This window comes from Lutjanus erythropterus, chromosome 15, assembly GCF_056507025.1.
Source record: "Lutjanus erythropterus isolate fLutEry1 chromosome 15, fLutEry1.hap2, whole genome shotgun sequence".
Lineage (NCBI taxonomy): Eukaryota > Metazoa > Chordata > Actinopteri > Lutjaniformes > Lutjanidae > Lutjanus > Lutjanus erythropterus.
Genome location: NC_139331.1, coordinates 19025272 through 19097360, shown reverse-complemented (window position 1 = coordinate 19097360; position 72089 = coordinate 19025272). Strand labels below are relative to the sequence as shown.

General features: G+C 38.9%; 3 protein-coding genes across 7 annotated transcripts in view; 2 read left to right on the top strand and 1 right to left on the bottom strand.

Moving 5' to 3' along the window:
- The window catches only part of myb (MYB proto-oncogene, transcription factor), a 12151-nt gene extending 6170 nt beyond the window's left edge, over positions 1-5981 (bottom strand). For 3 of the 4 annotated variants that reach the window (XM_084737821.1, XM_084737816.1, XM_084737819.1), the window contains exons 1-5: positions 5847-5981; positions 3428-3545; positions 3125-3196; positions 2242-2334; positions 785-1005 (exon numbers count right to left, since the gene is read on the bottom strand). In XM_084737821.1, coding sequence (XP_084593947.1) covers positions 785-1005; positions 2242-2334; positions 3125-3196; positions 3428-3545; positions 5847-5875 — 533 coding nt within the window. In that variant the 5' untranslated portion in view covers positions 5876-5981. The remainder of the gene's footprint in view (positions 1-784; positions 1006-2241; positions 2335-3124; positions 3197-3427; positions 3546-5846) is intronic. The other variant, XM_084737820.1, reaches the window with a different exon arrangement.
- A 9392-nt stretch (positions 5982-15373) lies between these two features.
- hbs1l (HBS1-like translational GTPase) lies at positions 15374-45036 on the top strand. 2 transcript variants are annotated; one of them, XM_084736753.1, is made up of 18 exons: positions 15388-15546; positions 16173-16238; positions 17378-17509; positions 17715-17966; positions 30381-30489; positions 31001-31251; positions 32738-32903; positions 33641-33758; positions 35394-35540; positions 37431-37505; positions 37663-37780; positions 39719-39787; positions 39902-40006; positions 41191-41281; positions 41422-41530; positions 42352-42452; positions 42597-42741; positions 44127-45036. In XM_084736753.1, exons 1-18 carry the CDS (start codon positions 15504-15506, stop codon positions 44136-44138), a joined length of 2109 nt encoding a protein of 702 aa, XP_084592879.1. In that variant the 5' UTR covers positions 15388-15503; the 3' UTR covers positions 44139-45036. The 2 variants fall into 2 exon arrangements, with proteins under 2 accessions (XP_084592880.1, XP_084592879.1); XM_084736754.1 differs by lacking the exons at positions 30381-30489; positions 31001-31251; positions 32738-32903; ... (9 more) ...; positions 42597-42741; positions 44127-45036 and adding an exon at positions 19855-22454 and having other exon boundaries at positions 15374-15546.
- Positions 45037-49528: 4492 nt separating this feature from the next.
- On the top strand, positions 49529-55578 carry aldh8a1 (aldehyde dehydrogenase 8 family, member A1). The gene is made up of 7 exons (XM_084738090.1): positions 49529-49922; positions 51288-51435; positions 51680-51835; positions 51929-52078; positions 52339-52595; positions 54510-54671; positions 54778-55578. Exons 1-7 carry the CDS (start codon positions 49641-49643, stop codon positions 55228-55230), a joined length of 1608 nt encoding a protein of 535 aa, XP_084594216.1. The 5' UTR covers positions 49529-49640; the 3' UTR covers positions 55231-55578.
- The last annotated feature ends 16511 nt before the right edge of the window (positions 55579-72089 follow it).

The following is a 72089-nucleotide window of genomic DNA, read 5'->3' as shown; positions in this document are numbered from 1 at the left end:
TGTCAATAAAAAAACAGTGTTCATTATCTTTTAACCTTTTTCCTCCCAATCATTATGTATTCCTGCCTTTCAAATAGAGTTCCAAGGATTAGTTGATTAATCCATCGAAACTACAACTGCTCTGCACAAGAGTTTGAAAAACTTAGAATTTCAAGGCATCTGCCTTCATTAGATTTGTTGAGTTTTGAATCAAACTCAAACTCTTAAGCTTTTCAATAACCTACACAAGGTTTTGCCATTCTACTTTACTCTATCTTTTGTTGAGATCACTGACTTTTCTTCTTTGGATGAATTTGAATCTTTGAATTTTACAAACCCCAAAAATTGTATTTCAAAAACTGATCCTGTGCAAATGATTGGTCATTATGTGGGATATTTTGATAATTGACTAATCGTTTCAGTCATTTGCTGGTTCCAGCTTCTTAAATGTGAGGATTTGCTGCTTTTCTTTGCCATTTCATTCTGTTTTTGAATTTTATAAACTAAACAATTAGTCTTGAAAATATTTGGCAGATTAATCAACAGTGAAAATCATCATTGGTTGCAGCCCTACTTTCAAAACAATAAAAATACTTTTTGTTTTCACACCTCAATCTTCTTTCATGGCTGCTCACTTTTTCCTTTCTCTCATTTGTTTCTTGTCTTCTCATTTCTCCTTCAGCGTCCTCCCCTCCATTTCACCCTCTTAAACCGCAACATTGCACAGCAAGCCAACAAGGGTTCAGTGATTCATCTAGCTTCTCCATTTCCACCTTTCTCTCTTCTCCATTCTCCTTCTCCATACCTGCCAGGGAGCAGCTTAGCGATCTCAGCCCAGCGGTTGCCCAGCTTCTCGTGTGCCTGGTAGATGATCCGGTCCTCCTCCTCAGTCCAAGACGTCTTCTTCACCTCCGGGTTCAGGTGGTTGTGCCAGCGCTCACGGCACTGCTTACCGATACGGCCCTTCAGGTGCTTGGCGATCACTGACCAGCGCTTGGCTCCATACTTCTGGACCAGCTCGATCACCTGGGGGTGGGGGTGTTTTGTGGGGAGAGAGAAAGAGGAAAGACAAGAGGGGAGGAGGAAGAGCGTTGAAAAGGAAGAGAAGTAAATGGTAGTGGAGGGGCGTGAGGAAAGAGGAAGGAAGGAGCAATAACAGGGAGGAGAGGGAGAAGTAGAGGGGTACAGAGTGAGACAAACAACAAGGTAAAAAGATCACAGGTGTATGAGGGGTGGAAGAGGGAGAAAAAGACAAAAAAACATGTTAGTTATCCAGAAAAATCACAGAAATATCTACACTGCGTTACTGAATGCTTCTCTCCTCTCTCCTCCCCTCTTTCTTTATCTCTTGACTTGTAGAGGCGATTGAGAGCACCTGGTGGCGAGCAGTGAGGGAGTTTCCAGTGGAACGTTAGCCTCTCTGCTAATCATTACAGTGGCATCTGGGTGGAAATATAACTCCTTTGGACTGGTTCAATAAATACCTCACAGGTTTTTAAGCGACTAAACGTGTTACTTGAGTTGAGTAACGGGCAAATGTGCAACAGCAGCCGAGGAGTTGCCACAGAAGGTTGCTTTAATCATACAGGAACATCAAGTAATTGTTTGGGTTTTTTTAAACCCTGGATGACATTGATTGCCTGTTTCCTGTGAGTGATATCCAACTATGTACATAAGTCAACAAAATTACCAAACGCAACACAGTCCTAACAGTATTAGAGGTCATTACTAATGGCATCTTTATGTAGATAATATAAAGTTGTTATAATAGATCTTTTTCACAATGCAGGTGTTACCAATGATACTAATTATGGTCATGTTCCATTTAGTGTAGCAGAGCTGTTCCAGTGAGCCAACATGCACAATAGCAGCACCCTAACTCATTTGTGTTTCAAATTAACTTGTACAAATCATTCAAGGATAAAATATGATGCGTAATGAAGAATGCATTGCTCAACATTGTATAATGTAGGTAAAATAAGCTCTGCCTTGACCTGCTACAACATTAAAATTTCCCTACATGTTAATGCATCAGTGATAATTTCAATAGGCTACATTTTTCTGATTCTAAAAAAAACCAAAACATGCTAGATCTAAGTTTCTAGGCTGTGCTACACTAAAAGTGGATGTGTACTGTTATGTTTACTGCAATTAACAAATAAGGTTTCATCACTGATTTCCAGTGTTTGTGTGTGACCTGTTAAGCATTGTGTCCACTTTAAAGTTTTCATTAAGTTCTAAATTAAAAGGATGTTTTCTTACCCTCTGGTCCTCCTCTTTGGTCCATGGCCCTTTGATGAGTTCTGGGTTAAGAACCTTCTGCCACCTGTGCTGGCACTGCACATCTGTACGATTCTGGTAGGTCAGAGAGCAAGGGGATTAATAATAATTTTAGGGATAAAATGTAGGGATAAGATCAGTGCATGTATATGGTACTATATAATACATGTAGTGCTGTGCTCTATGATGTATGTAGACTGTATATACTATGGTACTTGTATATTTTTTCATTCTTATTCTTACTGTTGTAATCACATTGGAATTTTACTAATAACTTGATTTAATTGAATAAGAACTTTGTTACTTTTATACTGTATATTTCATTTAACATATATATATTTCATTAATTGTTTAATTTTATGAACTATTGCTATTTATATTGTTATGGTACAACACATGTCAAATGTCATGTCAATAGCTTACTGAAATTGAAACTGAATTGGTGCTCATGTTTACTTTTCCGTCTCTGTGTGCCTGTGTGCATGCATGTGTATAGGCTTTCAAAAGTATCAAAAGTATTTTTTTGATACCATGTGTTTGAAATGATAAAAATAACCGTTAATTATAGTATCGAAAGTACCATAGCTATAAAAAAAATGCTCCAAGTGCTCATTAAAGACCTCAGTTCAGTTCAGTCTTCATTGTCCTGCCTGAAATTTGTCTTGCAGCAGCAAAACCAGAAGTGTTCAGTGACTTTTTTGGTACCAGCACTGTGAAAAAAAAACTTTTTTTTTTGTCTAGGACTTTTTTCTTTTTGTTGTGGTATCAAAAAAGGTAAAAAGTGTTCCTTTTTAATACTAGCATTGTATCGAGGTTTAAAATTCTGGTATTGTGACAACATCTGATGTGCGGACCTACTACTTACAGTTAGTAGGTTTGCAATGAGTTTCCAGTCTTCTGATCCATGAATCTCAACAAGTTTCTTCAACTTCTCATCCTAAAAAAAAGAGTTTGTCAGACATACAATACAAGCCACAACAATAAACTTCACAACAAACAATTTAAAATGAACATAATAGTTAGTTAATGTGGTCAGATCAGACAATAACAAAAAGAAACTGGTTTCCAAGGTTTCTGAGAAGTGATCTCTCCTGAGGCCATTTCTGTTTAACATGTGGTTGAGTGTTAAATATCTTTTTATTGAAGAGCAGGTTTTCTGTGTGTGTACCTCTTCTCGTGTCCAGCGTGTTTTGCCAAGGTGGCGTTTCCCTGCCTTGGCCAGTGATCCATCATAATCATGTTCATACATCTCGGTCTCCTCCTCATCTTCCTCACTACTGTAAACACTGCAGACACACACACCAAACGAGAGGTTTATAAAACAAGTGGAGGCTGTGTGAAAAGGATAGAGCAGAATAATAGCAAGGTAAATAATAGCACAGTAAGCACCAGTCCATTTCAAAACTACTCCCTAATTGTTTCTTTACAGAGTGCATAAAGAACTCAGCCCACTCTTTAACTCATCAGGTGTCAACACAGACAGAACCAGTCATTCTTGAAGGTTTGGGTGCTGCAGGCTTTTAGCCAAGACACCCACAAGGGGAGAGAGAGAAAGAAAGCGAAGAACAGCGAGTGTGGGAGGGAGGGGGGATGGATGAACAGGTTCCAATGTTTTTGGTTTCCACAGATACTGGGATTGGCACATGCGATCATAATTTCGTGACCCTGGCGTGTTCAGACCTGCAGTGGCATTGTACAGCACAGCCATGCACACAGACACACACACACACACATGCACACACACTGACACCGAGTGGCTGGTTAGCCAATCAGAATGCGAAGAATGGACAACGTGGAAGCTAGGTAGGCTACAGATAGAGCAACAGGTGAACAGGAACCCCACTGAGAGGTGTGTGTGCTTATACAAGAGGATATTTACAGTGGATCATCTTCCTTATTTTTGTCCAAAATATTAACAGGACTGACCATACATAAAAAAATAAGGGAAAACAGATAGCACAGTGGTTTTCAAGAGGGGTCCTTGAGTGGCAAAATGTGGCATAGAAAATTTCAACTTTTATCACATTTTTTGAAAGTTGGAACAAGTGAAGAAATAGGGTTGCCCTTTCAACCCCATCAACAGTAATCCTAGTTTGACTATTGATTAACTAAGAAGACTTTATTATCTCCAAAGGTTGAAAAAATATTTAAAGGGGATTTTTAAGACAAAATCCTGTCAAACTGGAGGTCTGTGGTCTCATGTGCATCTACTGTGGGGGGTCCTTCACATAAAAATGTTGGGGAACCCCTGGCATAGCAGTGATTTTAAGTTTTAAGTAAATAAGCATAAAATGCTAATTTGTCAGTTGTTTGATTTTTTTTAACATTTTAACTATTAACCCATGCTCACATTCAAGAAAGGAATATGACTCCAAATAAGAAATAATAATTGCAGAACTTCTGCACAAACAAGCAAACAAAATATAACGAATACAGCACACTCTACTCATCTCGAGAATGATGAATCATACGAAAACTTCATGAAACATTAATCACAATAATTGCCCTTATCTCTAGTTTAGTGCGTGAACTCGCAACGCACTTTCTTCAGGTTATCTGTGTAAATCCGTGAGAATAAACCAACAACATGCACTAAAACTTGTCACGCAAGCTTAATGGAAGTAAACACGTCTTTCCAGGGCAATTTTTTTACGCTGATAAGAGTGTGTGAAGCTACAAATCGGAGGTTTGGAAACACACAAAAAAGCAGCCTCTTCTTTTTTTTTTTTTTTTTTTTTTACAAGGGCTCGTGGAAGACGCTGTGAAAGCGCAAGTTTCCAAAATAAGAGCACCTCTCGCTATCAGAGATGCTGCAGCAACACTCAGGGTGTATGCATGTGTCATCAAGGCGGGTTTTAAATCAACTTTATGTCAGATAAACTATTGTATACGATCCGATCTGCAAGTCTTAAAAAATAAAAAAAAATAAATAAAAAACAGTGTCTGTGTGGGAGAATAGAGCGATGATCACAGAAAAAGCGCAATAAATAAATAAATATTTTCAAAACCTGCATTAACTAAACTAAGACCATGAAATTGTTGCACTGCAGTCAAGTGCATGAGTGCGTTTACACAGAGATAGACAGACGCTATGCTGCATTGTGTTTGATTTTATACTGATTATAAGCTCCACACCAGTGTCCGTGCACCGTGTTGTGTACAGCGTGGCACGCTCCTGTCCACCCGCCTAATAATGCGTGTGTGTGTGTGTGTGTGTGCGTGCGTGTATGCGAGACCCCTTTCTCTCTCTCAGCACTGACAGCAGCGCGAGGAGCGCACATGCCAGATGATCACCACCTGTCATGAGCGCGCGAGCACAGAGACAACCACACCAACTACAGCTATACCAGCCAAAAAACACACAACGGTTTAAAAAAAAAAACCCACAAAAACATAAAGTTACTAACAAAAAAATCGCACACTCTGTCAATAAAGCACAGCCGTAAACCCACAAACTCACGCCGTAACGTTATCCAGCAGAAATGATGGCCAACATTAGACGAAAAACAGTAACTAAGAAGCATATACGGGAAAAATAAAGTGTAATAGAGTACAAATTAAAGAGTATTTAGTCCATTTAAACATACCTGTTTCTCGGCCGCCGAGTCATGTTCATATATGTGTATAGCGGCTCGCAAGTTGCCGTACTTTCGCTCTCTGCGCAAGGTTTGTTCTCCCGGCGAGCAGGCAGGTTGACATTAATTTAAACACAGGACTTCTGCTCCTCCCCTCTACGCTCCCCTCGCATCCCGGTAAATTTGGCGCTACTGAACGCGTGTTGCTGACTGCGCATGTCCAGTTCCAGTGTACTTCAAGTGCCGTCCGACTTTCTGCGTTATTGAATAATATCGGAGAAAGTGTAAAATTATGAGAAAACGTATTTACTTATGCATTCATTTGCTGGAAAAGACCTTGTATAATTTAAACCAAAACCAATGTACACTGCTCGGCAAGATCTACAGCACATAATTAAAAAAATATACAATTACCATGATACAAATGTTGGTTGATAATACTGTAAATAAAAAAGGGTAAATTTTATCCATTGGTGAGATAACCAATGTGCAGTTATAGGCGTAGATTCCCCTAATAAAGAACATGAAAGTAGCAGATGACTTTTATTTTGATGAGCCACTTGCTTAAAAGCCTTATTGGATTATATTTCTTGATATCTTGAATGATCACCTGTCACCTGAATTTTGTGGTTTCCAGATGAAAACATTTTTACTATAAACTGACGCCGAAAAGCACCGAATTAGTGCATAAAAGCCACCGTAATGGAGGAAATTAAGCTTCAACCAGTAGTGAAACGAAACCCACGCCCTTGTGTACAGTGTCCAAGTGGAAGTATACAAAATTTACGAGGCGTCCCTGAAGGCACCAGGTCATTACACATTGGACTGTCAAAGGCGCGTTTTGCCTTGCTGTCCGCGCTATACTTTTTTTTTGCTAACAATTTTTTTTGAGTTACTTCGCTTCTGGTGAAAGCAGAAGGAAACTAGTGAGTCTCTGGATGAAGATAACAATGGCGGAGTGGGTTTTTTGGCATGCTGGGAAAGTGAAATTGCCATGCTTTCTGTGCTCAGCCACCTGTTTAGGAGCCTACAAATACAGATGTTTCTCAGTGATAAAACATGCAAGACCTTTCTCTTATCGTCCGGCGATAAAATGAGCTTTTGTGCTCGCCTAGTCAAAGAAGGTTGGAAAAAATGCAGTGGCACTTCAACCTGCTTTGAAAACACACAGGGCTGCATAAGTTATGTTGAAGGAGTTAATCTTCAAGTTGTCTTTTGGGTTTCTTCAACCAGTGTTTTCAAACTGAGGTCTGGGGACCGAAAAGGATCCTTGAGTAGCTTGTAGGGGGTCAGAGCGAAAGGAGGAGTAGAATATTTTCAAGGGACTGTTCAACCCAAAATCAAAAATACATATTTTTTTTACTCTAGCCTGCAGTGCTATTCACTCTGATCTAAATTGTCTTTGTGTGAGTTGCTGAGTTTTGGAGATATCGACTGTTGACGCATCTGACTATAATGGAATATAATAGCACTAAATGGAGCTCAGCTTATGCTGCTCAAATTGCAAAAACATATCTAGTTGAATCTAGTGAAAGAAGGCAAACATCAGCCAATATCTACAAAACTCAGCAACTAAAACAATCCAGATGAATAAATACCCTTAAAGGCCAGAGGGAGCCCATGTAGTGTTTATTTTGAGTAGATCTGTCCCTTAATCTTTTGTCATATTTTCTGAAAGTTGGAACAACAAAGGAAGAAATAGGGTTGGGCATTTTAAATTGATTTTAATCTACAGTTTGAACAACCTTTCTTCAAAGCTAGATATATACTCAGAGAGGGTTCCTTAAGTCAAACTCCTGTCAAATTGGCAGTCTGTGGTCTAATGTGCATCTATCATTGGAGTCCTCGACATGAAAAAGTTTGGGAACTCCTGTCTTTAACATCAGCTTGCTGACGGCGTCTTTGCATCTATTCAAAATAATCCACATTTAAATTAAGAACAAGTTGATCCCGTTTTTCAGCTACCTTCTCCCAAAGATGAGTAATAAGAATTCTGCCTTCTCTGCTGTGTTGCATAACTTCTGCATTACAAGTCTGTATTAACCGCACCATGTATTATGATTATTTTGTTTTGGTTGAGTTCCCCTTCCTCCTTGCACCAGGACAGTCCTCGCTCAGCCATTCATAGCAGGGAGGAGGGGGAGTTAATGCTTTATTTGTATAAATGTGTCTTCTCATTGTATTAGTTCCTCCATACGCGACCGTATTGTCCTGGTCACTTGTAATTACCATCACTCCAGACCAGCCTATTGTCCCAGGGCAGTCATCATAATAGTGGCCTGATAAAGGGCTACACACACATACACACATCACCATGGACTGCAGATTTCACTATTTGAATCATCAGTGTGTGTGCTCAGTGAAGTGAAGCACTTAGAAATATCAAGATTTACAGGATCTAACGTGGGTTACACAAAATACAACACGAAAGAAAAATTATGTGTGCATTACTGTCAGGCATGTCAAAAATATACATGATCTTTATTCAAGTAGAAGTACAGATAATTGTGTAGACAAAAGACTGGTAAAAGTAGAAGTACTGATGCAACTTCTTTACTCAAGTAAAAGTGAAAACATACAGGCTTTCAAATGTACTCAAAGTATAAAAGTAAAAAGTCACCTTCTGAAGATCATTTCTGCCAGCTGTTTCTGTGCAAAGTTAACTGAACCTTCTCCATGCTTGAGTCTCTCTGTCTGTCTCTTTCTCTTTTTATGTAATTTACTTAATTTTTTTTTTGTCTTTTTCATCATGTTACAGCATTTATGGTCCCGTTGGTTGCCTTTTTTTGACTGGTTACATCTTTGATACCACTTTTCATTGTCATTTTTCATTTTATGTCTTTTTTGTCTTGTTACATCTTTTACGTCGTTAAATTAAATCGTGCTTCATTTGCAATACAAACAAGCACTTTAATGGAATGAAATTCAGTCTCCACTTTGATTTATGTGCAAAAAGTTTCACGTATCTGTAAGTATGTGTCTTTAGCTTTTTCTTCACATGCCCCAAATGTGTCTTTTCCCTAGAGGGTAATATTAAAAACAACATTTTGTTATCTGAAACCAAATTGAAGGAAGGCAGCCAGGGTATGCAAATCCCCCCATAGTACTTTGAGCAGGAAGCCTGAGTCCCATTGACTCCTAGCTAAGGACATTTGCATGGGCGCGATTGGACAGGTTAAGGGCAGGTATTGTGATGGCTGTCCCCTTTGCAAAGCATTGTGTGCACAGGTTGGCTCATTTGAATGATTTTTAATGACAGCCCCTGGGCTTGAGATATCATCCCACCAGGCTTTCAGACACAGCGCTGGGAAGGCCAAACATGTGTATTGTTAATTGTCTGTGCATGTATGTCTGAGAGCATGTGTGTTTGTGTGTGTGTGTCTACGTGTAAGTAAAGGCCTCCATTGGAAAGGGTTGATCCCAAGTCAAATAGGTAGCGAATGTAATCCTCCATAATGGCTATGTGGTTAAATAAACCCACATGTTGGCTTATTGCTAATGACTGGTGATAAATGTATATAAACATGCATGTGATTTCTACATTGTTCTTGTTCTGCAGTTCAATGAAAGCCAGCAATCACTCAGGAACAGTATTATTTTTTAAAGAATATTAACCACACATACTTGCTTAATGAGTACATGCTGTATGGAAACAGTCTAACAAATATTTTTGTGGTTCAAAGATAGTTGGAAAAAATGATAACACTAAGTGTGTGTGTGTGTGTTTGTGAGGTGCTGTGTGGGCTCAGGCGGGCTGGTTTCTAACCTTAGGGCATAACCTTTGAAAACTGGTTTATCATTCACACCCCAAGATCAAAGATGGGATTGAAAGTTGAATGTTTATTTTGTGCAGGCGATCGCATGGGAACAATTTTGTTTTGAGGAATATTTATCCAGGGTGGCTTTTAGGGGTTTAAGAACATATTGATAATTTTGAGCATTGTGATATTGTTTTTTTGTGATGCTATCGAGTCTCAAAAACGCTACTGTGATATTGCGATTCGTGCAAAAATTCGTGGCAGTGGTTTTGTGTGGAGTTTAAACCTCCAACCACTTGGTAGCAGTGTTGTGATCCATCTTCATTGTTCTGATTGCATACAAAAGTTAACATTTTCACTCAGAATTTATACATCTGGTGGTGTTTTCTTTATTTCTTTCTTTAATGCAGTTTTCCTAAAATTAGACTTAAAAAATATACCACCTTGCTCACTCTATTATGGTATATTGCAATACACTGTATCATAAACCTCTGTATCATGATGCCTATTGTGTCGCCAGATTCTTGCCAATACACAGCTGTAGTGACTATAGGTCCTTAAAAATTTGTGAAATGTCTTCAGTTCACATTTACTAATAAAATGCCTTAAAAAGCATTAAGTGTAAGAGTTGAATTTGAATGACTTTGAATGAGTATTTTAGTTTTTTGCTAACAAGTTTATTTGGAGAAACGTTCTTTAAATCAACCAGTTATTTTGCCTTGCTTAAAATTTTGAACTGACAATATATGTGTTTATGCACAGGAGTACACCTTTATTTTTTGGTTTCAAGGAAAAGTTGGCCTCGAATTGAATGAAATGCTGTAATTAAAATGTATTAAAAAAGGTCTTTTATTTAACTTATATGTCTACATGTAGACAGCCTGTTATCACACCATTTGCTCTCTCAATGGTGAAAGAGTCTGCTTGAGGTTTCTGCCTGGTAAAAATAAGTTTTTCCTTGCCACAATCATTCTAGTGCTTGCTTTTGATGGAAACCTCTGGGTTTATAAAGAGTAGAGTCCAGACCTGCTCTGTATGAAATGTGCATTGAAGTAACTCTGTTATAATTTGGTGCTATATAAATAAAATTTATTAGACTTGACTTAATGAATGCATGTTGTACAGAAACAGTCAATCTAGTACAAAAAGAGTTAACATAGGTTCAGAATTATTACCTTTAAATATTACAATTTGCCACTTTAAGGACCTCGTGTGTTTCTTTATTGACTCTAGTTGTTTGGACCACCTGTCCAAGACTGCCAAGGGTTTTGCATATTCCCCGGGGGTGAGTTCCTGTGAAAGACTCTTCCCATGTGACCTGGTGCCCTTGGCAAATTATGTAAAGCATTACCTCATACCCACTGCCAACTTTTGGGATGGACTTCACCCCTCACCCACTTGTTGTAGGCTTTGTTTTCTGCAATTACACAAGCATTAATCTGTTTTCAGATTTACATGCTGTTGTTCACAGATTTACAATCCTCTGCTTTCACTTGATTCTATAGATAGCATTGCCACGCATTTGCGGACAAACATTTTGTGCATCTCCTAGAATTGAGTAAAATTAAATTAGAGAAAACTTGATGGATGCAAAGTTTATTAGTTATTCAATAATATAATTTCTTTGCAATTTAAACAAAGCACCCATCCACTGATCCGCTCATTCTTCTAGCAATCTGTCCATCCATCTGTTTAATCCCTCTAATGAGCCCAACATTAATTCTCTCAGAAATTCCTCTCGCCCGCCACTGATTGATTGATCAGACTTTCCATGAACTCTGTGGCCACATCGGCAGCACAGATTTGACCAGAGCGTTCGTAAAACACGTTCAAAGGAAAAAAATGCTCAGCACCAGTGTAGAGGTGTGAAATGTCACACCCCAACCCTGTTGCAACACAGACGCATATGTAATTCATCTCTGAAGCTGTAAAGGCAGCAGAAAACAAACAAGAAAACAGGTTAAAAAAAAAGATCATTTATTATTTATCATTGTAAAAAATCATACATGAACTTAGTGGAATCAGCTTATCTTTTTTCATTAACTTAATGTTAATTCATCTTCAGACCACTTCAGAACTGATAAGCATGAGTCCTTCTACTTGAAGTCTTTTTGACTTGAAATGATGAGTTGAATGAATGTATTGTACAGAGTATCTAATGAAATATGATTAACATATTAGAAAACTTTCCAGTGAGAGTTAAACCCCCCCAAAACTGTTATCTTACATAGTTTAAATAAAGCGTAAATGATTAAAACTAGCTGTGTGTCTCTAATACGTTTCAAGATATGCCATGGTTGCTTGTTTTCACTGTGAGCAGTTTCACATGTTGTCTTTGTGCTGGTGCTGGAACAAAGTAGCTCCGACAAGAGAAGCTGAAGCTGTGAGATATTTGCGTGAAATGAAGAACTAATCCTTCAAACTGAGAAATCAAATTTGTTATGTTTGTCAATGTTTGTCAGTCTTAAGCTCACTGAACATATTTTCTCAGAAAAGTTTGTTTTGATAACAGAATTACCTCAACTTCTCTTTTCAGATTATAGCAATTTAAGATTTTAAGGCCCAGATGCTAACTTTTTCAAATTAAACAAATTTTATTTTTTAACATGTTGTCCCACTGTGCTGAATACTTGGTTTGACTTAAGTTTTTGTTGGACAGTGCAAGAGAAAAGCTTTTACAAGTTTAATGCTGTGACTGTTTCATACATGACTTTTCTTAGGCAATATGTTCCATTTCCATTACATATCTGCTGCTGTTTGCTGCCTTTGGTTATAAAATGTCCTAGAAACATTTGCAAAGGAAGATTTCCCTCTGTGTCACCTGTGTGACCCTGTAAAGAGACCCTGTTTGTGTCTGTTTACTTGTACTGTGTGCATGTGTTCCATGTGAGCATGTGCAGTTGTTTATTTTGACATGTACGACAATGTGCAACCAAGACTTCAAAACGCAGGAAGTGGAATTTTAGAGGGGAAACCTCCACCCACTTAGATACACACACATACACGCGCAGAGACACATACGCACACTCTCAACCAAAGGTAAAACTTTTTGCACAACAAATAATAAAACTCTATAACTATCCCCTCCAGATATGACGGATGCCTTCTTGTTCTTACTAACCTCAGCCAATTAAAGCTGCTCTTCGTCAAACTGCCAGTTGCAATATGAGCCATTTATTGTGAAAAGGTCTTTACAATTACCTAAGCAGACGTCTTTCTTTATTTTGCTCTATTTTTAGATTGGGGAGACACGCCAAACCTCATATTTCATTGCACCAAGCACATGTGCAAGTGTGCACGCTACCTGCTGGCATCAGATTATTGTCTGACATTTTCATCGTCTACTCTTTCATTGACACGTAGGCCACTGGAGATGAGATCAGGACATCATATCATGTGTCATAAACCACACATCATGCACACACCTGCACACATGTAGATATGCAAAGACCAGGTCACAGATAAACATGTGCACGTATACATAAATGCACAAATATAAGCACACACAGAGGTACAAACAGCTCATTACTTTCCCTTTTGTTGTAAACAGGCAATAAGTGATACAAAGATAGGAGGAAAAAATGATGTCACTCACAGGGTATTTGTGTGAGGTGTAGAGTGTGGGCTCATATGGGTTGGTCTCTAACCATAGGGCATAACCTTTGACAAAGATGGTTTAGACATTCACACCCCAAGATCATAGGTGGGATTGAAAGTCATTTGCGTATTTTGCAGAGGCAGAATCTCTCCTGTTCTTTACTGTGCACTGCTTTTGAACCTTATACTGAATTAATATAAACTCTGAGAAATCTGTGATAAAATTTACTGTACTGAATCATAAAATTACCATGAAATGTCATTACAGATCAAGAAAACTGATAAGTTGAAATACTTGCTTCTCTGACAGCAACACTACAGCCGTGGTGTCCTGTGAAATTCTGGCCTGTAACTTGCGTTACTGTTTGCCTGTTTCATGTTAATTAGAGTTCAAATTAATGGAGAATGTTTGCTGAATGAATAAGTGCTTGTTTATGAGTGGTAAGAAATCATTGATTCATCTTTATCAAGGAGCAGATGTGTATAAATGTTAAATAGAGCAATATTTGAATGGAGTCTGGTAGGCAGTCACTGAACTCCAACTCTAGTGTGTATTTTCAGAGCATTGTCCTTTTGTTTCTCAGGATAACTGGCTTAGCTTTACATTGACAGACTGACAGTTGCAGCTGATCAACTTGGAGTGTAGGACTCCTTGTCATTATTGTCAAATTACAATGTTGCAATTGCCTGGGACTCCTGCAGTGTTTCTGCAGCCTGCCTAAGTCTCCTCAAGTTCGGAGTAGGTGGGGGGAACAGCTTGCTTCAACCATACATTGTATATTAAGTAGGATTTCAAAATATTTAATATTCTGTGTATGACTGCAACTCACTATTTGGGCTGCTGTACTCATTTTTGGACACACAATTGTTACATATTGCTCACTTTGTGCATTCACATGTGCATTACTATGATCAGAATTTGGAGTATCCTGGTTATCTGTTGCACATGTAGACATATTACAACTCTTCCTGCTGTGCTCCTGATGATATATATGATATGATATGATATATAAAATGATATATGATGATATATAAAACTATATGTAAAAACTGGGTTCACTGTTGAAGCTACCCTGTCACTAACACTGGCTGGTTACTAAGGGTTTCCAGGTCCACTGAAGGGTGTCGGACAAGAACAATCCAATGTCACTCTTTCTTAATGTCCTTTATTTGTGCCACACAATCAACACACACTCGGCTCCAAACAGCTTGTGGATGTACAGGTAGGTGTGGTTGTTTCTTGAGGCACGCACACGATGTCAATCCAATTCCAGCAAGGGAAGACACTATTAGGACGGCCACTGTCAGGGCATCGTCCTTCTCTAATGAGGGCTGCCGTGGTCTGATCCAAAAGGGTGGAGCATCACCTTACTGCGTGCTCACAGGTGAACGGTCCGGATAGAGTGCTGATGTCGGCAGAGGGAGGTGGGATTATGTGATCCTGTGGAGTCTGCATGCTGCCCAAAGTGATGGCCTTTTTTACACTATATATTATATTTTGGTTTACATTGATTTCCCTCCAAGTATGTCTTTTATTCCTAAAATAGATATTGTGTTGTGTGTGTGTGTGTGTGTGTGTGTGTGAGTGTGTGTGTGTGTGTGTGTGTGTGTGTGTGTGTGTGTGTGTGTACTTTTTAAGATGAACATGTGTTGTATTGTTATGTATTGTTATTGTACAGGAATTTGTGGAGAACATACTTAATACACAATAGTAAAACATTAAAAAACGTTTTCAAAATAAAAATCCCAGGCCGCATTGGTGACAGTGCAACAGGAAGTTACGTCAGCCAAAAAAAACTTTTTTTATGGAGGCAAGTTTTTAAATTACATTTTAATGACAACACTGTTGATTGTTAACAGAATACACAGATATAGCATAATGGTTTTTTTTTTTTATTTCTCTTAATTATTTAATTTATTCTGCAGAATCGACTCTGACCTGCTCACGGCTGTTATTTCACGGGTCGTGTTTGGAAGGGAACCCTAGATGTGTGTAATTCTCGCGGGATTTGTAGATGTTGTTTCTTAATTGTGCACGTTGTACTCGCTAATTACGTTTTATAATGGGACAACAGCATGTTTACGATGTAGGTGGGTGTAATACAGATAATCCTTGTTTAGAATTTGGGAAATATCAGGGTTTGGTTTATAGAGATAGCTCTCGCGAGATCTTCAGCGGGTCTGAGGCTCCTATCTAGACACGGCGAATTTTACACAGCAGCAGCAATGGCAGCCAGGCAGTGAGACACATGCCACAACAGTCTGTGAGCCGAAAAGCATTTACGCTGGGGCCGAGAGAAGACACATAAGCAAAATGTCTCGGCACAGAAATGTTCGAGGTTACAACTACGATGAAGGTATATAGTCTTAACCAGATGTGACGGTTTATAAACGTGATGGCAAGGCCTCAAACTGCTAAACTCGTTAGCTGCTAAGCTAAAATTCACTGTTGTTGCTTTTAGCGCTACATGCTAATGCTAGCTAGTTTAGGTGGTAAGATAACGTTGCTGTCGTGTCACTTAGCACCTGCCAAAAGATACGTTGCACTATAATACTAATATCTACTTATGTACTCAAGCTGTCAGGCTAATGCTATAATGGTAAACATGATATGTCGTGTCCCTAAGTAATGTAGTTAATGCTTATGTTTAGTTAACGACAGCTACTTAGCTAGCTTGCTAACTTTCCAGTGTTTTTGGAAGGAATGTTATAAGCTTATAATTCATTGTTGCACATTATATTATTAACATACCCTCATTGTTTTAACTTATTCAACGTTCATATTGTCAAACCTACTTTATAATAGTTAAAATTAGTTGACTCCCAATTTACGTTTTGTTATGCATTTTGTAAAGCTGCTGACAAGGCAGAGTGACAGCTGTAACAAAGGCTTCTTTCTCTTCACTACAACGATATTTGTTTATGTATTCATGTGAAAGAAGAAAAATAGGACATTTTCTTAAACCTCACTTATATTTTCTAGACTTTGAAGATGATGACATGTATGGACAGTCTGTGGATGATGACTACTGTATATCACCAGCAACAGGTGTGTATCACTAAATGCAAAAATATAGATGTGCTCAATGGTAACAACCCCGACTCCGAAAAAGGTACTCTTTGCAAAACGTAAATAAAACCAATTCAATGATTTGCTAATGGTTTTCAAAATAAATACATTTTAAGTCAAAAATATGTATGGTTCAAACTGATTGACTTTATTGTAAATGTACACTCATTCTGTATTTGATGTCTGCAACATGTTTTAAAAAGGTTTGGGCAGGGGTAACAAAAGATTGGGAAGATAGTCCAATAGTTTAGGAACAGTGTTTCTAAACACACAGTTGGGTAGCTTTCACATCTGTGAAGATCCCATTAATGCTGAAAGGTACATATGGGTTTTTGGAGCCACACATCCTGCCATCCAGAGGATGTCTTTTAAAGAGCCATCCCTGCTTGTTTCAGCAAGACAATGTTGAGACACATTCTGCTTGTGTTACAACAGTGTGCCTTCGTAGTAAATGAGTTCGGGTAGTAGACTGGCTTGCCTGCAGTTCAGACCTGCCTCCCACTGACAATGTGTGGTGCATTATAAAGCACACAACATGACAGTGGAGACCCCAGAGTGTTATGCAACTGAAGTCATATAGAAAGCAACAATGGTGAATAACATACACATTTATTGTCCTCATTTCTCAAAGGCTTACTGTTGTAAAGAAAAGAAGATATAACTCAGTGGTAAACATGACCCTGTCCCAACTTTTTTTTAAACATGTTGCAGGCATCAAATTCAGAATGAGGTTATACTTACAAAAAACAATACATTTTATCACTTGGAACATTCATTATCTTAAATCTGTACTGTATTCAACTGAATATAGGTCAAATGATTTGCAAATCGCTGCATTTCATTTTTTAGACAGTGTTGAAGCTTTTTTGGAATATGGGTTGTAATTGGACACTATTGATCTGCGAGAATCATTTTGGTTTCATATGTTTTTATCAGTTAAGAAACCAATAGCTACTTCCAGCACATAATAAAAACATTCTGAGATTGTCTTAGTTGATTAAACTTTTAAATAAAGAATTGATGTGATTAAATGACTCCTTAAATTATACACCATAAACCAGACATCACATCTCCTTGTTCAATTGGCCAATAAGAAAAGATGTGTTTGGTTTATATAGCGAATCAGTTCATCTACTCACGCCAAGAGAGGCAAGCACCAAGAGAGCAGCCTTTAGAAGAGGAAGAATATGAAGATGAGGACATACCCATGTCCCCTACCATCAGCCACAACCTTGACCCTCTGGATCAAGGTAATGTATGATCTTTGTGTTTGAAAGTGTTCCAATTTAAGACATTGACATCCTGTTGGATTAGATTTTTTACTTTCTTGATCTATTGTTCTTCATCAGATATGAAAACTGAAAAGTATTGTTCTTTGATTAATATGTTATTTTTTTCTGCATCATGAATAATATGTCTGTGTCTAATGTGTGGTTTGTCTAATGCACTCTGTAGCAAAGCTGTATTCCTGCCTGGACCATATGCGGGCTGTGCTGGGAGATGCAGTGCCAGACTCAGTCCTGACCCAGGCAGCTATAAGATGTGGATTTGATCCACAGAAGGCACTGGATGCAGTCCTGTCTGAAGACACCAAGACAGCCCCAGTTACCAGAATTACCAGTGATGACACGACTTTGGTATCAAGAGTTAGCCAAGAGAAAGCACCACTTCCACAAAGAACTAAACAAGAGACTGTGGCTGAAAAAGGTACGCCTGGAGCAGATCTAATTACAATAGATTTATTGGTTATGAATTGTTCTTTACTGGAACACTGCAGTTACATATTAGATAATGATTGTCAGTGGCATTTTAACATTTTCTCCAGGTAATGACCAAACAAAGCACAGAATCTGAAGGAAATGTTTTACACAAAGCTATTGAATTATTTCACAGTTAGAACGTTGGTGTGTTAGTATGTGTAGTGTTTTTTAATTGTTATGTAGCTGCTAATAGATCTAGTTTATTTTTTGAAGGAATTCTATTCAGTTACCTGATTTTCACAAATACAGGCTATTTGTATCACCTGGTCAGCAATTACAAATAGTGTAGTATAGCTCAATTTTGGAACTCACTGACTATCATCTGATGACAATTTAGCCTCTGGTGGCAACAGCCAATGTATGTGGGCTTCCGCTGTAGCCAGCAGATACACTGAAAACAGTTATTTGACTTCCTCTTGCATGCATTGTCATCATTTACAATCTGATTAGCAACTTGAGACACAAGAATGGAGATGGAGTCTAATCTCTACAGATATCTGCATATGAATACATGTGAATTAAAAAAAAGCCAATAAAAAGTTCTCCATTCCTGTTCTCCATACATGTTGTCCATTCATATCGAGCTATTTGTTTCTAGCAGGGGTTCTCAAAGTACACGTACCAAAGTCTTGCCCTTTGCCTACTGATCCTGCATTCATAAGCATATATCTGTTTATTGAGGTGAAGTATAGACCTTAGGTCTTCAGTAGTGGGTCTTGGACCCCAAGGGGGTCCTCAGAGTTACTGCAAGGGGTCCCCTAAGTTATTGCTTGCTAATTTTTTGAAAGGCTTTCTTTCTTCAGAAACTGCTTTATGTCTGAAAAAACACATTGACATGACTCCAACGTAACAAAGATATATCATCCTATTTGTAAGAAACCCAAAAGGATTTCATTTACACAACACTGACAAAAGGCTATTCATGAATACTCAAGCAATTGTGAGTTAGTTAACTGATTAAATCACTGTGCAGGACCTATATACAACGGCAAACTAGTTAGCAAAGTATTATTGAAACATATTTGCCAATTAGTTGCATTATTATCACAAGTGTACCCACACCGTTGTGAGTCACAATGGATCATTTTGTAATTCATGAGCAGAATACTGTGAAAAACTTTCCACCTCAGAAACCACTGGCAAAAGTGCAGAGGCTGTGGCTAACTCGGTTACCATTAGCCATGCTGCTGACTTAATAGAGGGTCTCTGCTCACTTTTTCTGTGAGATAAGAGGTCCCTGGCATGAAAAATGTTGAAGACTGCTGGCAGAGATAGACATTGCTGTTGATTTTGAACATTTGAGTATTTTTGATTGTGTCTATAAATTGTTAAGGAAATGGAAAGTGTTAATGGAAAGTGAAGTCACTCCTTAACCAAAAAGGAGGGTTAATGGGTTTTGATGTAGTTCACTTTAAGTAAAGCATAATTTTTAAACAAGGTTCAGAGTCTAGCCTGCGTTAAGAAATAAGAACTGCACTGTTGTGGAATGCGCAAGTGGTTAGGGTTCATCTTAGTGATACTGATAACATCTAAAACTGAATCTTGATATTTCTAACTGCATACCTGTGGGGTATTAAAAAGATACTTTAAACAAAAGATCATTTTAAGTAATATTAATTAGCATTGTGTACATTAAAGCTTAACAGATAAGGGTATATCTCTGTTAATTTTGGTACAAATGTGTGCAATGACAAGTTTAAATCATTCATATGTTTAACAAAGTGCCTTGTGTCTGCTCTTTTCCCTCTTTTTTATGGTATGATTCATCTGACTTCTGTTCTGTGGTCCTGCTGTCTCTCCTCTTCGACAACTGCAATTGGCTTTTGTAAGGTAAGGAGCCTTCTTGTCTGCTTCTCACACAGACATTACATCCCAGGCACATAAAGCCCAGACTGATGGGTGCAAACACACACAACCACGAGTGCAAGCAAGCGCACCAAACCTGCGTGACCTTTTATCGCAACATAAGGCCGACCCCGTGATTAGCAGCTCTGGAAATAAGAATTTTATCGGTCAAAATGTTGGCCTAGATGTTAGTGGTACCAGTCTGGCACAGCTCATGTCTGAGCATTCGCAGAAGAGTAAGGTGTCAGGAGTAGTTGACACAGGGCATGGTTTAGGTGTTCCCTCATTAAGTGCTCTAACTGTAGGATCTAATTCACCTCCGTCCTTTATGTCAAATCAGAATAGTCTGTCTTTGGGAACGTTAGCATCTTTAAACATGTCTTCAGCATGTCACAGCTCAGCTCCCTCCCTCCTTTCAGTTCCACTCAGTAGTCTGTCTCTAAACAACCCTAAAATAACAACTGCAACCTCTTCTCTGGCTGTTCCTCCTGGGTTCGGGAGTCTCAGTTCTGCACTCCATAGCAATCAGCACTCAGGAGGCGTTGGGATTGGAGTCAAAACCACAATAGCTGATCCTAAGGGAAGCCCATCATTGGCTGATTTAATCCAGGAGCATTCAAACCGCAGCCCAACAGCTGTCAGTCACTCTCTCCCCTCTCCCCAAAGCAGCATAACTTCAGTGAAGTGTCAGGGGATGGCTGCACCAGCACAAATGGTCTCGCTGTCTGAGCTGGCTTCACAGCACCAAAACAGAAATACACACATTCAATCACAGAGCACGGAAAAAACAGCACTCTCTTTTAAACCAACCAACATCACTCCTGCACGCCTAGGTGGGACTGTCTCATTGTCTCAGCTAGCCCTGCAGCATCAAACCAACAGCTCCATCGCTTCCCTTCAACCTCACAGCACTGAGTCTCCAGCAAATGCACTGAAACAACCACCTGGCATCTCTGAGCCGCTCTCTTTGTCACAATTGGCGTCTGCACACAAAGGCAAAACCTCAGCCACCTCAAATGGGTCGCACTACTCTCTCACCTCGCTCCTTTTACCAGCAAAACCAGAGAGAGCTGTGTTAGCAGAGAGCACTCTACAGGGTGGGACCAACCACAGACCAAACCAAAACTCCAGGCCTCCTAAGATGAAGCAGACTATTGATTTGAGCACACTCATAGCCCAATCAGACGGAGCGAGCCCTCAGCACTTGGACAGTGACCTTCCTTCACCGTCCTCTCCGACTCAAGATGCCTTGGGGCTGGATTCCTCTGTTTTTGCACAACCATCAGTGTTTGCAATCACTTTGTCAATTCAGAACCACAGACAACAGAAGAGGATGAGGAATGTATTTAAGGGAAAAAGAAGAGGTCAGAGGACAGGAAGTGGTTACCAGGCCTTCCTGTGTACAACGCGAGACAAACCTAAAGAGCAGCACACCCCGCTCTCGCCGATTGCACCATTCCGCTTCGACACGCCTTCACCAGACGACATCGTCCGTGCTAATCAGCGAAAAGCTTTCACCAGGTAGACGAGTACATAAAAAGCGCTTAATTCCTTTGCGTTGCGTGTCAGTGCTAAATTGACTCACTTGGGATGACAAACTTTTGGTGGAACTAAACTCAAAAGAGATGCAGCACTCAGGGTCATCAGTCCTTATGAGACTTTTTAATCTGTGTCCCATCAATCAGTCGTGGAGTGTAGAAACTTTTGGGACCAACAGTATGACAGAGAATGACAAACTTGCTGCTGATCACTGCTTAAAAACTCTGCTAGAAATGGAATAACTACATAATTTACTACTGCTACTTTACACAGAACAATTATGTTTAATCAAACAGTATCAAAAAAGAACAACTCAGTCACTCTGGCAGCTTTAAAATTATTGCAGCTAAGTAAACCTTCAATGGACTAGTATTTTAAGAATTTTTGAATAATTTTTTCTCATTTATATTTTTTTCCTACATTTTAAATTTGAGTCTTATTTTTGTATGGTTAGATGGCCTTTGGCTTTTAAATTTACATTTTTGTATATATGAAAGTAGTTTAAGCTTAGCCAAGGAAAATTCAAAGTGTATCTCTTTTTTGCATGGCCTCTTTTTTTTTTCTAGTTTTGAGCTGCATGAACCCTCAAAAGACAAAAAAAAGGAGGTTGATTTTGTTTGCAGGTGTGCTGCAGCTATTTGAATATGGATCAGTTAACCATTGTACTGGTTTACTGCTGCCTGTCTTTGAGATCATGGGGTAGACATTTTGGTTTCGAGGACACCTGGAGATTTTCCCATGCGGGAGCGAGAACCAACACGTGCACGTGCATACAGACACACGCACACAAGTGACAGACAAGTGAACACTTTTAATGCTTAATATTGTGGAAATGAGTTTACTTTGAAGCAAGCACTGTGAATAAAGAGTGTATAGAATGAGTCAAAGTGAATGCCTTCAGATCTGCTGTAAAAGAGGTTTTTCTTGCTCTTACAGGCTTTTAATATTATGATGTACAAATAAGTTACACTGGGTGTGTCATCACACTCTGCCAGAACTAAATATGTCGATTTTCAAATAAAGATGACTGACTGAGTTTATGTACTCTTTATGCACCTGTGTCCGGGCATGTCTTTCTGGTTGTGTTTGCTTTTGTGTGTCTGAGTGTAAACAATATCTCTTTTTAGGGTTCTAATATTGAACTAATTCTACATTACTAGATAAAGTAGTTTTATATTCCTTAGTTGAATCTCAAATGTGACATGAGTGTGTGTTTTTACAGTACTTAAAAGATTGACTATTGTCTCCAATACAATAGTAATAAGTAGTCATTTTGTGAAGTGAATTGTTTTAAACCGAAAACTCTGCAGTGTGTATCTGGTTCATTGTACTTTGGAGGGGGGTGGGGTGTTTAGTCCAAAGTTTTATACGAGAGTGCTCGTTTATGATGTATGTCATTGGTATGAATGGAGAATCCTGCCTTTATAGAAATGAGACTTAAGATTGGACAAAAACTCACTCAAGAGATGGTAGATAACACCGTGTTTGAACAGCGCTGTTGTCGTCAGGACAGTGGTCTGTATTGTAGTTAAAACACAGGAGAAGATAATAAGGCCTAATGTCAAACATTACTTGTGGTTTAGTCATTTTCTTGCAGTGCTTCATTGTCTTAAATGTGAGAGCGCTCTGGTGGAGGAGTAGGGTTTGGGCTAGATGTGTGTAAACTTTATACAGGTGCAGAGAGATGTGTGAAGTGGACCCTCAGGGTGTCAAACAGACTGGTGAGCCTGAGCCTGTGGGAAATGATAGATAATCAAGGGCAGATAGTGGTAATAATGACAAGTCAAACATCAGAAGTCAAACAGGTTTTTCAGTGTATTTGTAATCCTGGGAGCATTGTGGTGTTTGGAAATAATTAGGTGTATTAGGGATGTTGTAGTCTGTTTTGTGAGTAAAGTTATGACCTACAGCATTTTTACATTTTACTCTGTTAAGATCTAGAAATGAATAAGTGTTATTAACAACCGGGTTTGTCCAGAAACACTTTTGTCCTCTTCTCTTAAGGCGAGCCAGTGTGTGGGTTTGAGCAGGAAGCTGCACTCTTGGAGAAAATGTCACCCTAAGCACACACCGACTCGACACAGCAGCCGATCATTTTACTCTCTGTGTCTCTCTTACACCACCTACGTAGGAAAATCTGATCATGTCTCTCGACTTTCACAGCTTTGTCAAAAGCTTTGACAGATCAAGTCGTTTTTGTGTCTTCACAGGCTCTGCATTTCTGCAAGGCACGACATGTTGCACAAACACAGTTATGTTGTGATGTGGTGCCAGCACTGGAAAATACCATTTTACTCACAACAAGTGGTCAAAAGAAAGTGAGTGCATTTGGACTTGCCATCAATACTACTGCTTTGTTGTGGTGCAGTTTGTTTACAGGAAAAAAGGCAGTGAGTGAAGTATGATTCTTTAGTTAAATGGAAAAAGTTGCTCTTATTACAAGAAATGCAAGAGGTGGCCCCTGCAGTGGTTGAGGGCAAATAAAAATCGTTAAAGTACTCATAAAAGAGTGTGTTTGCAGCAGGCATGCACAGTGGCTTTAGAAATCAGTCTGGTTCATTTATCAGCTGCATGTTCCAGTATAAAGAAACAATACTCAATACCTATTTTGATGCCTTGACAAAAAGAAAAAAAAGTCCTATGAAGAAAAAATAGGATTTTTTGTAATTGCACATAGTGCAGGTACAGAAAACGTTACTGAAGATGGTCCGGGTTTGCTCCAAGCCAAATTTCAAGCAGGACAATAAAGACTGAATTGATATGAGCTCTTGACTGAGCATTCAAATAATTGTTTTTATAGCTAGCTTGCTTTTAAATGTAGTATTAAAAAAGTGTTGATACTTTTGACAACCTCAATGGAAGTGAGTCACCTCGAGTAACTGTGGAAGCTGTTGGGTATGTTTGTCAGCTTGGTACTGATCTGTGTACTGTGTATCATTTAACTGACTAGTTATCATCAAGTTACTCCGCTGACTTTAAATCCAATTCAAGTGCAGTAATTGATAATTGGCTTTTTTTAGGGCTGTGTCTGAAATCAGTCCTTCATGAACTCTTCCCTACACAAACAATTGTAGATTATCACGAGTCGAAAATTGAGATGTTATAATACCACATTTTAATCATCGTGATCTTGCACCATCACTTCCTGGTAAGGCTGAACCATGCGCAAAAAAAAAAAAAAAAATCATATTGCCATTGTCTTGACAGATGTTGCAAATGTGATGTGAGTCACGATTTGCAATTTTTGTATTTAAGTTTTACTGGGAAACAAAACAAATGTACTCAGAAGTGATGATGTGATTGTCGCTGCAGCCTGCACTAAACAAGCCTTTTCCTTTATGTCTGAAGACTATGGTTTATTGTACGGGATGTCTCTGTGGCTCCACAGTGCTTCATTTATAATGGTGTGTGACATATTTTAGCTTTATCAAAAATTGCAGCTCCTGAGGTTTGAATATTGGACTCGTCCATATTGCGATTTTGAAAATATTTTGATTAATTGCTCGTCTGTACTTCCAGGTTGAATAATGGTAATTTGATTTCTCTCCCAACGTGTAGTGAAAACCTTTCTCAAAAATGTTTATAGTACCGATTCTTTGCTCGATGCAGACAGAACTAACAGTATGATTGTGACAGTATGTCAACTTTGTGCATCAGAATGGCAACACTCCTTTTTTTACTCAGCTACTTGACTAACATGCAGAAGAGGACAACAGGGACCTTAATTCACAGCATGTTGTACTTAACTCACCAAACATTTATGGCTATCCTGCCTGTATCAGCGTGGGTGATTTGGTTATATCACTGACAGCATGGCATGATTGCCGCCCCGTGTCTTCAGATTGTTGATAAAGTTGTCCTGAGTTTCCACCATACAGACTGTATTGCATCCAGCAGAATGTTTTGCTTTTTCACACCCTGTTTTTTGCATCTCTGGAAACTCCAGATGTTTCCAGTTATGCCCGTCACTCAAAAAAAAAAGCCACCACTGGAATCTATACACTGAATGGAAAGTGGGTCAAATTAGTTGACACCTTCATTCTTTGGGAAAATAACATAAATCCAAATGTGTATTGTCATTATAGTTTAACCTGCTGTAGGTCAGACACAAATCCCTCTGTAGCTCTATTTTGAAATCTTGTCTGTAAACAGTAGGTGAGAGTTTTCAGGTGGTTGGTATGAGTCAAGGTTGACTGACTGCTGAGTAAGTGGGTGTAAAGGATGAGGAGATATCTTTATAGATGTCATTCTATGAAATGTGGAGTGGTGCTGCTGTCATTGAATGTGTGTGACTCAACCTGAAAGGGGTCAGATGGGTCCTGCTCAGTTTTTCTCTCAGCCAGCAGCCTCTTTTCCTTCAGTCGTGTTCATTCATACCTTCAAATGAATGAAGTTTAACTCTTAGGTAAGTTTGTTGGCGTGTTGATTTATTTAGAGCAAACACAGGCTGTCACCGAGAGAGCGCCAGGATGTAGATTTTAATTTTAGGTTTCAGACATAATACCATACCAGATGACCGTATGATCTTTGCACTTTGTGGCACATGTTTTTTGTTTTTTTTTTGTAAATCCCTGAAGATTCATTGTGACAACCATAGCCAGGTAAAACCAAACTTAACTTCTATACATATTAGTCCAAACTCACATGGCAATACGTAAAACAGTTAAGATGTTATTCCCCTTTTTCTCCCCACACTTTCCCCTGTGAAGATTTGAGTTGAGTCAAACATGATTCTTGTCTTTCATAGACTTTAGTGACCTCAAGTGGCAGGGAGCCTCATCAAAAATGTCTTTCTTGAGTTCAAATTTTTTATTGCAGCAACCATTAAAGCTGGTCATAAAATATTGAAATATTTTCTTAAATATTTGTGTTGTGTTTGTGTCTGAAAATGTAGAGCATGACACAGTGTGTAGTTGATGCTATTAAACACGGATAAAGATCCACAGTTGCAGTGAAAACAAACAGATCTGCAGCAAGTAATAATTTATTAATCTTTTGTGATATTACTTTTTTATTATTTTGATAGTTGATTCATTGTTTTGAGTAATTTTTAAAAATAAATATATATATTTTTTGAAATGTCGCCTTCTGATATGTGAGTATTTCCTGGTTTCTTGAGTCTTCTGTGACAGTAAACTGAATATCTTTTGGGTTATGGACTAAATGACATTTGGAGGCGTCATCTTGATCAACATTTTTCACCATTTTCTGACATTTTATGGATCAAACAACTAATTAGTTAATTAAGAATGTAATTGATAGATTAATTCTTGATGAAGATAATAATTAGTTGCAGCCCTAAAAACAAAATGAAGGTCTAGCATCTTACTCTCTTAGCCTCTGTATCTCTTTCTTGGATCTCTTACTCTCACTTGCACAGTCTTACCCTCACCCATTTTCACCCAGAGTCCTTGTTATTTCACTTGTGTGTATTTGGACGGGATGGGGGAGTTTATATTTGCATATCCTGGGCGGACTCCTCTTATCCTGTGCTCAGTTGGGCCCTGAGGCCAAGGTGTACTACCAATGACTCACTCACTCTTAGTCACAGCAAGGGTCTCCTATACTAGAGAAATCCTGGATGGGAGGACGCCAACTGTTTACCTGCCAGTCCAAACAGTGTAAAGAGATCCTGCTCCCAGCCTCAGAACCTGATTACACTGTGTAGTTGTTCTCAGACAGCCCTTCTGTTAATGCTGCCCCAGGCCAGCCCCACCAAAATTACCTAGCGAGTCAGTTGTTTGCAAAGGTGTTACAGTCTTCTTAGTGAGCAACATATCCGGTATCTTAAAAAAGAGGGGTTGTTAATTGATTAAGACCTTGGGTGTCTTGAGAAGGGTGTGCCTGTCTGTTTCACCCCAGGTTAAAATATAGAGGTGAAGCTCTAAAAAGAAAAAAACAACTCCTCAGGTACTTCATGATAATAAGTTGGTTATGTAGATGTGTAGTTGTAACATTTCTGCATTAAATACACTAGTCTTGTGTCATATATTTTATTAAATTATTGAAGATTTTTTCAACAATGGTTAAAGCCAGAGAAATCTGTAATTTATTCAAGGTAGCGGTGCACTTCCTTCTAGCTACAAGTTGCAGTCAGGGGTGGGTGATATGGCCCTAAAGTAGTATCACAATATTTCATGGTATTCTGCAATAACTAATATTCTTGACGTTAATATGACAAGATACAGAAAAATACCTTTGGTTTAGGCGTGACGTCATTCTGTCAGCCATTTGATATTTTGCTGTCGTTATTTCTATTTTATCATGAAAAAAATGCCAGCAGTCTATCCCGAACTATTAAATATGGCACACCCCTAGTTGCTGTAAACTTTGGGAAGACATGGGATACGTCAGATATGTCAGAGTGAGAAAGGTATTCGAAGAAAATGACTAAACATAACGTGAAGCAAACGTAATAATTTAGCTTGTCCGTGAACGTGATTCCTGCCTGAGTCATGTCAGAATTTCATATGCAATGATGCTTGTTTAGCAAGGAAGCAAACTGCTCCCATAACTATATTTTTTATTATTATATAGACTCTTAGCAGTGGAAGTTACTTTTTCTGCCTTTAAATTAGGAGAGTTGTAGGTTTAATTAGCTGACCCTTATGACCTTATTAGATTTAATGTGATATTGTGAGAGTTTTCATTTATTTTTAAAATTCGTTTCACAGCTGATGTTCCATATAAGTGAATTGCAGGCTGACTGGTGTCTCGTTTGACACAGGTGGTAGAAACCTCCACGTCACTGTAGCAGGGACAAGAAAAGCCCCCAGCTGCAGGAAGAACCTAAATTCCCCAGAGAGATCTTTTTCCATCTCATGTTGCTGCTAACTGCAGGACAGCAAACACAGTAATGATGCATGATTGTGGTGATGATTGCGTTGTTAAAGATTTGTTAAAGAATTGTTTTAGGCACCTTTTCTGCAGTGGCCCGTCTTTTACAAATAGATTTTTAGGTACTTTTCAAAAATGCATCTATCACTTGTCATTTTTTTGTGCTTCTAGCTATTTTAATGAGCTGTAATCTTTTAAAATAAGAATATCTGTGATGCAGCTTTGCCTTGGTTGCTCTTTTTACCCCACCCTTTTAAGTGGGAATAAACAGCACCTACATGCCATTACTTTATAAAGAAAAAAAAGGCTCTCATGGTGCAGTGAACTGCCTCGCTTGTGTATCAGTGTTTCAGAATGAGAGGGACTTTTTTCTCTAATGCAGAGCAAGTCATTTAGAGAAACTTTGGTTAGAGAAAGTCCATTAATAATTCTGTTGAATCACACCTCCTTTCCTCTCATTTTCCCTCAGGGTATTTTTTATGATGATTAAATTGCAACAAGCATACAGGAGCACACATAGGATTAGTATGATTTTTTTTTCCCTAAAATGGTGGCTACAAGTTAGAAGATGAAGAAAAAATTCGAATACTAAAAGACAAACATGAAAAAGGGGCTGTATTGTCTTGACTGATGTTGGTCTTAGGACTGAAGTGCTGCACATAAATCAGTGAGGACAGTGTGTGGGAGTTTTATCATGTTTTGATTCTAACCAAAAAACACAAGTGGAAAACTGATGGAAATGACATTATGACCAACATCACTTTTCAAGTTGAAATAAATGCAGCGCTTTTGGGCGTTTGTGAATGTATCTTTTAATCAGTTAAGTGTGCGTGTGTGATAACACACATTCACCTCCAGCCTTGAACTCTGCTGAGGGTGACACCTTCTCAAAAGATTCATTCTGCGAAATGCTGTGTCACACTGCTCTATTTACGTGGAGACGGGAGGCAACGGCCACTTCTGAAATTAACCCTCTCTGCACCAGGATGTCAATGCCGCACACACATGCACATAGACGCACACAGTGTGCTGTAGGCTTGGCTGTGCAGCCCAGTCTAAATGAATCAGTAGCAGATTGATATGACTGGGACTGGTGGCCATTTGGGACTGGGATGACAAAGCAATGACCTCAACAAGTCTCACTGCTGCAGAATAGGATATACCAGTCACATAGATGGAGGTATGACTGATTGCATCATACGCTTACACTTTTAAGAACAATATACGTTACTGTATATGCCAGGAAGGCACGCAACATGTCCAGGAAAAGAGTCATTGTAGTATCATCCTCAGGATCTCTTAACACCACAACAGCGTATATGCTGAATAAGCTATCTTGTTGTTTGATAATGTTAGCGTGTATGTTACTTTACAAGGCAGTGTTTCATCCGTTTAGGGCTTGGTGATCTACCTAAATATATCACAATCTAATCACAATCATGATCCACAGTCTAAACTGCAATCTTTTCTCTCAGTTTTCAATTTAATTGTACAGAAAGAATTTAAATAGCCTTTGAATTTCTGCATTTGCACCATTAAAAGACAATATTACATAAAATATAATTTTAAGTTGTAAACAGAAGCCTCAAAAAATAAATTTTAAGTACTTGCATCTCAGTTGCATTGTTTACAGTGTCTCCCAAGGAAGAGCCAAGTGAAGTTATTTGTTCAATCTAGTGCTACGACTAACAATTATTTTCATTATCGATTAATCTATCGAAGATTTTCTCAATTAATCGATTAGTTGTTTGATCCCATCAGCATATCCATCTAGTTGGCTGCATCACTCTTGGTTTATTTACTTACTGTGTATCTGCTCGTCAAAGAGGTTATGTGAAGTTTTGAAATGGAAGCAAGTAGACCTTAAATACAGTGCTCTCTATCATTTGCATAAGAAGTACATTGTGGAAGCCTTGGATCATGTTCCAATCAAAAATAGATTGCCCACCCTGCCCTGTCCTTGTTAGGAAAGATAGCAGTGAGTGCTTACAAAAACACACATTGAAGGTCATTTCTGTGCCCTTTTAAATAGGAAAAAACACATTATCCTCCTCGTGTCGTACTCCTCTTCATGTGGCCACAGTGACTCATGATTGCCTTTGTGAGCAAGTGTACACTTTTGTTCCTCTGTTCTCTTTAGCTAAAAGCAGAGATGCATCTCAGAATAAACTGGATTCTGAAGTGGTACCCAAAGTGGCCCGCATGACCGTCTCTGGCAAGAAGCAGACCATGGGCTTCGATGTTCCCAGGTACCTAACACACATCAGCACACACATACTCATTGTTCTCATAAGACAGTAAAAAAAAAACACAAAACAAAAACAAAACAGGGTTTTGGCAGGCCCTTAAAAACCTAAAAAAATTTGGTCTTAAAACATCTTGACAGTCTTAAAAACTGGATTATGAGGTTAATGTTACTTATATAATGTTCCAGTAACTTCAGTCTTGTTTTTAAATTAGTTTTCGGGAAAGAAATTGTGTTGATCACACTGTAACAACAACAAAACTATAAACAACTGATAACCACCAGTGCAATCTGTGCATGTATTTTTTTTTGCCAGTATGGACGTAAAATAGGTAATTAAACTTAAATGAAACTTGTTGAAACCTGCAGAAACCCTAAAAACAGTAGTTTCATTATACATTTGGATGAACTATCGATTAGCATTTTGTAAGCTGTATGCTGACATAATGAATGTGTTACAACAAAGAAAAGAGTCGTGTTTCATCGTGATTAAACGTGTCCACTACTTTCCTCAGCACAGGGGAGAATGGTGTTGTCGCTGCTCCAGTACGCCGAGGTGGCAGCCCTGAAAACGCCACCATGACCCCTGCCTCAGAGGCCACGACCAAACGTCCTGAGACTCCATCCAAAGGATCAAATGGAGACGAGCCCTCCACAGTTCCCACCCCAGGCCGCTCCTCTGGGAAGGGCCGGCAAACGATCAACGTGAAGGCTGAGCTGGAGAAGCGGCAGGGCGGCAAACCCCTGTTGAATTTGGTGGTTATAGGTAGGAAGGAAAACCACCAAACCATTCATAAACCACCACGAAAACCACATCACTTAACATTTTATGTCAGTTTATAGTACATGAAGGGACCAGCACAACTATAAGGGATACAGACGTTGATTCTGCACAAACAAGATTGAAAACAATTATCCGCACTAGAATCCTCATATAACAATGTCTTAAATGCTGACTATCATATAGTTCACACCTTTGGTTAACAGTTAAATACAAAGAGGAAGTAATGCTTGATTTGCTAAGCTATGTGCAGTACTACTGTCACTACAGGAAAGGTTGGTTGAATGAGATAGCTGATTCTTTCATCACAGATGCTGTTTTTTGAAATTTGTGCAGATAACAATCTGGGTTTAGCCTGGAGGTCATGATTTTTCAAAAACAATCTGAAATGTGGCCACACTTTTCCACTTTACATCAGTCCATCTCAGATGAGCTTGGGCTCCAAGAAGTCGGCAACGTAAGTTGCGTTTGAAGATGCAGCGACAAACTGAGTTTACAGGCAACAGTTTTCCAAAGTGTTCCTCAAGCCCATGATGTAGTAGTATCTTTTACAGAATTGTGTCAAGTTTTAATGCAGTGCTGTCTGAGGGATTGCAGGTCATTGGCATTCAATTTTGGTTTTTGACCTTGCCCCCAACATGCAGAAATTTCTCTGGATTTTCTGAATCTTTTAATGATATTATAGATTCAAAATAGTTGGGAAGAAACAATTCAGAGAAGGACTATAATAAGGACATCATTTTCTTGATAAATATCATACCCAGTGGCAAACAGTGAAAACAAGTCTTATAGGGAAACTGTCTAAACATGGGTGTTGTCATTATTTTGTAGCCATTACATGCATCAATCACACCTATCAACATTTAATTAAATCAAGCAAATGTCTATTTCCACTTTAAAGTTCCCAACAGGATGTAATAGATCCACATCAAAATGTCCTCATTCACATTCTGCCATTTACTATCTTATTTTTCTGTAATGCTGAGCAGTTACTTTTAATTTTCCGATCTATCTGTTGAGTGCACACGTCTTAGTTTAGTAGTAGTAAATGAGTTGTATTGCAGACCAGTGCAGTTGCTCAATCATATTTTCTCATTCTCAGTTACACCAGAAAAAGTGACTTGGTAGTTTCAGAAGTGCAGATGATAGTTTCCCACAGCCTGCGAAACCTTTCGTTTTTACCACGGTCTTCTCCCTTCCCCCCCTCACCCTCCATCCTTGTTCCCATTTCTGTCTGCCTCCCTCCTCTTGTGCAATTCTGCCTCTTTCCTTCTCCCATCTCTGGCTTTCCTTTGTCTTATCTCCTCTCTCCCCCCCTACCTGTGTTATCTCTCTTACATTCTTCCTCTTTTTCTGTCCTCACCACTCCCTGATGTCTACTATTACTCACCAACCTCTGAGTCCATTTTCTCTTTTCCTTTCTTTTTTTTTTCTACTTAACTCCACGGTATGACTGCGTTATTCTCTGCAGGTCATGTGGATGCCGGTAAAAGCACACTGATGGGCCACCTTCTTTACCTGCTGGGCAATGTCAACAAGCGCACCATGCACAAGTATGAGCAGGAGTCAAAGAAAGCTGGGAAGGCCTCATTCGCATATGCTTGGGTCCTGGATGAAACTGGCGAGGAGAGGGACAGGTACATTTCGAGCTTGCACACAAACAGATGAATATAGAAGAATAGGGAAATTCTCTGGTTTCCCCTTCTGCAGTGGACACGGACAGTTGCATAGTGCAGAAGCTTAATAAGCTGCAGTCTCTTCCTGCTGTGTGCTTTGGCTGATAAACATATGTTAAGAGTCTGACATTTGATCTAATGACTGGTGTTACTGATGTCAGTGATGATAACGCCACATAATATCCTGGATGTGATCTGAAAAAAAAGCTCAGGAGGGCCAAATCTGTCCTACACTTGTTGGAGCACATTTTACTGATAAATTGCTTCACTGATAGAAAACACCAGAGATATCTATCTTTTTAAAACATAAGATATGTTGTTGTGGAAATATGTCCGTTTGCCCTGTCTGTTGTTGTTACCAGAGTGAAACGGAAGCGAAATACGGCAGAAACAGAAAGTGACTTGGGTGGGAATCCATATTCACTTATCAGTAACTTCTGAAGTAAATACGTAATACTTAGAGCAGACTGAGAGCCTCGCCCACTAGTAGACGTTGCTCCTGAGGCTGACAGATGCTTTAAATCTACATTCCCTTATATGGTGCTCCAGCCACTCAGAACATTTATTTGATTTGTCACTCTTTTTTCACACTGAATTTTACTTCTACAAAAAATAACATATATATTGCAAATGCATTTTTTTCCATGAGGTGAAATGGATATAAAATAAATCCCCTCATTTGCTTGTGTTTGCTCCAGAGGTGTGACAATGGATGTGGGCATGACAAAGTTTGAGACAAATTCTAAGGTGGTGACCCTGATGGATGCGCCAGGACACAAAGACTTCATACCCAACATGATCACAGGAGCTGCACAGGTATACCATGTAGAAGTGTTCAAACGTCTGCATGGTGTATGTACACCATGAATGAGATATCTGCAGGTATCAAAGTATATAGGTCCTAATGTTGCTTTATTAGGTTATATATACAGTCAGAGGAACAGTCTGTGAGTGTGTATGTATGTTCAGAAGTGCAATAATGGTGCAGGATAAGCTCATTCTGGTTTCAAAAGATGAGTATTATTATTATTTTTAAAAAGAACCTTTTTATATAGCATTTTATTTAACTGTTTTTTGATCCCCAGGGTGGAAATTTAACTGTTGCAGTGACTCAAAAAGACAGTTATAAGATATATAAGATCTCAGTGCATCAATATATGTAAAAAAAAAAAAAAGTATGGAACATTTGTAAAAAAAAACAAAAAACTGTGTAAATAAACATTATCCATCAACAAAATGTAAAATATATAAAAAATAACAGATCAAAGAACTTTGTACATTGATTTAAAAATCCAACACTACCACAAATCAGTCCTGCACATTGATTTGCAACATGACTAACAAATGCAAAGGTAAATAATATATTGTGTAACTCCAATACTATAATGTAATAAATTTTTGTGCCTCCCACATTTCTGCAGTTAGTATGTAAGATATTAAGATTCTTCCAATAACTCACTTGTCTTCATTTAAGGCTTAATTATTTCAGATGATTAATGAACGTGATGAAACTGAACATCGTTCCAACTTTGCAAACCTCCGCTTCATTAAAATGGTTCTTTCCCTCCTGCAGTACGCCTGTAGCTTGCCACACCCGTCAGCATGATTTGAAATAGCTTTTTCGTGGTTTTGGGTGTTGGTGTCGCAAGGTGTTTTTGCAGGCTTGGGTGTGCTTGTCTGTCTCTGTTTTGAGGCAGTAATCTAATTTCTCTTTTTACCATATGACTGTCCTCACGTTCAGTCTCGTCATGTACTGACTAAGGGGTTTCTGTTACAAGCAAATGAAGGTATCAGTCTGTCACATTCTCTGAGGCTCAAGGTGGTATTTCTGAGCCTGTAGTTACCCCCGAGAAGCAGGTGTTTCATTCATTTGAAATACCGTATTTCTATATTTCATCCTGTATTATGTATTTGACTGCATTTTGTTTTTTTTGACAATTACTACAAGTTAAATTATTCATCATAGGAGAGCAACAAATGAATCCACCCATTGTCTCCATCTAGATGGTTGAGGACATGTTTAAACTAGGAATAATTTAGATTTTGTGGAAAAACACTCACAATTGTTTCAATAAATGTATGAATTTTATTGTAATATAAACAGTGAATCATGAGTATTGGGTACCTTGTGTCATAATAGTTTTAAGCTTAAAGTACATTTTCTTATTTATTTCTTGTAGTTACTTTATGTTGCTGTATTTAGCTTCTGCACAGGACTTGTGCACAAGTCATTAAGGATTCTAATTTGATGGTTTGATAAGACTTGAAATGCTTCACAGTTATCCTAACCTTAAGCCTCATGAAAACTGTCTCATTTTGTATTCACTGTACGTGTTTAGCTGTGAAGTTACCTACTGATTTGAATGTGTGTGTGATTTTTAACACTCAGATCTGCCTCAGCAGAAACAGATGCATGCGGTTCTTATCTTTCCCCTTTGGTTCTCTCTCCAGGCCGATGTGGCAGTGCTCGTGGTGGATGCCAGCCGAGGAGAGTTTGAGGCAGGCTTCGAGGCGGGCGGCCAGACCAGAGAGCATGCCCTGTTGGTGCGTTCGCTTGGCGTCACTCAGCTGGCTGTAGCTGTCAACAAGATGGACCAGGTCAGACCCTGCTACACATCACTGAAATGCTAGAGAATTACAACATGGGTGGTTTGTCTGTTACCGCATTGCAATACAATATACTTGTACTCATTCAGATATGATCCAAGTGATATTCACAAAGAGACTTATCATTCATTCATTCAAACTTATATTTAGGCTTTGAAAATAATTGAGGTCTAGCTCATTTGCAACATTTGTAGAGACACGGAGAAATAGGAAGTTAAAAAATGTGAATAAGACAGTACTCATTAAAAAAGGCAATTGCACACTGAGGTGAAGGGGTTTGAGATCATCATGTTGAATTATCCCAGAGTAGTGAGAGTGTTAATCTTGAGAATTTTGTTATAGATAATTGTGTTCTGTGATAATTGCGATCTATAAAGTGGTGCACAATCTGGGTGCAAAGTAAGGTGCAAGGTGCAAAGAAGTTGGATTTGGTCTCATAATTAATCATGTGTCTTTTGGGTGTAACATGAATGAAACCAATCAGCATGACATCTCCTATTCCCTTTAAGTGTCTCTGTGTGTGTGTGTGCACTTTATACACAATCTGAGGGACAGTTACAGATCCATAAACTGGCATAGTGTCTCTCTGTTATGTGCACACAGCTTCATCCTTTTTCACACGCCTGCCATCATCCACTATTGATCAGAATGTTAATTTTTATGACCTGTGGATTAGCTGCAGTACATAAAAAGCAGACTGTATCTCATTTTACTGTCTGGATAATGTGTCCTTTAAATATCAGGAAAATACTACCCCGTTGACTTTAGGTCAGGTTTTTGTTGGTCAATGGCGCATTCGCTTTCTGCTGCCTCAGGATAGTTATGCGCCAGAAATACGCCTGACTACACCGCATTTTAAGACCAAAATACCCCTGGGCGCTCCGAGAGGCGCAGCAGTGAGCAATGACAGTAGCAATGACAGCTGTGCTATATGCCAGGTGGAAAATAGAGCCTTAAATGCAGATTTTCCAGGTTGAGTAATCTCTAAGACTTGACTCATAAGACATTTATATAGGGTGGTGAATGGCAAATAAAGGATTTATAATTGAAAACAAGTGTTTATCATGCCTCTGTGCCAGAGAGGACCTCTGATAATTAATCTGAGGGCAGAATAATAAACTAAGTGGAGGGTTATGAGAGAGTAAGCAGCAGCATGCCTGTAGAATATATAACCATAATCAAGGACTGATAGAAAGACTGCCTCAACTATACTGTTCCTACAATTTGAAGGGAAGCTGGATTTTTTCTGTATACGTTTTTGCCACCTTTTGGATGAGATTGTCAATATTATATGTGAATGTAAATGATTTATCAAGCCAAATACCTCAGTATTTATACTCTGACACTCTTTGTTTTGTTTCCATAAAGTACTAGTTATAGGTTGGGAAGTGCATACTGACGAGCACCAATAGTGTCACCCATGTAGATATGAACATTTTAGTCAGTTTGAGAATAAACTAATATATTAATATAAATTGTAAACAAGACAGGGCCTAGAATTGATCCTTGTGCTACTGGTAAAAACTTCAGCTTTGACACACTGAAATCTCTCAGAAAGGTAATTCTGGTCGTTCTAGTCAAGCAGAAGAATTTATCCATTCTGTGATGATGGGCAGTTGCTGTATACTTGACAAATCACGTACTTTGGAGTGTAATACAAGAGACGCTGTTTCTGGTTTTCAGATTTTCTGAAAGTTCAAGACCTCTGAATGTTTCTGTCTGGAGAGAGGAAGGCTTTAGGGAACTGTGTGCGTGCGATTGCATGTTTGTTTCCTTCAATCGCTGGCATGTTGCTGACACATTTCCATTTCAAAGCTGCGCTGAAGGGGAAACTTTCCCTCTGTGTTTTTCATTCTTCCTTTATATGTGTATATAAATCAGGTAAACTGGCAACAAGAGCGTTTCCAAGACATCACTTCCAAACTTGGCCATTTTCTCAAGCAGGCAGGATTCAAGGTGAGTTTAACACATCTATATCTTGACATCTCACAATACTAAACTCTTTATCATCACTATATTGACTGATATTTTATGCAGTTGGCTATGAAAAAGTATTTCCTAGCTTTCTTTGTGTTTGATCCAGTGTTTTTATGTTTTTTTTTTTTTTTTCCAGGAGTCTGATGTTTACTACATCCCCACCAGCGGCTTGTCAGGAGAGAACCTCGCCACCAGGAGTTCAGTGTCAGATCTTACCTCTTGGTACTCTGGTCCCAGCCTGCTGGAGCAGATTGGTAATACACACTGGCATGGTTCAAGCTGCCCAAAGCATTTACAGTCTTTCTGTCTGTCAGACACAGGAGTAAAAAAATGTACAAACACACTTTTCCATCATGGGTCTCCTGCAGACATATGAACAAACATGATTGTAAATTGTAGGATTTTGTGAGTTGATTGCTCTGATTTAAATCTCTAGTTGTCCATTTTTAGTTATCAAGACTTGTAGTGAATATAAAAAAGCTACATTAATTTAAAAGATAAAAATCAACATATGGAGTGACATCATACTAGTGAGACACTACACTATCTTTATGTTTAAGCCCCATGCATGTCCATTTTCATTAAAAAAACAGCATTAACTTTTTTATCAGTGGTTTTAAAGTGAAAATACATCTTAAGTTTACCATCTAGGGTTGTTGATGATAATAATTTAGAAAGTTAAATATTGATATCATGTAAATAGTATATATAGTATAATGTAAATAATCCAACACCCCCTGAACATACTGTATGTTCTGAAATCATTTCTGGTTTTTTCCATTCTGGAGTTGTATCCTTCCCTACACTCTTATTTTGAGTGTAATTCATTTGCCAAAAAATGCACAATAAATAACATTATTTACTATAGATGTGATAATATTGTTATCATGAATTCTTTTGTCCACGATGATCGTGCAGTGAAAATCTGATATCGTGACAGCCCTATTACAGGCTAACAAAAACTTGCTGAGTGTCAAATACTCCACCCATAGGTTTGAAAAGCTGCTCTAACACATTTGTAGTTTTTTCAGTCGCAGAGAACCTTAAATTAATTTAGTTACCGTGGTTACATTTTTGCACTGTGAAAATGTGCATGAACATAATCTCATCTTTGCTGTAGGTATGCTCATTATGTTTAAGTCATATTTTTCTCTGATAAATTGAATGCTTCACGGTCGACCTTTTGTCCTGTTTGAAGACATATCATTCCAAAACTGTAGCCTGAACAACATACTGAGAACCAGCATATATAGTATTATGGCAGAATTTGTGTAAAATGGCTCAATTGAAGCTGACAGCTTCACTGATCACTTTTTCCTCCGCTCAGCATCCAGTCAGTAACAGGAAGAGAAACATCTGTATTTTTGATGGTATTGAAAATCACACCATCGGGATTATATTAATACCCTGGTATGCTGTAATACCTTGAAAGCATGCAAGCCAAACACACAGTAACAACAAGCATGGATGAAAGTGAAAGCAACAGTGCTACCGGCTCCACAGTGGAGGAGTTAGTTCCAAAAAGGGGAGAGACTAAAGTAGTGTGTAAGTGGTTTGGTTACAAAAGATTGGATGCATAAGAAACTACAAACTAATTTCACCACCTCAAGCAGAAGCACCTGTCCAAATCCAGCGATGAGTGCTCAACAGCCATTATTATTCTAAACCATATATATTTTTCAGTATTTTGTCATTTTATCAAGAATATCATTATCCTCTAAAATATCGTGATATTATTTTAATTGTTGCTACTGGAAACCATTATAAAAGACTAAATTCAAGCTGAACACAGCCGTAAAGCTTTTAGCAGCCACTTGTAAAGCCCACGGGGGTGAATGTTTGATACTTTGAGCATAGATTTTGAGTGGAAAATTGCTTCAAAGTGACTCACTGCAGTAGTGAATGACTTGTGGATAAATAAGAAGGAAGTGATTTACACTTACTGTAAAATTTTTCCACGTGTAATTATGTTGTACATTGCTGCAGAAAAAAAAACTGAAACTGAAGGCCTGAGGGCCTCATCATCCGGACTAATGGCCAGTAAGGAGATTTAAGCATTATTCATCCAGTACCAGGGAAAATGATTCACCACCACCGGTTGTCAGAGTTCTCATCATATTTACATAACTTTCCCGCTCCTCATTGTTTTCTTCCTCTTTTTTTGTCTTTGGTTTTTTCCAACTTTTCTACAGATGCCTTCAAAGCCCCTCAGAGGTCCGTAGACAAACCTTTCAGACTGTGTGTCTCAGATGTGTTCAAAGGTAGAAGTCACTGACACGTACTTACAAACCATATGTGTGATTTTCTTCATGTCCCTTCTCATTTCTCTTTTTCTAACTGAACTATATTGCTGATGTTGCATTTTCCCTTCCCAGACCAGGGTTCAGGCTTCTGCGTAACAGGGAAGATTGAGGCTGGTTTCATTCAGACCGGAGACAGGATACTGGCCATGCCTCCCAATGAAACCTGCACCGTCAAAGGTATGCACGCACTGGTGTGTCTTTGCTACCAGTCTGGAATGGTGGCTGACTTCGGTACTTCCACTGCTGATTGTCTTAAGTCCTACAGAGCATTTAATTCATACACGGTAATGAGAAAATGTATGCCAATGACAAAATGCATGCAATTCTCTAAAACTTGTCATAAAATGACTTAAGTCTCAAACACCCATGACAGACACAGGTGGAAATACCATGGAAACATATTAAAGTGATCACGTCAGTTCAGGCCATATTGATCACTATAATTGCAAGTGTATGATTACTCAAACTGTTTTTTTTCTTTACTTTATCTCTCACGCTGCTTACTATAAAGTAATGACACAGACAGCTTTGCTGTTAATAGAATTTCATTGACTGTTTCGCTTTTCAAATTACTGTACAAAATAAATGACTATGTGCTGTGCATAATTTGAATATAGTACAATACAGTAGAGTACTGTATATAAAGTATAACTAACTGTAGTTTTGCTGCTGCATGTTCTTGGCTCGTCTTGGACAGTTTGTCTTAAACTTTAGGGAGAATACTTTTTTCAGCAGCAGAGGCAGACGGGTTACTGCTAAGCAAAGTACAGTATCATGGAGTAAAAAAAAAAAAAAAAATACAGTTACTGGCATTTTAATTTTGTGGACTCCAGACAGAGAGAGGGGGCTACAAAGCAGAACAGTTTTTAATTAACATATTTTTTTGGCCAAACAGATAAAAGCAGTAATTCCAGTAGTTGTAAAAATTCTTATTATTTGACTAAGGCCAATAATTAGTCGACCCCTACTGTATCTGTTTCATGTTATATATCATAGTGTGTTCACATCTACCACTTTCTGACTCTTCTATTTATTACCTCTATACATTCGTACATTACTCTGCACTTTATTGCTTTTTGCACTTCTGGATAGATGCTAAATTGCATTTTGTTGTCTCAGTACTTGTACTCAGTAAATTTAAAACTACATAAAAAAGTTTAAATTAACTAAATGTAGGGGATCATACAGGATGAGTAGTATTCTCAGGCAGGATTCTTCACTAAGCTGTGTGAATATTAATTACTGCATTTTTTTTCTTTCTTGCACACCTGCATTCCAGTGTGGATAGCTAGTAGTGAATTAATGCTGATGAACACTGCCATCCTATGGCAGCTGTGTGACTTACACTCTGTCTGCCGCAGGTATTACTCTACATGATGAGCCTCTGGACTGGGCTGCAGCAGGAGATCATGTCAGCCTGACAGTCACTGGCATGGACATCATCAAGATCAAGTAAACACAATTTTACCACTATTTATTTAATAGGAGCATTGAAGTCTGATTTGCACTGACATGTTTACCTGTGCTGCATGTTGTACGTGTGTGGACTGTGTTCATTTGGCAGTATTTAGTGATAATGTTCTTCCTTCCAGTGTGGGCTGCGTGTTCTGTGATCCCAAGGAGCCGATTCGAGTCTGTACTCGGTTCAGAGCCCGTATCCTTCTCTTCAATATCGAAGTCCCCATCACACAGGGCTTCCCAGTAAGTGAACGCAAACAGTTATTCATGCTTTGTATTTTATCATAATTTTTTTTTTTTCTCTTTTTTTTTGGTTTTGAAGTTTTGTTCTCAATTTCAGTTAGTTTCCAGAGTGGGTTTGTTTGTTTTCAGTTCAGTTTTTATTAGTTTCAGTGTAAGTTTCATACATTCATTCATTCAAGATAAGGTTGTTTTTTTTTTTTTTATCTTAATGTAGGGGATGTTTGTCAGAGTAAAATGGAAGTAACTTAACTAAGTTCAGAGTACATATTATTATACAAACACAACACTTGGTGAAGACAGTTTACTCACAGTCATATAGCTTTTTCAGTATTTTTAAATATATGCACCAATGTTTCCTTATGCTTGCTGTGTTGACAAATTTCTTTTTCAACAATTTTTATTGATATTCCAGTGAACATACCAGACAGATCCTCAGTAGCTCATTTAGGAAATCAAAGAGTATGTAAGCATGGAAAAGCTGCAAATGATAACAATTATAAAGAAGAACCCTTCCCTCCTTCTCACTCAACCCACCTGCTGTATTGACAAGTTTGACCAAATTTAACAAAATTTGAAGAAATGTCCTGTATGTATGTATTTATTGTATTTTAATTCAGTTGTAAGAGCACAGTTTTGATTTAATTTTTTCCTAAAGTCTTATTTTTTTCTTTCATTTAACTATTTTTTTTTTTACACTTAATTTTAGTTGCACCACACCCAGTCTTACTACAGTTTTTAATGTTAATTGCACGTGTACAGGATGTACAGACTGTGTTTCTGTTTCATTCTCAGCATGTTTGTTCATTGTGTGCTTCTTGCAGGTATTGCTGCATTACCAAACAGTCAGTGAGCCGGCCACCATTAGGAAACTGATTAGCGTCCTACATAAGAGCAGCGGCGAGGTCCTCAAGAAGAAACCAAAGTGAGTGTTCTGGGCGGGGTTGGTTGTATTGTATTTCGTATTATAAACAGTGCACATTAGTGTCATTCTTAGTAAAATTAAGTTAGTCCATTGAAATCCAGGGGAGGAAGTTCTTTTCTCTCAAAATCTGTCTTTCCCATTAAGGTGTTTGAGTAAGGGTATGAATGCCATTGTGGAGATTCAGACCCAGAGGCCGGTGTCATTAGAGCTGTACAAGGACTACAAGGAACTCGGACGCTTCATGCTGCGATATGTTGGCTCCACTATTGCTGCAGGCGTTGTCACTGAGGTAAAGAGCAACTAACTTTAGGACAAACATTAAGTCAAAAACAATTTATAGGACAACAGCAGCTGTTATTGCATTAAAACGGGTTGATATTTTGAACTGCTTTCCTGTTTTTATATAGGTTTACCATTACCTTTCTACTCTATATATTGTTAATATTTCAGTATTTTTGCTTTTAAGAAGTAATTAAGACTGAGAGTGCTGTGCATGTTCATTCTTATGAAATAGTGTTGGCTTTTGATGGGAGAAAAATATACTTCTGTACTTCTACTGTCTTTATTTTTGTTTGGCAACAAAATATTAGACTGTTTTTGACAACAACAGGGCTTGGGAGAAACAAACAAGGTGGTATTTGAGCCCATTTTTTTTTACAATTAGTCTGAAGAAAATGAACAAATGCGTTGCTTTATCAGAGCGGAATCAATGTGGGTCATAAATAGCTAGTAAGAATACCACAAACCTGAAAAGACCCATTAATGCTCACCACAATGAAACTGAGATATGTTAACAAAACTTTGGTTGGATTTATAAACTATATTTAGACAAGTCTAGTAAGTCGCTGGTGTTAAATTATGTAGACTGTGTTGTGGATCATTCAGTGTGTTTTTCATCAGATAATGATCATCTTACATGAAATAAATTTGACTAAAATGATAAAAAAATATCGGTCCTGGCTCGACTAGATTGACTGAAATGTTTAATATAGTTTCATTTGTAAAAAGACTAAAATGTCAGCAGTTTTTTTAACTGTTGCTAGAGATTGCTGTATGAACCACGAGCATCTTAGACCAAAACAAGTCATTTGTTTACTCAATTAAGTCGACAAAAATAAATATAATAATAATTATAATTAATACATAAATAAAATATGGATCAAGATTATGTCACTACATTGCCTGTTTCTCACCTAAAATGTTTTCAGAAACATTTAGTGTGAAGTTTAGCTGTAATAGTGTAACCAGGCGGCTGCCATTTCTCCTGAAACTGTCAAAGTAAACCGTGTTGATCAAAGATGGCTCAAGATTATGTAACTGTCTACTAAGTGCCTGGTGCACTGTTATTCTCTTTGTAAGATGCCATTACTCCACTCTAACAAATAGCTGTTTGCTTACATCTGTGAGGCGGATTGTTGCATATTGAACGGTTAAAGTTTTTCTTTGACTAAAAAAAGCCCAAAATTTTAGCAAACTAAAACTTGACTAAAAGAAACAAGATGACTAAATGTGATTTAAAAACTTACAAGGACGTTTGACAGAATGGACCAAGTAAAAGACTAAATAAAAAGTAGCTGACACAATTAACATTATGAAGGTGACATTAACTGTATTTTTTAACTTCTTTGATAAAGTGTCCTCAGTCTTTTTCTGTCCGATTCTTTCTCACTGCAGATCAAAGAATGAAGAGCATCTCTGAGGACCGAGAGCCAATCGGACGTTGCTCTGGAAACTGCATGCAGCCAGAGACAAAAGTGCAATTCCTCAAGAGACTCAGAGCGTCATAATTCATCCATCCATCTCTCCATCCAGCGCTGTAGCTGTGTCACCTGACTGCTCTGATCAACACTAACTGCACAGATAACCAACCATGTGTGGCAAGATGCCAAGCAGCCATCTAATGGGCGCGTTACCCAGCTACCCCCACTTCACACACCCTCCATCTGACCATTCATCTGTCAGTAAAACCCTGTTGCTCTCAATTCACTGTTTAATCAAGCCAACTCAATTATATAATCAGGCTCTGAAAGACAATCCTACGACGCTGAGGTTTCCACAGTGATTAATTTCACTGTACTCTCCTCGAAGGAGCTGCGGCTGATCATTTATTCTGTCTGAAAATGTAAGAATCCTGGTGGAGCAACCAGTGCAGATAGTTGCTGCTGTTTTTCTCCTAATCAAAACCGCTGACCTGAAAAGACCTAAGAATGCAGGGCTTGAAGGCAAAGGCATTTTTAAGATAAGTATGTTTGCATCTCAAATCACATAGCTAAGGGGACAAGGTTCATTTTAACCAGTGTAGATTAGTTTGTGAACAAAAAAAGGGAAACTCAAATGCTCACCTCCCTCTGGATAAAGAGACAGAATTCTTATTTGTGTTAACAGAGGATACTTGAAATGCTTTTACAGTAAAGCACCAAAATGCTTTCTGAAGTGCTGATTTGTTTTTTTTTTCTCTCTATCAAAGACTTGGATAAGTGGAAGAGGGTTTGAAGGAGCTGTGTGTGTGTTTCTCCATAAATCGGACATGTTGGTTGAAGATGGTGTGAAGGAAGATGATGCGAAATGAACTTGACGTCAATAACCTGTGGTTTGAGTTTTGATTTCAGCAGTTTGAAGCATCCCTTTCTGTCCTGTCTGTGTGACGTACTTATCGATAGTCTGCGCATTACCTACAGTAAGTGGCGACCAGCATGCCTCAGTTTGGAGAAGCAAAGTAATGTGTTGTCGAGGACACGATCAGCACCAAATCATATTTTAGCCACCTAAAAAAAAAGATCCACCAAAAAAAATTCTGTTTAAGTGTACGCTATATTAAGAATATTTCAACTACTTTACCATTCTGCCAGACAGCATTTCTGAAGGGAAACCACCATTATGTAAGCCAAATGTCGCTCTCACTCGCTCAGCCAGATTCCTTTGGCAAAATCACTAATTTTACTTTGCAGAACACAGTTGCAGGCCTTGATCTGTTAGTTTGTGTTACTGTGTGACCAGTGAACCTGGGCTAATTCTTTGAAACACCAAACACAAAACACCAAAGTCATACCAAGAAGCAACTCCCACGTATCTCAGAGGTAAAATTACTGTTATTGAGGAGTCTGGTGGTTTTAAAGAGATCAATATAATGACTTATATGTGGCAGTTCCTGTTGGTAGAGGCTGTCTGGCGGCAAGGTAAAGCAGTGAAAAGTTTCTAAATATAACATACACTTAAACTGTCATTGATTTTTTTAGATGGGCCTTTTTTTTAGGTTTCTAAAATATGCTTTGTTGCTGAGCCTGTCAGCATCAGTACAGTGCTTAGCCTCCTGCAGCAGTACTCCTGCCACTTCTTCAAACTGGGGGCGTGTCCACCAGCTTCTACTGTAGGTAATACACTGACTATGTATAAGTACCTCATACAATCCAACTATCCCTTAAAGCCTTGTGACACGTTTATGGCATACAGTCTGTGAAAATGAGCCCCCTGCATACAGGCAAACACCAAGTTTCTCTGACTATCGAAATATATTCAGTATGTCAACATAAGTAGGAAGTGAAAATGTAGAGGTGATCATTTCCCGTCAGATTTGATGGTGACACAACTGGGGTTCTTCTAGATAGGGTGGAAAGCACCAAAGAACACACATCTCACTGTCACAGAATGTGTATACGGAAGGGATTTTTACAACATTCTGCAAGCAAACATGTCTTGAGGGTTTAAAAGTGCCCACAACACTTAAAAGCAAACTCATTTTTCAGTTTCTAGCTGTGGACACCGAGGTGATATGTGTAATTGCGGCAGGCCGAGTTGCTCAGCACTCCCAGTTTTACTTACTACTTTTTCGTAATTGTTGAGATGGTGGAAAGAAAGAGGGACAAGGAATGTTTTCAGTTAAAATCAATGCGAGAGAGGAAACATCAGAGGGGATCTGAATTTAATTAACTAACTAGAGTGAAAGCAATTTAATCCCAAGACGCACACTTCCTGCCTCTGTTTTGTCTGTGCAGCTCAAAGGCATCACCATCCTGGTCATCAATAAAGATCCCATTTATGCCATCTTTTAAACTCCTAAGAGCTGCAAACAAATATGCTTTTCTGCTTTCCAAAAAAAAATAAAAATAAAATAAATGTATACGCTTTTGAATTCACTGTAAAAGTTTGCCAACTCAATTTTCACAAGGTGAAACTTTGATGCAAGTTTAGTTTGTTGAAACAAACATTGAGGAGAAGAATTAGTTTTTGCAAATCAAAATATTTTGTGTAGGAGAGCTTTGTGGAGTTTGTTTGGGGTGCTCTTTGGATAAGGATACATGTATATACAAAAACAACAACAAGGCTTTTCAAACAATTAGATTGTCTTTGTCACGGCATGGTCGTGTTAGAATTGGCATCAGGTCTTCTTCAGGCTGTCGACACAAAGGCAATAAAGGCATTTTAATTGGTTTAAAAGGGATTGCCTTGGAATTCTTTGTGATTTTGTGAATCAAGATGGATAAATTTAAGTGTACCTCCGCTTGTCTCCAAGGAAGGGTGACACCTTGTAGAGATCACAGCACACAAAAGAAAAAATAGCTGTAAATTTAAGAATTATAATCGGATACAGATCTATACTTTGACTGATCATGTGCTTTCAGGAGAATACATATAGGAGAAGGGTATGTGCATGTAAGGTTAGTTATGCAGAGAATGGACAGGAAAACAAACAGTGCAATGCAACACAGTAACTAAAGTAATAACAAGTAATAACAAGTAGTAACATACACTGCAAATTAATGCTAATTCAGCTTAATATGACTCACTTGCAAAGTTTCCATAGTTGCTGCCTGAGTTGCCATGCCATCAGTCACAAACATGCAAAATAACATAACATGATGGGGGCAAAGGTCTCAGAAATGATGAGTCATTCCAGACCCAGTAAACGGTACAGTTGGATCAAGTAAACACCGACACACTGACTTATAGACACTTGAAAATATATTTGCTTGCTTTGGATTGTAAGTTTACTTTATACCGATGATGTCCATGTCAGTGATTGTCACTGCTGTCTCTCAATTTATATGAAAAGCCTCATGAAGAGGACTTTCCACCACAGACAGTGTGTAGGACCCCCAGCTGCCACTGTATGGCAGTGTTCAGTAATATGTGAGGTCTGAAAGTAAAGCAATTTGCAAATACATCAAATCCAGCAATAAAATGTGTCAGTCACCTTGGAATACGCTTCAAGTACAAAACCAGAAAGTCTCCAGACCTCTGAGGAGCCTCAGGCGTCTGCAAGAGCCGAAAACAGGATGATGTTAAGAAATGTTGTTACTGCTACAAGTCTGGTGGCCCCATACAATCATGATGAATCACTTTGACTGTAAATGAATGAGTAATGCTGTGGCTTCGTCGTCGGAAGCTCGCTTTCTGAATCAGTACTTTCTAAAACTGACAGTCACACCACTGTGTACACAAATCTAACGAGCCATAATCTTCTTAATGTGTCCTGGAGAACAGTATGTGCTCTATGTCTTGTTTTGAGACCCTTAAATTATGGGTGAGTATTTTCAGCAAAAGCCCGGGCAGGTCATTAAGATACTGATCCTGCAGAGCCGCTGCTCCTCTTTTTCTGCAACACCTCAGGATCCATTCAGTTGCTCTACATGGAGCTCTTGATCATATCACATGATCTTCATCAGCAGATGGAAATTGTCATGGAAATATAGATGTTCAAAGTTGCAACCCCAATTCCAAAAGAGTTTGGACACTTTTTTTTTAATGTATATGGAAACTGAATGCAATTCACTCATTTATTCAATTGAATGCTGCACAAAGACAAGATATTTAATGTTCAGACTGATAAAGTTCTTTGTTTTTTGTAAGTATACACTCATTCTGAATTTGATGTCTGCAACATGTTTCGCAGAAGTTTGGACAGGGGCAACAAAAGACTGAAAGATTTGGAATGCTCAAAAACACCTGAACATTACACAGGTAAACAGATTAAATGGTAACAGGTGATAGTATTATGATTTGCTAGTAAAGGGGCATCTTGTAAGAGACAGTTGTACACAACCACCACTTGGTGAAAAACTGCATGGGCAAATAGTCCAACAGTTTAAGACAAATGTCTCAACACAAAACTGCAAGGAGTTTAAGGATATCACCATCTACAATCCATAATATTAAAATTCAGAGGACCAAGAGAAAAAATCTCTGCACTTAAGGGGCAAAGTCAAAAACCAACACTGAATGCCTGTAAGCTCTCAGCCATCAGGTGGCACTACATTAAAGGTTGCATTAAAACCATCATCATTCTATAAAGGCTTCTACAAGTTCAGAGTCACTTTGGAAAACCGTTGTCAGTAAACACAGTTTGTTTCTGCATCTGCAGATGTTCTACCATAACTCTACCATGCAAAGCGAAAGCCATGTATCAACATCGTCCAGAAACATTGTGGCCTTCTCTGTGGCCCGAGCTCATCTGAGATGGACTGATGCAAAGTGGAAAAGTGTCAAGTCCAGGTTTCAGATGTTTTTAGAAATAATGGACGTCGTGACCTTCAGGCTCCAGAAGAGAAAGACCATCTTGTTAGCAGTGCAGTTAAAAAGCCAGCATCTGTGATGGTATGGGGGTGTGTTAGTACTCATGGCATCATGGGTAACTTTCACATCTGTGAAGGCCCCATTAATGCTGGAAGGTAGATAAAGGTTTTGGAGCAACATATGCTGCTGTCAAGATGACATCTTTTTCAGAGAGTTTTTTAGAGAGGGTTCCTGCTTGTTTCAGCAAGACGATGCCAAGACACATTCTGCATGTGTTACAACAGTCTGGATTCACGTAATGTTTTGAAAACGGGACCTTTACTTGTGGAGTATTTCACAGTGTTATGTCAGTATTCTTACTTGTGAAAAGAATCTATATATCTCTTCCACCACTGCATGTTACACTAGGTTCAAAGAAAAATGAAGTCTCACCAAAAATGAGTCTAAAAGTCCTGATTATTTTTATTTGCTGTGGATCTAAGGCATCAAAGCAAGTTAACACACCTGTACCCGTAATGATTTTCACATTTGGTAAAAAATAAACCTGCTGTGGAAAGCTCAGTTTGTCCTTTTTTAATGAGAACTTATCACGTGGCCAACTTTGACTTGGAGTGGTGTGACCTGGGAGAATAATTAGCTGTACACACAAACCCATCATAGGGTGTTTTACTGTGAAATATGACACAAGAGCTCACAATAAAGTGGGAGGATCAGTGCAACGACAGGTCAAAGTGGCATTGCGTGCAGCAGCCTGCCGTCGTTCTCTCAGTCTGTTGTGTTCATTGTGGATCATCATCAGTTAGGTTGACAGCCATGTCGAAGACCTCAGAGCAGCGTTCATTCTTGGTTCTGGAGAACTTCATTGGAGGGAAGTTTGTGCCCTGTCGGAATCACATCGACTCCTATGACCCATCCACAGGAGAGGTGTACTGCAAAGTACCTGACAGCGGTGAGGAGGAGGTGGGACATCCAATATTACTTTAATATTATTATTACTTTGAGTTGTAAAGCTTTACTATTGAGATGTTGTTGAGGTTTTAACAGAGGTGTTGCACAATTATTAAGAAATGTTTGTAGGGCCAATGAGGTCGACTGTGCTCTTCCTCTTTTTCAGTGCATTTGACCTGTGTTTGACATGTGTTGCAAAACAAATCTAGTATAACTCATCAACTCTCAAGTTACACAGGTAGTCTTAAGTATAGGAATATTGTGCTGGATTGTATTTTATTGTAAGCACTGCTACTGCATTGATAGTCGACCAGATTTCATTATGCATACTTGCACATGCACTGTTTCAGAGAGCTTAGTCAGAAAGAAGCACCTTTGCTCTTGACATAGTCAACATTCATGTAATCATTAAACCTGTGTCATCTCAACAAGGCATACTTTGTACTTAAGTGTTGTGTCCTCTCATTTAGGCCTAATAATTCTCATTGTTCTTGTAGTATTTGGTGAAAGTGTCACTTTTGCTGAAGTCATCCATATTTTCAGTCATGTGTCCTCTAGTATACACTGTGTACTTCTGTGTGCAGCTTGTGGCCTTAAAGGGACCGTTCACTACAAGATCAAATCTTTTACCTGTAGTGCTATTTATCTATCTAGATTGTTTTGGTTTGAGTCATTTTTGGGGGTATCAGCCACAGAGATGTATGCCCTATCTCAAATATAATGGAACTTAATGGCAATCTGCCTGTGGCGCTCAAAGTGACAAAAAAAAAAAAAAAAAAAGAAAAAGAAATGAAAAACTCAACAGCAATGTCAGTTTCCAGGACCCACAACTTGATTACTCAAGAAATATTAATAGTGTCCTCCTTGGCTGAGCTGTAATATTAGCACCACTGGTAGCACGGTGAAAAGGTTGGTGGATGTTGCTCAGTAGAATGAAAATAGTTCTTACATGAAACTGCTTGCAACATCTGCAGATTATCTTGAGTAACCAGGTCGCGAATTCTGGAAAGAGACTTGAGTGTTGAGTTTTTCAGTTTCAGTTCAGATTTTTTTTTTTTTTTCATTTTGAGTATCACAAGCAGAGTGCCATCTAGTTCCACTATATTCGAGAGACATCTTCACAGCCGATACGCCCAAAACTCACCAACTCACACCAAAACAATCTAGATGGATAAATTACACTACAGGTAAAAAGACAAATATGTGTTTTATTTTATTTTATATTTTTTTAAAACTGTCCCAAAAAATGTTAACACAGGTTTTTTTTTTTGTAAAATAAGTGTCCCTTTAATTATCTTGTGAGCACTGAGATGGTGGTACCACATGTTGAATCACACAGAGCAATGTGCTGATCTCTCGGTACTTCACAACCTGCAGGTGGAGGCGGCGGTGGCAGCAGCTAAAGATGCCTTTCCCGGCTGGTCCGAGCGCAGCCCACAGGAGCGAGCTCAGGTCCTCAACAAGCTGGCCGACCTGATTGAAGCCAACCTGGAGGAGTTCGCCCAGGCTGAGTCCAGAGACCAAGGTGTCTCATACTGATTTAACACATATCAGTCAGGTTATCAGTCGAGTGGTCAGTAACACTGGGTCAGTGGGTCAGAACTGGCCTGTTTTCAATATTAAGAATCTAACACTACTTACATGCACTCAGGCATAGCATTTGAAGGTGTGTTACCCACAAACACATAGTACATTTATTTGAACCAGTCTATACTGTTGTATTATTCTTTACTCTTCATCACTTCCACATTTTTGGTGCAACATTACAGGTAAAACAATAACATTTGCACGGACTGTGGACATTCCCAGATCAGCGTACAACTTCCGCTTCTTTGCGTCATCGGTGCATTACCACACCACTGATTGCTGCCAGATGGACCACATGGGCTGTCTGAACTACACTATCCGCTGCCCTGTGGGAGTGGGTGAGAGCTCAGAGTGACTGCATTAAAAACTGCAGATGTTATATTTGTGCTTTGCAGTACGTGTTTTTAAAATGTGTTGTTGTGTGTGTGTAGCTGGTCTGATCAGCCCCTGGAATCTCCCTCTGTATCTGCTGACCTGGAAGATTGCACCTGCGATCGCTACCGGCAACACAGTGGTGGCGAAACCCAGCGAGATGACCTCTGTGACCGCCTGGATGATGTGCAAGCTGATGCAGCAGGCTGGTAGGACTATAGTCCCCACAATGCAATAGGAATCTACTTTCACACTCACACTCATACACTCATGCAGTTGTGTTTCCATCACTTCAGAGGACGTTACATTGACTTGCATTCATTTCCCCCCGAGACTTACCCTAACCTTACCCTTAACAACTACTTGCTTAACCCTAACCCTAACTCAACCCTTACCTAACTTAAGTCTTCACTTCAAAATTTGATGATTTACATTATGGGGACTTATATAAATGTGTCTGTCTCTGCAGGTGTTCCTCCAGGAGTTGTCAATATCGTATTTGGCACTGGCCCGAAAGCAGGAAACGCACTCGTTGGCCATCCCGACGTACCATTGATCTCCTTCACTGGCTCCACGGCCACTGCCCGGCTCATCACAGAGCAGAGTGCCCCTTACTGTAAGAAGCTCTCACTGGAGCTGGGAGGTAAAAACCCTGCCATTGTTTTTGCTGATGCCGACCTGGACCAGTGCATCGAGACCACAGTTCGCTCCAGCTTCTCCAATCAGGTAGGAAAAGACCATTAGTGAGTGTTTTAAGATCCTAGTAAGATTTTCTTTTGCTCAATTACTTAATATTGCTGTCATTTGCTTTGTGTTTTACAAGATCTTGTGAGGGTTATTATCGAGGCTGGTGGGAGCGCTTCAACTTTAGAGTAATCAGATGAGAATGGGTGAAATTCAGGATAGCAAGTGAGTTTGTCATGTCAGAAGGATTAAAATAATGACTAGAAGAAGTCACTCAGTAGAGTGCAGATCCACACCAGGCAACAGATGGTGACGCACCTTCTGCAATGTCCACACAACTGCCTTAAGCAACCAGCAGATTTACAAAGTTCTGTCAACATTAACTTGATACCCTAATATGTTGTCCTGAACTGAAACAAGACCTCAAACTGAAGCAGTTGTTATCACTTGCGTCCTCTAGTGGCTGGTGAAGAAAAGTGTGAAGTCGGCTTTCACTGCCGTATAAAACAAAGCAGTAAAAATATAGAATTACAGCCATGCAGTTGTACGTCTCCACCAACCAGTCAGTTGCAGTTTACATTCACGCCTGTGCAGACTCATATAATGTATGTAGTGAAGACTTTGAAGAAATTTAATGTGAATCTTACCACTATATTAACCTTTGAAGGAATTTAATGTAAGCATTATATTAAGAGTATTTTTTGGCAAAATGGAAGTTCTCACTTTACATGTCTGATTCCAGTGAATAATTTCCAGGTACAAATGAAATGCTGTCTTCACTGAGAGACTGGGAGTGCAGAGGACTGATAGAGAGCTGAACATTATAATGTCACAGTGATGTTGACCTTTGACCTTTTTTATATTAACCTTTGGCAACCAAAATGAAATCAATTCATCTTTAGGTCCTAATGGATGTTGGTGCCAAATTTGAGGAAGACGCATGAACCATTATAGATGTGTGATCTATATGTTCCAGTCTTTTTAAACATCTGTTCAGCAGATAAGATTTTCATTAAGGTTTAGGAATTCACAAACACATTTTATGTAGATATTCATATCACAGTGGCGGCTGCACTCTCTCCATCATCTGGTTTAAACCAGGTCAAATTACATCAACAATCTGTTGATGGTGATTCCTACAAAAACTAACAGGATATTTGTTTAATACTAGAAGATGAAATTATAGCCCACTTAAGTGATATGATCAGAATAGTTTCACAGATTGATAGGTTGTTTAAATTATCTATTATTTTAATGGTTCATTTTCAGGGGCAAACAGGACAGGTTTCAGGACGGCTGCTTTTAATTCTGGACCGTCCTGAATTTTTCAGAATGTCTGGTTAACTTACTCAACTCCAGTGGCCCCAAAGCTGCCAGCTTCTGATTGGTGCTAATTTAACAGAAAATTTCAACTGAGAGTGAAAAAGTTTGCCAATTTTTTTTAAGTGAAAGTGTGTGTCCTGCTCAGCAGGTCAGTTAAAAATCCCATTAAACCTGAGAGCATCTCTCCTGCCAGGCTTCTGACAGCACAGGTAAAATATGAGGCTCATGTAGGTTGATGGAGGAGTTTAGTGTGGCGCTGAACTGAAAAAAAGAAGAGAAAAAGTCAGATCTACAAATTCAATGACCAAATGAACAGTAATGGACGTTTAACTGACAAAAATAACCCAAGGGTTTATTTGCAGATAAAGCAGGAAAGTGAGATCCAATCACAAGTGGTCACTTGAGATGCATGTGGAGAACTGGCATACTGAGAGCTGTCCACCTGTGAATGGAACATCTAAGACACATGTTATTACCAGATGTAAACAGGGACTATGTGATGAGGATGCAGTTACATGATTTGTCCACATGGTGGCAATCACAGCCCATATTTTGTCACAGGTAGATGCATGAAAACAATGTCCTAAACAATTAAAGCTTCAATCAAAATCTCTCTTTTCTTGCTCCTCTCAGGGAGAAATCTGCTTGTGCACCAGTAGGATTTATGTACAGAGGAGCATTTACCCTGAGTTCTTGGACAGATTTGTGGCTGCAGCTAAGAAGTGGAAGACAGGTGTCCCCTCTGACTCCAGCAACAACAACGGAGCACTCATCAGCAAAGAGCACCTGGAGAAGGTGATCACATAAAGTGTTAAATGCTGTGAAACAACAATTTTCCATTTGAAAAGACGAGTTGTTTTCAGTATTTTTAGTTGAAATCCCTCTTTGTCTTGATCCCCAGGTTCGAAGCTTTGTGGCGCTCGCCAAATCTGAAGGTGCCACTGTCCACTGTGGTGAGGGGGTTGACCAGCTGGATCTCCCTAAGCGCAACGCTAATGGCTACTTCATGCCAGCCACCGTCATCACTGGGATATCTGACAGCTCCCGTGTAATGCAGGAGGAGATCTTCGGCCCCGTCACCTGCATCAGCCCCTTTGACACAGAGGATGAGGCTGTTTCCAGGGGCAACGGAGTACGTTATGGTCTAAGTGCCACCGTGTGGTCCCGGGATGTGGGAAAGGTTCATCGTGTGGCCAAGCGGTTACAGGCAGGTGTGGTGTGGACCAACTGCTGGCTGGTGAGAGATCTGAACCTGCCATTTGGGGGGATGAAGAACTCCGGTGTGGGGAGGGAAGGAGCTAAGGATTCCTACCACTTCTTCACTGAGGTGAAGAGCGTCACAATCAAACACTAAGAGACTGATCAGTCAAACTTTTTCTGTTAGAAGCAGGCACAGAAATGTGGAGAAAGTTTTGTACTCAATAGATAGTTTTGTTATGTTTCAGCCTGGACCATATTTCCTCATGTTTTTGTGTCTAAATGATTAATGGGGTTAACAGTTTTTGAAATTGGTCCCTCAGGCAACTGCGCGAAGTCAAAGTACCTCCACTAAAAGTGCTTGTTCTGCCGCTGACAGGCTAAGATTGTTATTCTAAGTGTCTGACAACATTATGGAAAAGATCGCAGAGATACAATTTGCTTAACCAGAAACAGACACTACATAACTTGCTGCATAATTTCAGCACTGTAAAGCACACTTCATTCAAACTTGATAGAAACAAAATAGAACTCACCAGAACCTTTTTGGCTTGTCTCACCACTGCTCCAAAAATCACCAAGTCTGGTTAGGTCGAAATAAAATACTTTAATTGCTAAGGTAGATGTGAAAATATTATAGCTCTACACGCCGTTTTCTCTGATGTCCAACATTATCTTGCATTTTCACATCTAACTCGGCAAATTAAGGGTTTATTTCGACCAAACCAGACTTGGTGATTGTTGGAATGGCGGGAAGTTGAACCAAGATAGATTTGGGGAGTTTTAATTTATTTCTGTCATGTTTGAATGAAGATGACAACGCTAGTTGGCAAGCTAAAACTGTAAACGGTTATCTAACACACCGAAGTGATTATAAAATTACTGTTTTTGTGAATGGAGCATGGTGGGTTTGGCAAGAGCGATAAAACATCTGTTTCTGGTTAAACAAAAATAATCGCACTCTTTATCTTTTTCAGAATTTTGTCATGCATTTAGAATAAAAATCTGAGCCTGTCGGAACAAGCACTTTGCAGGTACTTTGATGGCACGCAGTTGCCCATAAGTATTTCACTGTAGGCCATTTCACTGGCTGCTGGTTGCAGCGGTGTCACTCAATACTGAACCACTTTCAAAAATTGTTGTCTCCATTAGTCAGGCAAAAAAACAAAGGAAACTGGGGTCTAGGTTGAAAAATACCGAAGTTATCCTTTAATCTTGACATCCATCAACGTGTCTGCAGGAATTTCAACAAGTTCCTCCTCCTGCCCTCTCAGATTACTGGAGCCTGTAATTAGGTCACATTTGTAGAATACAAAAGTCATAGAAAGTCATAATAGAATGATACAGTCGAAACAATGAGCAGAGATCCAATTTAAATATCCAGTGAAGAGGAAATATATCACAATGCAAAACTCTGTAATATTCATATATTGTTTTATTCTCTCCTTGCTGAATATTTCGTACCACAATCCTCTGCTGTTGGGCAGTTAAAATGCACTGAGTCATGTGTGCATGTTAGGGTTTGAAATGTGAAAAAAGTACAGACCAGACCCAGATAAGGCAAAGGCTTATTGCCCATTTCAAGAAAAGGAGTCAAGAGTTCAATTTATAAAGTTGGGAACAGCAGTTTAATCCAAAATCCTTTTAAAGTTTTTACTCCAGGTGCGTGTCCTGCATGAAAGTTCAGTTGGAAACATAATAATCCTGAAAAGAAGGAATACAAACGCTGATAATGCTAATAGAGAAGTGAAAATGTTTCTTGTGAAGTAGATAAACACAAATAGACGTGGTGTGTGCCTCAGCCTAACCTAACCCAAAAACCCAATAAGTTTTTCGGGGCAAAACTTTATGACTGTTCTGGTATTTCTTCAGCTGTTTTATAACACATACAAGTGATGTCCCAAATTCAAACACCTTATATAAATGTCACATGTCGTTCAATGTATTTCTATGTGTGCTACAAAGTCTGAGTTATGTCATTAGTGTCTGTGGAATGCAGTAACTTGCGATAATATCAATGACATAATGTCAGTAAAAAGATGAAATAGATGTTGGATTCTGGCCAAAGTCGGTTATAAAGTTCTTTGCGCCATTGCAAACCTGACTGTATGTGCTCAGAGGTAACTGTTTTACACTGAGTTGTTTTTCTATCTGACCTGCTGATGTAAGGCAGGTGAATAAATGTCAAACTGTCCCGTGTTGTGGTCAGACAACATGTTTGGAGAGAGAAACAGGAATGTCAGCGAGCTGAGTGAACTGGATAACTGTCTGAGAATTTGAGGACATCTGTCATGGTGCTTCACAGCAGAGCATTCAAATGATAGAATGAAAACAGTATTGATATCCCTTACAAAATAAATGACATTGGAAATGTTAAAGGGAAGCCCCATTTCCCTTTATCATGAATTTCTCACAAATGCAAAATATCCAAAAAACAGGCAACCATCTTGTCATATATGACAGTGTTTTACATGTTAAAATCTACCTCATGCACTCTAAAAAAAATTGACATGCTTTTTTATGAAGTGGTATTTATGTAGCTTTAGGGATTCTGTTATTTCCAAAAAAGGAGCCATGCTAGCAGGTCTATGAGGCTGTACCTTAGCACAGAGGGTCTGAATGCTAACATCAGCATGCTAACATGTTGATGTTCATCATAATGTTTAACATGTTCACCTAGTATACTTTGTTCATGTCGTTTTTTGCTAACATTTGCTAATTAGCACCAAACGCAAAGTACAGCTGAGGCTCATGGGAATGTCATTAGTTTAACATGTATTCAATCATAAAACTTTTCAACTATTTCAACCAGATGATGGTCTTAGATGAAGAGTCAGACGATCACCAAAGTTATTACAGTTCACTGTGAGGGAGACATGAATGTGTGTCCCAAATTGCAAATGGCAATCCATACTGTTACTGCAATATTACAGTCTAGACTGAAGTGGTGGATCAATTGATGTTTCATCCCTAGTGTGTCTAAAAATCAGCATTTCCGAAAGCTCTGCATCATTACTTGTTACAGATGTGAAATATCTCAAAACCACGTGCTTATAGGTGAATGTAACATATGCAAAATTTGTGTCCTTGAAAGTGAAGTCATGTCATATAACCACATAATCACAATTTTTTTTACTCTCTTCAAAAGAGGAAATACTAACTGAAATATTGGTGGAATGTTACTTAGAAAACTTTACATTATATTACAGTATTTCTATTTTATGCAACTTTACTATTGCACTACCATTTAGGGGCAAATATTGTACTTTTTACTCCACTACATTTGTCTGACAGCTTTAGTGAATTACCTTTCAGATTTCACTTTTCTACCCTTCCTGGCCATTGAAAGCCATGTATCTCCAAATTTGGTGACTGTGAATGTGAATCTGTCTGATAAACTGAAGAATTAAGTATTCCTTTATGGTTTGAGAGAAATCACCTCTTTCCTAAACCAAATAAACTCTTTGAAACCACCTGAAAGCTGATTACAGGGGTGTTTTTCTGAGCTCATGGAAACAGACTTTATAGAGGTATTTGTAGTTCTCACACAACAGCGACACAACAAACAAATAATGATTTTTTAGAATATGATGCATTGCTGTAGATTATACTATCCACCATTTAACAACAATAAAACAATTAGAAAAAATATAATAGTTAAAATAAGCTCAATCTTTTAATTCTGCATCAGTAAAATGCAACACATGCATGTATATATGTATGTATGTATGTAGATATTCAGAAATAATGAGTATCACAAAGGTATTAGACAGTAGGTAAATCAAATTTAGTGACTTGACATCCAGGCCATGCTAAATTGAAATGATCTTTTAAGCAATCTGAACTGTAGCCATCCGCAGCTTGTGTCATCTTCTCCTAATCACGTTTTTCCTTCACTATTCAGCTCACTATCCTTCCCCACTTTCCTCTCCTCGTTAAACAGCTGATCATGAAAATGCAGTGTGAGATGACACTGACGTCGGCAGTGCATCATGCATGCAGATGAGCGTGTTGCACTCTGCTCCACCTGGGCCCCCGCGCCAGTTTAGGAGAAGCGGGTACATGAGGGACGCGCCCTATCCGGATTACCAGTGTGTAAAATCACGTCCCCTGGTGAGGAGTATGTGACATTTTACCACAGAGCCGGTGTGTGTGTGTGTCCCACCCTCTCTGTTTTGACTAGGGAAGTGGCATTGTGCTGTGTCACGCTGCATGATTGCACACACACATACACACACAAACACACGCTCCTATGCCTTCCTAGAACATAGCGTGTGTGGAAATGGATACCACCCAAACGTTAGGTTAGGAGGTCTGAAGGGACGTGTTTTGTTGCACCAACACACTCACCCTCTCACACACACGCACAGGTCATAATCTCACACTCTTAGAAATAAAGGTGTGAATTAGAGGCTTATAGGTTTCTCTGGCCGGGTGCCATGCAAGAACCCTTTGGGTTCCTGGTAGAACATTTTTTTTCAACCTTGAACCCTTCCAGGGGGTTCTACCTAAAACTCAACATAAAGGGTTATATCTAGAACCATCTGTTAAATAGTTACACCAGAAACCCCCTAGGGGAGGTTCTACAGAGAACACTTATATGGTGTAGTGGTTCCAACTAGAACCCTTTTCTGGGGGTTCAGTGAAGAACCATATTGTATTCAACAGGTGAGGAATAAACATGATGAACTATGGCAGAACACAAGTAACATGAACTGATTAAGGGGACCCAGATACATGTAGATCATTGCAGAATTCTTTCTTCAAAAAAGGTTCTTTGCCTGAAAATGGCTCTTAATGGAACCCTTCTTCTTCTTCAAAAAAAAAAGAAAAAAAAAAAAGGTTATTTAGAAGCAAATGGTTCGGGGTAGAACCTTAGCTCTTTAAGGAGAACCCTTTTGAACCCTTATTTCTAAGAGTGCACAAACAGAATGGGAACAAACTAAGTCAGCAGTAATTTCACTTTCCTTAGTTTCCGCCCTTTTTCTCGATTTATCTTTCATCTCAGCCTCTTGTGGAAGTTTCATTGAGAAGGAAAAGGCTCATTGAAGCAGGTCTCGCCCCACTGTACAGTACGTGACTTTGAGGACACTGCCGGTGGCTTCAGCCAAACCAAGCATTTAACTTTCACCTCACTTATCGGGCACAGGGAGAAAATGAAAATAGAGCATCCTTCCATTTTTTTTATCTACGAGGAAACTGGAGCGTCTAGCCAGCGAGTCAGAATATATAAGGGATCTGTTTTCATGCTGGCTGCAGGGATGTGATAGGCCTCCTGCAGAGGTCCATCTCATTGATATGTATGTGGAGAGAACAGTCACGGCCAACAGCCGTTTTCTTTCTTCTTTTGGCCGAAGCCCAGTCTTTTTATGTGGTTTAATTATAAATGTACACACAGAAACATTTGCCTCTCTGTTTGGAGAGGAGTATGTGATTGTGTGTGTGAGAGAGATACAGACAGAAGGCTGAAAGGAGAAATCAGTACCACTTTATAATAAAATATTAAAATTTATAAATGATTTATAAATGTTATATCATTATTTAAAAAAAAAACACTTTATAAATCATTAATAAGTTGTTACAACACATAAGTTAAAAAGGGCAAAGTGACTAGTTTTTGCCAAATAGTTTTTGCAACTTTATCTTGACCAGTTCTCCTCCCAACTTGTCACATACTGGTGTTTTGCCGCTGCCTCTCGGCCTGTCATACAGGTGTACAAGGTACCCTTTAGCGAAATATTTGTAGTTAAGGTAAGTTTGGGCACAAAAACTACTTGGGTAGGTTCAAGATCAGGATTGTTTTTGGTTACAATAAGTATGTCACATTACGTATGCCATGTGACGCCACTGAAGCAACTCACAACGAATGAAAGTCGCACGACGCGCCTTGACATGACATGCCTTTATTCTAGATAAGGCAGCTGAGGTGAAGACAGAAAAGGGGTAAAAGGGAAGCAGGAGAATACTAAAAGACAACTACTACTACCTGCCACTGACGGTTCACCTGACTGCTCTCTGCCAGGAGATACAGAAGTATCCACCGCATCCCACCAGACAACAGAGCAGCTTCTTCCTGTGGCTGTGAGACTCCTTATTCATCCTCTGCACTCTACCATAAATAAGTTTATGTTTTATGACTTATTATTTATTCAAGGATTGAAAAAAGGGGAGAACAAGTGATGTGGATTCATATCTTAATTGTCATACATTTAATTTGGTGTATCACATTAACATATCAAACTACCAGATAAGGCTTTGGCAATATTGTTTACCTTGTTTACCTTATCTTCTTGCACTGTTTTACACTTTACAATAATGCTCCCTTGTCCAGTTATAAAAGTTAGTGGCTCATTAGTTCATTCAGCAAGCAGTAACTGGATATTGTCAAATAGTGAGTCCATATCAATGCATGAAAACTGTGTTATAACTTTTTATTATTGTTTATTAATAATTAATAACTGAATTAATAACCTAATAAGGAACTATTTTTAAATGATTTAAAAGAGTATTCTGAGAAGGTGGTACCAAGAAATCGAATCCTGAGTTGACCTGGAGTCATTATGTTTCCTTGTGTCCCAGATTGCTTCGCACATTTACAGCTTTGTTTACATGTTCTGCTTAAACTAACACAACCTTTAGGACATCTGATATAAAAGTTCAAATCGCAGACTGAGGGCTTGGTCATCGAAAAAGAAAAGATCTCTTCTTTGTCTCATGAGATGCAAAGTAAAATACAGCACAGTGAAGACAAAACCAGCAATCAGTGGTTTCCAGTCTTCCTATGTCTTTCCTTTATCCTGGCTTTTTTTGGCTTTGATTTTTCCTTTTTTTTTTTTTTTTTTTCCTTTTCTCCCTCTTTGAATGCCATGTGTCACGTACAATAAGCTTGCTCTTTCTCACACCCAGCCTCTCCTTCTCTCACCACTCTCCCGTCTCTCAAGGCCTTCTGTCACATTTGGGTTCAGGGAATTTTCCACAGCGGGGCGGCCTGGGTTTTGTGGTAGATAAGCCCTGGGATGAAGCCGAGTCCTGAGAAAATGCTGCGGTTCAGGCAGGTTAAGCAAACTCAGCCAAGTTTACCCCATGTGTCTGTGTGAAAGGAGACGGAAAGACAAAGTTACTTGGCTACAGAAGGCAGCTGCATGTGTTAGGTGCAGTATATTAACTTGTCTAAAAAGAGAACAGTCAAAGTAAAATTTGAAAAGAACATGCCATGTGAAAAGGTAATAAGATGAGAAGTAATTAGTCAGATACAACTACTATTTCACAAATATGCACAGTTTTCTTAAATCAATCTTTTTTTTTAATAAGAAAGAAATATGTTTTGCCCTTCATTTGATTGGAGAGATTATATTTTGAAGTCTTTGCTTTTAAAAGTCCTATGTGTGGAATTTCACTGTTCCCGTGACTAAAGATATACACTGGAATTGGAAGCGCACACTCACAGATCTTTCATTTCAAATATTTTTATGACATTGCACACAGACTTCTTTTGGCTATGGGCCATCACCGACTGAAACCTACCTACCCGTGACCGCATTCTGTACATTACTCTGTGTTTCAGACACATAGCGTTCCCTGTGTAAACCTGGATAGTAGGTTTCCTAATAAGGTTTGCATAGGAAAAGGTATGTGACTAAATTACAGAGTAACATACGAAGTGCCTTCTGTTCTAATGATTAGCTTAGCTAATAAGATGATGACTGTTTTGTGTTCAGTTGCTTCGGAGTTCTTTGTGCATCCCTCTGGACATTTCCTTAGCCCTCCATTAGTGGGGGCAGTGGTAACAAACACAGATTATAAACCAAACAGTTCCTTTAAACAAAGTAAAGGCCTTTGCGCACCAGATGTGTTTTCTTTGCATGTAATTAATTTGCAAGGTAGTAATATTTTTTGCACCTGTCTGCAGCTATTTCAAGCTTCAAGCTTTCAACGAAATTTCCCTGATTGATATTACAGCTTTTTTTTTTTCAGACCAAGGTCGATTTATTCATGTTGCTGTTGGTGTGTAAAGGCCTTATCATTAGCATTCATCTGGCACCGTGTTTCTGGCCACCAGGTGAATATAAGTCAAGTATTAACTCTCCTTTTGAATGTTTTTGGTCTCTTTAGCAATAAAATGTTTCACTGTGTTCACCATCTAGTAGCCCACTGTGTCTGTCGCTTGGTTCAGGGCAGATAGTGGACAGTGGGTTTGTGGAGCTTGTTTGCTGTTAACAGCTGTTGCAGCTGGAAAAGATGCTGATGAGAGTGGTGAAACTGACTGAAAACAGTAAAGCAGCTGCATTCTTGATCCAAAATAATGAGCTGTAAAGAGTCTGTAGAGCTGAGGGGAACAGCAGAGTTGGGTGATAATTCTCAGTAGTTTCATCACAACACGACACCTTTCGTCATCCTTTCATTGCAATGCCAGACAGATATATATTGACTCGTTCATCTAAAAGCCATCACCAGCTGACTCATCTGTGTCTGCAAGTTTGAAATACATGTTATTCTGCAGTGATGAACTTACTCAACAAAGTAATACAATAACAGTGCACCCTTATTTTGTCTTTTTGCTTTGCACCGGCGTCGTGACTTCATTCCCTCAGCGATTAAAGGTTTTGTCATGCTAATGTAACATTTTGACTAACACCAAACAACAACACTAGACTGAAGGTGCCAAAATGTGTTCTTGACAAATTGAGTGAATGATGTTTATCCTGATGATGCATCATTTACAGCCTTATGCTTCACACCATCTGATATCTAATATCACCAATAACGTAAAAGAGTCAATGTCTCTATGCCTCTGGGGAGACATCCACAATGTACCTACACATATTGTGTGAATACATCTTGGGACATGGAGGATTTTGAAAAAAGAGATATGATAACTGGCTTATATCTGCCTCTGTGCATGGTAATGAAGACAGACTACTTTGTTATTTGCAGCATAGATATACCAGGATTATTTTTCAGTATGCAATAACTCTGCTGGCAGGTGTGACCGGGTGTGAATGCCAAAGACTGGTGGGAAACCAGTTGAATAGAGGCCACAGACTGGAAAAGTAGGAGAGGACTTTGGATCTTTTTTAATTCTTTACAATAAAACAGTTAAAGTGAGGCAATCCTCTTCCTGTTGTGGTTGATGTTCCTCAGTCCTGCAAATTCCAAGCCAAATTATACCAGTGTGGACCAACAGAGTAAAGAGCAAAGCAATTATGTTTTTCACCGGTGTGAAATGGGGCACAGGGCAAACACGTGTCAGGAAGCCGTGGGTCATGCAGTTATTATGTGCGGTAATTATGACAACACTGTGCAAAGGTCTGGTTTTGTATTGCCAGAGGTGGAATCAAGTCAAGACAGGCAAGTCAAGATTTAGGTTTTGAGCCCTAATCAAGTCATAATGTAACAGTGAATTTCCAGTCAGTGGTTTATGATGTTACTTAGCTGTTTAGCTAACATTAGCTAAGAACGAACTCAGTAATTATAGCATAGTTATATTAGCTTCAACTTACTGTTCTTTCTGAAACTTCAAATGTCAAGCAAAGTTGGAGGTTGTTGTATCTCTGTTTCCATATTTTATAGGTTTTTTATGCAGATAAAAATGATCTTTGGTCTCCATAGAAAGGGTTATCATAGGCAACCTGACTTGGTTGGTCCAACCAAGTGTGGGTCCCTCTGGGTATTGCATTTTAAATGGTCCATCCTGTGTAACTAAATTTAGTTGACAAATTCTGGCATAGTTTGGCTTTTGGGAAAAATCTGAAAAATAGAAGACAAAAACAACTGATTTTAAAGATTTAAAAAAGTGTTGCGTATTGTCTAAATATGGCCACAGAATACAAGCACACTTTTGCAGTTCAACCCCTCAGGCAGCAATAATTCATGCTTGAATAAATAGTTCCCCTATCTTGAAGTGGTTCCCCGCTCATTATCTTTCTAGTATTTTGCCGTTGGGAATTCTCCACACCCATTTAGGGAGAGCTAGTTAGTATCTCATTCTTTCAAAACCATAATACAGGAACAAGTACAGGAGGCTGTGAGGAGATTAAATTGAGCTGTGATGTAGCCGAGGCTGTCCTGGTTGTTAAGTAGAAAAAGACATTTGGGTCCTTGCTATCTTTGTCATCCTTTCGGTGCCTGAAAAACTAATGGTCCATTAAGGAGGGATGACCTTCTCATAGTCCTTTGCAGTTAGAACAGGTTGTCCGTTTGCAGCACTGTTTGCTAATTTCTAGGACATAGAACGTCACATTACTGAAGCTGTTTCCACAAGACAAGTTTGCATAGCATCATGTAACGAATGCAGACACAAGAGGACACAAAAGACTGGGTCAGCCACAGCAGAGCAAACAATATAGAGAAACCAGGTCAGCAGGGAAATACTAGACATTCACATGAGGGTGTTTATTGATATAATACTCAGTCTGAAATACTAGAAGAGTCAAGGAAACAAGGGACACAAAATAGTTTATTAGATACTAGGGCTACTTTGAACCCTTCACTGATTAGTGAAAAAGTTTGTTGCCCCGGGTTTATATATATTTAACAGGCAGGTTGGTGCAGAAAAATACAGCATTTTTAAATTTTTATTTGTGAAATGTGACGTATAGACAAAATGCACAAACAACAAGACAGACAGATGTAGAGTTATTATTAGTGTTTGCATGTGTGGTGATGTTTTATGTGCATGTAGGGATATCACATTACCGGAAATGTAGTAGTCAACACCAATACCAGTGAAATTCCACAATTCTCCACACCAAATTTGACATCACAGTAAAAAACAGTAATTTATTTCAGCCATTGTTATTTTTCTTTTCCATCTGAAAAAAACTCTTCTGAGATTCTAGGACAAACAGATTCAGGACGGTTGCTAACCACTACCTGCTATGGTGACAGTCTGTTAGCCTAAGCACCTTCGCCTCTAATGTTTAGCCATTGCAAATGTTGAATCAATCAAATCAAATTTTATTAATGTTAAATGCTAACATTACTTTATGATAACATGGCTAAACAGTAAGGAGTTGGATTGGTAGCCTACTACAATGAGCTACAGTTACATTAAGTTAGCTTAAACACAGTAGCCTTTAGTGTTTAGTCATTGCAAACATTATATAGTTCAGGATAAGAATAACAAGGATAGACAGTTTGGACTTGATGTTGTAGCATGAATTGAAACTCATCAACATTACTCAGTGTTTGTCCATGAAAGATGCTCTCCAGCTGAAGGGCAGTAGCACAAGGCTGGCAGCAGCATGAGAGGTCACCAGTGTTGCGTTACCTAACAGCTCTCATCTGACACTGGGCAGAACAAAACACCGAACATGTTGTCACTTATATGTAGGCCGTCATGCAGGTAAATCACTCGTTTGGAGTGGAATGTGTGTTTGCTCAGTGTGGGACGGTCTGCACTAAATTACTCATGTTCAACATTTAACATGATGATGAATGTCTTTTATATAACCTCATATCTAGTGCTTTTCATACTATCATATATCGTAACATGTTTTAAATCCCCTATGTGGTAATTTTTGGGTGTTTTTATAACTGTGCCTGAATGCCTCATGAATGGTGGCGGCACACGGTGGAGGAGGTGGACCAAACACCCCCTCAAGGCCCTTTGAAGCCTGATAAAATGGACTTCACCTTTTACTGGCACTGTCTTTGTTAGTTCAAATGTCTGTCGGCCAAATATAAAAGAATATTATTCAGGCTCTCTTTCATTCTCTCGATATTCAGTATCCTCTATCTTTGCATTTCAAATCTAGTTGAATCTGTTCAGCGCTAGGACTGCGCCCCTGGGTGACTGCTTGGCCCAGATTTATTGAGCCTTAATTAAAGAGTTTGAATGGAAGCAGACAATTGACCTTTCAGGTGACTATATTTGGTTCAGAGGTCTTTTCACTCAGTCACTTAATCTTCAAAGGTGAATAAATGCAAGATACAAGAGTTGCAAGTTAATAAAGATAAGATTTTTTTTTGGTAAGGCTTTCATTTCTTTCACACTGGTTTGTGGGTGTTTGAGATTTTGATTTGTTCTTCAAAAAAATGAGTGCTGGCAAACAACTGTGTAGCCCTGTATGACATTTAAACAGTGTCTTCTGTTTTACTACACCCACTGGACACGTGAAAAATAGGCTGCAAGATTAAACTGATCTAATGGAAAAAGACTGGGACAACAGGCTTGTAACCTGTTGCACCAGCTCTTTGCAGGTTCAACCTTGTTATTACACACAGTACTATAGATGTTTGAAGCAACTGATTTACATATTTACTGACTAAAGTCTATTTTCCACCATACGCAGCACATCAGTGATATGTATGCAGCATGTCTGATGCAGCAGGTCAAGCCACTTGTCATTTTACACCAACTCTGTTCAGAACCAACAGAACCAACTCAGATCATGTGCCCACTAACCACTGTACAACAAGTAGAAGTAAAGTGTATTTTGTGAGTCATAGATCTCTTTATGTTTCTACATCTCGACAAGCAATCTTTCCTCGTCCATTTCTCAGTGGAATGAACTCAACTACAGAATGACAACAAACGGGATGTGCTGTTATATATTTTCAAATTCAACCAGTACCTCCACAAAATAAGACAGCAACGGTACATATTTTGGGCAGGAAAAATGCAGGAGACACACATATTATAAAATAAAGTCAGATAATATGTAGGACATCATTTTAAAGCAATGTTATTTTTTTCAAAACAGTATTTTGTGTGCAGCAGCAAACTTGCAGCATGCTGCAAAACTAGATGCATTCATATGTGGTGTAAATACACACAATCCAATACCATTCTAATTATTTATTTTGGCTGCTGCGGATGCTGCACAGCAGATATACAGCATATGGATATGTAATGCATGTGGTGTAAAATGGTAGTAAAACTTCCCTGAAGTTTTAGTGATGCAATCCAGTTTAGCAAATCAATTGTTTGCACCTGACTAGTAGCTACTCAGAGCTTACTGTGGGAAGGAATTAACACACAAACTTAGTCATGGATCTGGCTGGTGCAACCAAATCTTATTCTGACCCAAAACCAAAAATTGTCATTTCATACAGGACAGCAAACACCACACACATAAATATCTTCTGTAAAGACATTTAGCTTTACTGGGTCTCAGGCTGGGCTTCTCTGCTGCATACCAATGAATCTATGAATTCAAATTCTCTACAATAGATTCTTACAATAGAAGAAGGCTCACAAAGCTTGATTTAATTTTCCACGCAGAGGGGGAAAAGATGACACCAAATCCTCCCCTGAACGGAGAAATAACGAAGCCAACATGTCATGGTGGAACAGTGTGTCGGGCCTGTCGCCTCCAGCATGGCTGCCTCACAAAGGCCATCAGAGCTCCGCTGAGACTGCACAGAGCCGAGGCCTGTCTGTCAGTGCGTGGGTGGATATATGTGTGCATAAGAGGGAGAGAGGGGAGAGAAAGAAAGACAGGGAGAGGGGAAGAGTTGCTTATTAATGCTGACTGGTCAGTCCTGGGCTGCAGGACCAGATGGCCCAGTTTGGCCTCTGATTCCTCAGGCCACTGTCCAGGTAAGCATTTGTCTGCACGCTCAAGCACACATGCATGCACATAAATATGCATATATATATATATATATATATATATATATATATATATATATATATATATATATATATATATATGTATATATACAAGAATAAACAAAACACCTTACCTCACAGCCAATGCTTTAGTTTTCCATTCCTGTATGAAAAACTTTCTCTCGGTCACATTTCAGTTTATAGCCTGAGCCTCTTCTCTTAGTCCTCCCACCTAACCAGCGCTTGGAGAGTGGAAAAATGACAGAAAAAGAAAGTGTGAAGGGAAAGGTATACAGTATGTGTGAAGAGAGGGGGGAAGAACAAAAGAAACACATATGAAGCTAAATTTAGATGTGTCTATATGAAGCTTGAAGAAAAAGATATAGAAATCTCCTTAAATCCTCCTATTTAGCAAGGTATCAAGGTCATTATACAACACAGTGTTGAACAATAAAAAAGAAAGTTGTTGTCTCTTCATGCTACACTCACAGAACCTATACAGATGATTAATGTAATAAAATATGTAAGGAGAATATAAACTTAAACAGTATATTTACAGTTATTTTATATGTACATACATGTGCAGGTCTGTGTACAACTTTCGCAGCCACCATAGGTTCACCTACACATTTGGAAAGATGCAGTAAGACAAGGTATTTGCAATCTGCAAGCTCACCACTAGATGCCACATAATCCTACACACTAGTCCTTCAAGCAGTTTAACAAGAAAAAGTCCACTTGATTTCTTCCATGCTTTTATTTGTATAGTATTGTGCATCATGGCCTTCATCAGGACATGGAAAAAGTATGTATAAATAAATATGTAATTAATAAATACTTCACATTTCATAGTAATTATAACTTTTAGATTTCCAGTCATTCATTATTTGTTAATATATTAGTTAGATATACTTTGCGGTGTTGTAGTTAGATAAATACATTCAAGTGCAAACACTAAAATATGTATCTACATTATAGTGTATAATGGTTATAAACCATTTATTAATTATTTCTATGCTGGTTGTTACTGCTTGAGAGTAATAAAACTAAAGTTCTCCATCAATCCCACCCTCATCTGTTTCTCTCTCAGGTGCAGTAGGTGTTATGTCCCTGTCTTCCAGCCCTCCTCTTCCCCTCACCTCTCTTTTTCTTTCATCCTCTGCTAATTCATCTGCCTCTGTACCTCGCTCATCTTTTGTTTTTGAGGCTTGTACCCTTTCCTGCCATTTAATTGGTTAGCCGGTGACACACCACCTCTGGGAACACTGCCACAAAAGATCAAACACGCCTAACTACACAAAGAGCGGCTGACCCTTTCTGGCACATGACAAAAAAGGCGCCATGTGACCTCCGCGTCTGTTTACATTTGCTTCCTGTCCCTGACCGACAGTCCAAGCAGGCCTCTGTCTGACAACATTGATCCCTTGTCACATAGGTGACCTAGGCAATAAACACATATGAATTACCACCACAACTCGAGTTTCTAGTTATCCAAGCTGCATATTATTGTCTGTACATTATTTTTATCCATTCATCCATTCTTCTATGCATCTAATAGTGCATCCATTCCATGACCTCAAATGTAGGCCATAATATTTCATAATACACTTAATATTTACCTATCAAATCAGTGCAAGGCCAATCCAGCTGGGCTGCCCCCAGATAGAGTTCCATACTATTATATCACCAGTTTAACAAGTCCATTGACCCTACACACACACACACACACACACACACTGGCACACACACTCCTTGCCGCCTCGTTAAAGCTTTTCGTGACAATAGGCCTTTTTGTCTTACTGCATTTCCTGACTCAGTGCAGAGAGAAAGGGACACTTTCCGGGGATTCTTCTTCTGCTGTGTTTGCCTTGTCCATTAAACACATTATTATAAATAGACACACATCCGTGCACAATCTGCAACTAAACCCTCCCAGGGGGAAATAAAATGATTTGATTTAATTTCACTAATTAGCTGTATGCCGTCACAAATGTGACCGCTTTGTTGGCGGACAATGAGCCTGTTCGTGTCCCGTGTTTGTTGGACCGGAGTGTAAGTTCTGATATGATCAAAGCTGGTTTTCCTGCAGTTACGTAAAACATCCCAGCAGTTCTCCACTCATTGGAAATTTGGTAAACTCCAAACAACAGCTGTTTATTATGCTGTAAATACAAAACTCTGTAAAGACTTTTCAATGGACAGTTCAGTTTTCATTTTTTCTTTCTTTCCCTGAGTCAGACATATTTATAACTTAGCTTATAGCTGAATTCATTCTCTCCTTGTGGGATCAAACACCAGCTTCTCACAAGGAGAATCACTGGTCAGACTTGAAAGTTGGGTGGTTGGTGCAACTAAACTGCAAATTGTAACTGACTTGTTTAGACTGATAAGTCACTAATTTAACCTTAAATTATAACTTGGAGGTCCAGTGTGTAATATTTATGGTCATTTACTGACACAGGAATATTATATTCATAAGTATGTTTTTATTAGCCTATAATCACCTGAAAATAAGAATTGGTGTGGGTCCTTTTCCACAGAGGCTGCCATGTTGCACCGGCTCGTTTCTACAGTAACCCCCAATGGACAAACCAAACACTGGTTCTTGATACAGCCTTTCATGTTTTCATATCCACTGTAGGTTCTCCTACATGCTAGGAAGGATAGGGTGCAATGAGGTGTTTTAAGGGGCTTGTAAAATTTGAAATTCGCTAGTCATTTGGTAGGTGGACAACAAATTAAATTTCGCACCCTGACTTCAGGTGACCATGAATATCAAAAGAGCCACAGGAGGTGAGAAGGAAGGTTTTTAGTATTGAATAGTATTAAATATATAGTATTGGCTTGAGGTGATTTTTTTTAAGAATAGGGCTGGTGTTAAATTCTCCTGAGAAGACCAAAACCAACAATGTACTGGTCGGTCTCACCATGCAATGTAATTTCAAAAAAAGCAACTAGGCACCTTAGTTTTTAGCAAACAGTTAAAAGAGGAGAAAACTGTGAATTTGTTGTGTAAAATTTTCAGCAGTGGATTAATACACATTTCATGCTCTACTGCAGTGGTTTCCAAACTTTTGTTACTCAAGGCACACCAGAGGGCCAACTAAAATCTCAATCCACATCTGTATTCATATCCACGCAAAATGGTCTCTATAACCGACATAACCAACGGAGTCAGTGAGCAGTCTACTAACCAATGAGATTGTGGGTGGAGAAAGAAATTAGGCGTCGCTGAATCAGGACTTTTGATGTGTCACACTAATGCTTATACACTAATGGACTTGCTTTATAGCACACCAGTATGCCTCAGCACACTGTTTGAGAACCACTGCTCTGGTGAGTATTTATGGCAGGGCGGTGTTTGTGGTATCGAGTCAAAACAAACTACAGTGCCCATGTTCATCATAATAAGGACCTTGTCATCCAAGTGCATTAGTGTGATGTGTTTTTAATAGTTTTTG

Excerpts from the sequence above, each read along its gene's own strand:
- hbs1l (XM_084736753.1), top strand. The coding sequence starts at position 15,504 with ATGTCTCGGCACAGAAATGTTCGAGGTTACAACTACGATGAAG. Across the intron at positions 37,781-39,718 it reads CAGCCTGCTGGAGCAGATTG|ATGCCTTCAAAGCCCCTCAG; the intron begins GTAATACACACT and ends ACTTTTCTACAG. Across the intron at positions 41,282-41,421 it reads ATGGACATCATCAAGATCAA|TGTGGGCTGCGTGTTCTGTG; the intron begins GTAAACACAATT and ends TCTTCCTTCCAG.
- aldh8a1 (XM_084738090.1), top strand. The coding sequence starts at position 49,641 with ATGACACAAGAGCTCACAATAAAGTGGGAGGATCAGTGCAACGACAGG. Across the intron at positions 49,923-51,287 it reads CTGACAGCGGTGAGGAGGAG|GTGGAGGCGGCGGTGGCAGC; the intron begins GTGGGACATCCA and ends CACAACCTGCAG. Across the intron at positions 51,836-51,928 it reads CCGCTGCCCTGTGGGAGTGG|CTGGTCTGATCAGCCCCTGG; the intron begins GTGAGAGCTCAG and ends GTGTGTGTGTAG.